Below are 71,871 nucleotides of genomic sequence, written 5' to 3' on the forward strand. Positions count from 1 at the left end.
CCCCTACGTTAATTTCCAATGAGGAGGACTGAATTTCCGGCAGACAGAATTCCCTGGTACCCGGCACTGATCTCCAGGGGGACAGATGTCCCGCCACAACCCCACTCAACGAGAACGAAACCGATAAAAATGCAAGCATTCGATTGGTTGAAATGCTCCACGCAGAATACGTCCACGCTCATTCAACCAATCGAGGGCGTGCATTTTTATCGTTCTCGTTTTCGTTCTTGTTGTCGGGGCTTGTGTGACCGAACCTCTAATCAATGTTCCTTCTTTTTACAGTTGGGTCACCAAGACTTTTATCCGAACAAAGGAACCTTTATGCAACCAAAGTGTTTGTGGAAGGTCGCTTGCAGTCACATGCGGGCATATGACTTCTACTTATCCAGCATAAAGAACTTCGACATTCAGCCCGGCCAAACCTGTTCCTTCGTCACTGAAGCGTGCAGCGGGACGACGTGCAGCGGTACATGTCCCCGGATGGGCATCCATGCTGAGAAAGGAGACGGCTCTGGAAGTTTTCGCATCACGATGACATCAAGCAACTGCGGGTGTGCATACATTGTCTAGGAGACGTTTGGATGGGTTATTAACAACAACAAAAAGAGGAAGAAAAACCCAAGTATGCCTACACTTTGCCTCTGCCCTTACTACCAAATTTAATTATCCTCTAAAGTACATTGAGCTTATTTTGGTGATGGTATTTTACTGAGAATTTAATTATATTAGAGGATTGAAATAAAGTTTGTTAGGACGCACACTTATTACATTAATGTGGGTGAATTTTTTTGGGTTAAATAAAGTTCAGCAATTAAGTGAAAATTGAGAAATAGGCAATGATGGGCAAATTCATCAAAAAACAAATACATTGCCCTATTTGCTTCTGGTAAACGGTGGATGAGTCAGTTTAAATAAAGGGGGTGGGCGTGACCTATAGTGGGATTGCGTCTTTACCATCTCTCTCAATGTAAAAGTGAAAACTACTCGTTTTGTCCGCCATACCACCGTTGCAAAAAGCCATAATGACATACAAATATTTTTAGAGTGAACAACGGGTACTTTTAACACCATTTAGAGAGCAATTCATACCACTTCATCGAAGAGGAGTGGTGCAGATTTCACCTTTAAAAAAAGCGAAACTGACACAACTCGGAAGAGAGTGAAATTGTTCACTCTTTTACCTACGGACATAATACTAGTTTACATTAAAACAGAAACTACAGGTGCGAATGAATCTGCATGCCATTATACACAAGTAAATGTTATCAGTAAAGGAAACGTTATCATTATTATAGATCTGTCCATGACATTTTTAAAAGATCAAGCATAGCGAAAATTATGTCAAATTTTTGACCGTGATACACTTTATAATCGACTTGGAAATCGAAAATTCAACAAGTCAACAATTTTACGATCTGTCTGTTCAACGCTAGGTGGCAGCAGACCAAAATAATTGTCATATACCCGTCGAAATACCCATTGCGCAATGAGGTACATGCTGGTCTAGATAGGGACCAAGCTTGATAGCTAGCTAGACCAGCATGCACCTTATTTCACGGCTAAGACGCGTGTACAGAGAATTTGCGAAACGTTCTATGTTTACGTCGCTGGACATGTTCACATTTCCGCTGGTAAGTCTGCTGCCATCAAGTCCCCCCCCCACCCCCATTGAAATTATTCTTCTTAGAACACGACTTTTAAGAAGGATGAAATTATTTTACTACGTGGTTTTATTTGGCACTAACAGTGATTTAAAAAAGGAATGCGAAATAGTAACAACTACAATTGTACGAGTCAGTTATTGAGCAATCCTGTCTAGAATCCTAAATTGTACGCCTTTTAGCAAAAATAGGGTTTAAGCCAAAGTGCAAAGGATAAGATTTAACAAATTGTGAGTGTTGACTTATAAAAAAAAACTAACCTAAACAAACTGATTTATTTCTTTATTAGCCAACTTTCACAGTTTGCAATTTTGTTAAGGTTTATTTTATTCAAAAACCACAAATCGGGTCCAAAATGCCAAATTAAAAGACACCTTACATCAGAACACCTGATATTGCCCTACGCAAAGCATAGCAAACGCCAACTTCGCTTGAAATTCCTTTAAAAATATATTCAGCCCGTTGTAATATACAATGACGTAGTTGTTCAGACTAATCACACTCTCGTACTTTGGTGTCCATTCGACAATTTTGTAGTTCCATTCAAAGTTTGATTATTCTATTTTACCCTGGTTTTAGCTAGTATATAGTCACTAAACTACAATTAAAGAAATACTTGTTGCCTACATGTAATTATATTTAGCTCCACTCCTAAGATCAACAAAACAAACTTTTTTTTTTTTTAGTCTTGCGCATTATTTTCGGTATATGAGGTGTTGTGACGTATGGAACTATAATATGAGAACAGAGTGCGTTCCTTCTAGGCCTATTTCTGATAACAGTGCGGAGTGGTATCCATTGAGTTTGGTTGCAGTTTGCTCACAGGGGGCCTTCATTTCCCACTGGTACTTCGTGCAACTTGGTAAGGTTGTGGAGTTGGTTGTGGATCTGGTGAGTTTATTGCTTTATTAGCTAAATCATAAATGGAGTTATTTCACTTGTCATTGTCTTAAAATAAATTGGCTTGCCTTTGTAATGTTAACATCCATATGTTCCAATTACAGCTTGGCGTAGTGAACATAGTACTTGCTTGCCACTTTTGTGTTAGGCAAGATAGTTGACTTTCTTTGACGCAGTTTCTCATAAACATATGATGAGCTTTCATAAAAGATTATGGGACTCTGTTTTACAACTTGGATTGTAATTGATTAAATTTGTGTAGCTTTACTTAATTTAAATGAGTATACTGTCTAAAATATGGTTGTTCTGATTTTCGTTAACAAAATTGTCTGTGTTTGCTTTTTGTTCATCATAACTCGTCCGAACGTATGAAATTGTAATAACCGAGAGTCGAACAAATTAATTAAATCAATTAAATCAACAATCAAGGAGTTTTGTAAGTTTCATCGATCCCTTCTGAATGAATACTCCAACCCTTGGCATGGTGAGGAACACTAGCTAGACTCACAAGCAGCCTTAGCCAGGAACCGGGGCGAACCCTTTCTCTTTTCGCTAAGTGTACTGGGTCTTTTATATGCGTTACGCAACACACGGGACCAACGGCTTTACGTCCCATCCGAAAGACGAAGCAATGGTTAAGTGTCTTGCTTAAGCAAACAAGTGTCACGACTGCGGATTCGAACCCATACTCTGCTGATCAGAAACACCAGAGTTTGAACGTATTCGCTCGGCCACGACACTTCCACGCATGCAAAAATATTAAGAGAGGTGTATAGAGGTACCCTGTCCTTCTTCTGTCATTTTTCTTTAGAAATCCCTTGTGGGGTATTGTCCACTTTCAATTTACTTGTGGGATACCAATGTTCGCTTTGTTGAGGTACCCCACAAATAGGCATTATGTGAGTAGGGTATGGAGTGTAAATATGCCTCCAATGTCCTTCTTTTGCTAGTCCTAACATTTTGTTAACAGCTCCCACGGGATTTGCTCACATTTTCCAACCTGAACCCTTTAATCGTTCGGCCATTGTCCTCTTTTGTTTTATGGATTAGTTTGAACTATAACCAGCGATCTGGGGACCTCTTCTTTTTCCTCTGTCGTTTTTCCAGTATGGTGTTGTTGCACATGAAGAGATTTCCCCCATCATCTTCCTGAGGAAGTTACAATCAGAACTTGGCCTTGTATTTTCATACAAACACTTCCTGGACGCGAGACTGGTACCGAGTAGAAGGTTGAAGTATTACACCCCCCCCCCCTCTTTATGAAGGGTTGACTCTTTGAATAACCAATTTTGTAGGAAAGGATGGTTTGGAAATGCAAAAAGTACAAGTATGCAGTACTGCCAGATTTGAAGGCAGGAACCAGGGTTGGACTACTGATGTTTTTAAAATGAATTGTTCATTCTACACAAGACTTGGTCTGCTTGTTCCATGTGTTAACGTCATTACTTTGAAAGCCTTGAACCCTTGCTCTATGCTTGAACAAATACTTCACAATGCTAGGAGTCCACTGGACCAGCGCCAGTTGGTGCCAGTTCGCGCCAAAGATTATGTGATTGGCGCTTAGTGGCTCGCTGTGGCGCCGAATTAATGTCCGCTCGGCATGTGTCGCCAAGTGAAATAAACTGGGTTGCAAATGGCGTGCGCCAATTGCCACCCGGCTTGCTCCAAAATGTTGCGCCAGTGTGCGCCAGTTCGCGTAATTACACGGCCATTTGATTCCAAAATTCACCCTGTTGGCGCCATTCGCGCCAATAGACGGCTACTTTGCGCCACTTAGTGATTAGTTTGTGCCAAAGGTCGCCAAATTGGTTTGAACTTGCCGCCGCTTGGCGCTACTTGCCGACTATAATACCGCCCATCGGCTACCTGGTTCAGACCCTCCTCAGCTGCTGTATGAACAACATCTCTACTAAATATTTACAATTTTGATATGTCATTGGCGCAACTTGGCGCGCGCCATTACATTCCAGTGGATTCCAATAGGCGGATTGTTTGCGCCAAAGGGCGATATGTTCGCGCCATTTGGTGCCACTTGACGCTGATTGCTCGATGCAAGTGGCGCGACGAAAATTTCAAACATTTTAAAATTTTCTTGCCGCCACATTCAAATTTGGTGCCGCAACGGGCCGCCACGAGCCAGTTGGGAGGCATTTTGAGCCACTACCCGCCACTATGCACCTTATTGGCGACACTAGGCGCCACAGTAAATTGCATTGGCGCCAACTGGCGCTGGCCCAGTGGACTCTTAGCATAAGCAACAACAACACTTCCACCAAAAGACGCCGTAAAAGGACGCACTCTTTCGGTGCTCCGACAATGCCGACATTCTCGTCAAGTTTCTGTCGTAACAAAATGGTGCCCAAAATCACAGCCATTAAATAAATGCAATAGAAAAGGACCACGAAAATATCAAGACGATCAGAAACATTGTACGAAAATTAGCACCAAGATCCGTTTTTTCGCGGGCCGTTATTGGCATGGCAGTGGTGAGGTCTGTCTATTTGAAGACCATTAAAGATCTTTACTTGAACTTATTTACACTGTTTTCGAACTTTTGGGGTGAGTGCAGATTTTATACCAAGATATATGTAGTGTTAATTTTGTCCATATTTTATTTTTCTCTCTCACCCTTGGAGCACACTGATGAGCGTCTAATGCGCCTATCTCTTTTTCCTCTTTTAAACTCACAGGAGGCGCTGGTTTGGTTTATTTTTGGTTCCCCTTTTCTCCACTATTTTTGTCTGTTGTTGTCTCAGACTTTTTCCAAAATGACGAGCGTCAATTTTGTCTGTTTCGTGTCTGGGAGCTTTGGGGTCGGGTTTGTTTGCTGCAAAACCCCGGGGTAGCATGTCGTGCGCAAAGAGGAAGACCGAAAGCCAGATTGACCTACAACATTCGTGCACTGAAAATAAGTTTGCATGAGCTAAAGACAGCTGCTCTAGACAGATGTCTTAGAGAGAGTTCGTTTCTCAGACCACCACGGTATGGCGGACGGCTTACTGGACTTATTCAGAGAGAGCATTTTTGTGTGCTTTGTATCTAGGCCGTATGGTGTTTCCTTTACAAAAGTCTTCTTCGCAAAACAGAAAGCGTATTGTTCGTATAGTGATAACACGTACTTTTTGTCCCTCCGTTGTTATTGACGTTCTGTTTCACCATGCAATCTCTCGATACCCTCGATAAATTTCCAACCAGGCAAAATGTATATTTTCATTTCCTCAAGTCAAAGAACTTTTCTGTGTAGACTTCGCTCAATAAGATATTTGTTAAGGAAACACCATGTAAAGCACACAAACATGCTCGTTCCGGCTCGGGGCAACATGCCAATATGGCAAGATGTATAGGACTACTTTTAATTTCTGATCGCACCAAAACCATAACCATATAACTTCCTTCATCGAAACACTTTTTATGATGTAATGTTTTCTTATTCTCCCTGAAACTTTTGAAATGTTGTGAAACAGACTTTAAGTTTTACGTGTTCTTAGACCTTATAATGAAAATGCTACTTTTTCTGGTAATGATGAGGTCATCGAAGACGTCATAACATAAAGTTTAAAGGCAGTGGACACTATTGGTATTTACTCATTATAATTATTAATATAAAACCTTAATTGGTAACAAGTAATGGGGAGCTGTTGATAGTTTAAAACATTGTCAGAAACGGCTCCATCTGCATTAACATAGTTTCGAGAAAGAAGTAATTTTCCACGAATTTGATTTCGAGACCCCAGATTTAGAACTTGAGGTGTCTGAATTAAGCATCTGAAAGCACACAACTTCGTGTGACAAGGGTGTTTTTTCTTTCATTAATATCTCGCAACTTCGACGATCGATTGAGCTCAAACTTGTACAGGTTTGTTATTTTATGCATATGTTGAGATACACCAAGTGAGAAGACTGATCTTAGACAATTACCAAAGTGTCCAATGTCTTTAACAAATATGTATATATATTTATATATAGAGAACAATAAACGATAGACCTACAAAATATTTGCACCATGAAAGCTCTTGATGCATGCATAATACAAACTTTACAATCACCTCTACTTTCGGCCGAAACCGGACGTTGAAATACATGTATGCAAGGATGTATGTATAAATTGAACTACGCCATCTTGGATAAAAAGCGCGCCATCGAAAAGCTCTTATAGACATGCAATTTTGTCTATGATGTCTTAGATCAGATTGTATTTTTCCTTTGAATGTTAATACTTATCACATCCTCATGTTAAAGCCGTTTTTGCATAAATCAAGCTAGATGTAATTCCTATGGCCGTCTTGTAATCAGTGGAGCCATCTTGCGTAAAGTGGCGCGGCTTACAGTGAATGGAAAGAAGCAGACCTTTGAAGATCCCTTACTTTCCTCAAAAATGTTTCTATGAAGCAAAGAGCACATCACCAGTCTTCATTTGTCGTTTGTTAATGGACAGAAATACTTGGTTTTTAATGTGCACTTAGTTCTTCAGCCTGTGTAAGTAATAGTAATAATAGTAATAACTATATAGCGCATTTCATAATAATGCACTTTACTTGTGCCCTGGTCATTTTGGCCAGTAACTTCCCTTTAATTCTTCTCAGCTTCCTGAAAGCCCTGAGCTGCCGTGTTGCTCCAGGTGCTTTTTCGTACACAATATCAACCTCTACCTTATCAGGTACCCATTTATACCCCTGATGGGTGAAGAATAATAAATCGTTTTGCTCAAGGACAAAAGTTCACGACCATCACGACCGGGATGTGAACCGTCACTCCGATGATCCTAACCACCAGAACTTTAAGGCGAAGTTCTAAACCATTCGTCCATGCCACTCTACAATAGGGCTGAACCTTCAATATGCTTCGTTACTAAGCTTCAATAATCCAACTTATTGTTTAATTAATTACCTGTAATCATCGACATATCTGTATAATTACTGAGTCAGTATGAAATAAATGTTGCTGCTGCTGCTGCTGCTGCTGCTGCTGCTGCTGCTGCTGCTGCTGCTGTTTTTTGTTGTTTTTGTTGTTGTTTTTGTTGCTGTTGTTGTTGTTGTTTTTGTTGTTTAGGCTAATGTGATGTCGTGATTTTGAGGCACTTCACTGCTTCAATTATGCAGACATATTAAACTATTTTGTCATGTTTTGTTCCAGGTTTTACTGGTAGCAAGGCTGGACAAGATGATTGAACTAACACGTATCCTGATTGGGTCGCTGGTACTCCTACTCATGGTCAACGAATCCTACCAGAGTAAGACAGTGAAATGTATTTCCAAATAATTACTCATATAATAACTGTGAGGAATTTTGCTAATTTGAAATTCTAACTCCACAATCTTATAATCCGGGATAGAACTCGCCATGTGTTCTGAGAAGGGCGTTCTTCATGTATGCAAGGATGTGGAATATCTATACTAAATAAATCTGTAACCTACGCCATATTGGATAAGAAGCACGCCATCAAAAAGCTCTCGGACTTAGACTTATTTATTTTTTATTTTTTTGCGATTCTTATTTGTTTTTCTTCGATCAGTTATACGATTTTCATTTTGCCCATTTCTCATTATGCCCCTCATCATGAAGACATTGCGTGATATCATGCCCCTCATCATACCTGACTCCTTTGATTCAATTGAGTCATGTTTCATTAGAAGAAATAACATTGTGATTCGCACTACTTAATGTTCTTTCTTTATTATGATACATTTCTAGCCACATGTTATAACAGTCAGGGCGTCCGCGATACCGATGGCCGCTTCTGCTTTGATACCAGCTTGTCTTGTTGGTCCAATAAGTTGAAGCCAGCTCACCTGTCAGACATAAACAACGAGTTCTACCTGTTCACCCGTCAGGATAATAGTGACAGACGCTGCAGTTATTACCAACAACAGTTAACCTGGGACGACCCCAACACATTCGATGGTTTCCACAGCTACAAGAAAACAATTGTTATAATCCATGGCTGGCGAACAAGCGTTTGGAACGGATACTTCATGTCACTCTGTCATTCGTTCATGAAATTGGTATGTATAACTTTTGTGTCTAGATACCCTCCGCAGCGTTCTCATTGGTTGTTCGAGTGATGTATGAAGTGCGTTTTGGCGACCCCAACCAAGCCCAACCGAGAAACGAGTCGGTTACCGTTTGGTTTGAACAGCCTCTCTATCGCGGTTTAAACGCGAAAACGCTCGACCGATGACTAAACAGTTTCTGGTTTCGGGTCGCCAATACGCACTATATACAAATACCCTTTCGCACTCCATTGCTCAAGCGCTTACTGTTGATTGGGGTGCATGCTGGCCTAGCTAGCGATCAAACTTGATCATTTATAGCTTAACCAAAGTGCATCTCATTCCACGTCTAACGTGCTCGTAACGAGTATTGACGATAATATGTGCGTAAATCCGGGGTGGGGATATTGAGGATTGCATCAGTCACACTTCGTATTACATACGGCAGGCCGCGTATTTTTTTGCCCAGGACAGATGAGGCCACTTACCATTTAATGGGCGCATGCTAAGTGGCCTCATCTCATCTGGGGCAAAAATACGCCAGCAGGCCAAATCTTATAACACTAATAAAACAATACTGTCACATTATACAGGGCAACTACAACATCATCATGGTGAGTTGGCCATCGTTCCGATGGGACTTACTTACTTATCAAAAGAGTGTGATGGATATCGTACTGGTTGCAAAGGAACTTGCCTTACTGCTGGAGGAGTTGCACGAGCATCGAGGTTTACAGTACGAAGACGTCCACATGTTGGGGCACAGCCTTGGTGCCCATCTGGCAGGGTACACTGGCATGTTCTTAAACGGACAGATCGGGCGTATTTCAGGTATACAGCTAGACTTGAGTTAAAATCTAGCTGAGATCGCGATTGTTTTAGCTGAATCGGACAGGCAACCCCAGCCCGGCACCTCGCGCGTTTTGCGTACTAACACATTATGGATTGATGATAAAAACTATTAAAACATTCAATATATTTCGATACTTTCAAATCACACTTCCAGTGGGTTACGATCGGGCAAAGCAATCTGGGAAAGAAAAAAACATGGCTAGGCAAGGTTGTACACCGATGGGAACGAAGTTGATATGATTATCTATGGTGAGAACTATTTTGTGCCTTTTTGTTTTCTTTTCTTTTTTAATTTCGGGTCAAATTGATCGGCCAACCAAAAATTTTACACATAGCAATTATTATTTGGCTCTTTATAATTGTGAGTTTACCCTATACAGGCCTCGACCCTGCGAGACCTGGTTTCAGGGAGTACCTCGGCACTTCAGATTGCCATTTGGATAGAACTGACGCTGACTTTGTTGATGTCATCCATACGGATGGACCACTCCATCTGTTCGGACTTTATGAACCGGTAAGTTTTTGTTTAGCCCGAAAAAATAGCCTCAAAAGAAGATGTGTTCGGCTGAAGCTGGAACCCCTAATTAAAAAGTAAATTGGCATATTGTGCACCCAATCTTTGTGTTAAATTAATGATATGAATGAATACCTCTGACACAGGTGGGTCACCAAGACTTTTATCCTAACCATGGCGCCCTAGCGCAACCAGGCTGTCCTTGGATCCCCCACTGCAGTCACATGCGAGCAATTGACTACTACTTATCCAGCATGAAGAACTTCTACATTCAGCCCGGCCGAACCTGTTCCTTCGCCACCCTGACTCGGATGTGGCCGCCCCGTTGCAGCGGGACATGCCCCCGGATGGGCATCCATGCAGAGAAAGGAGACGGCTCTGGAAGATTCTTCATCAGGATGAATTCCAACAACTGCGGATACCGCTTCCTTATGTAGACGTTTGGATAGGTTACGTTTTGATATATTAGTTGTCTATTTTCTCGTATAGAGACCTACTCAGAACTCGGTTGAGTATCTTTGTTTGATCAGCCATCGTAAACGTTTCTATTATTCTGCAAATTTGATACACATTGTTTAAAGGAACACGTTGCCTTGGATCGGTCGAGTTGGTCTTTGAAAAGCGTTCTATAACCGTTTGTTATAAAATCGGTATGGTTAGAAAGATGTTGTAAAAGTAGAATACAATGACCTACACAAATATGCCTCGAAATTGCGTGGTTTTCGTGTTACCTCGTCGACAAACACGGTCGGCCGTTTATGGGGGTCAAAAACTTGACTCCCATAAATGGCCGACCGTGTTAGTCCGCGACGTAAAACGAAAACCGTACAATGTTGAGTGCTACTTGTGTGGATCATTGTATTCTACTTTTACAGCATCTTTCTAACCATATGCATTTCATAACAAACGGTTTCAAACGCTTTTCATAGACCAACTCGTCCGATCCAAGGCAACGTGTTCCTTTAAAGGCAGTGGACATAACTATTCAAAATAATTATTAGCATAAAACTTGTTAACGAGTAATGGGGAGAGGTTGATGGTATAAAACATTATGAGAAACGGCTCCCTCTGAAGTGACGTAGTTTTGGAGAAAGACGTAATTTTCCACGAAATGATTTCGAGACCTCAGATTCTGAAATTGAGGTCTCGAAATTAATCAAGCATCTGAAAGCACACAACTTCGTGTGACAAGTGTGTTTTTTTCGTTCATTGTTATTTTGCAACTTTGACCACCGATTGAGATCAAATTTTCACAGGTTTGTTATTTTATACATGTGTTGAGATACAGCAAGTCAGAAGACTGGGCTTTGACAATTACCCACAGTGTCCAGTGTCTTTAAAGGTTTTGTGTACTTTTTGTACGACACAAAACATAATGTCCGCAGGTTTACATTTTGTTTACACAGTTTGAAGATAATGATGGTCAAAATATACCCGCTTAAAATAATTCTTGCTGAGGTGCTGTAGTTTCTGAGAAATGAGTAAAACAATGTCACAAAAGTAATGTTCGTCTCGGGAGACGAACATCATTCTAATTTGTACAACGTATTTACCAGTAGTGTCATAACGATAGTCTCCTGAAAACATCACTCCCTGATTTTCACCTTTTTTCTCTAAAGAACTTGACGAGACAAGAAGCTGAAACATCTACAGGTAAGTTATATTACATACATCTACCATGAGTTTAGGGATTCCTGTCATGTTCAAAAACCTACAAAAGGAACCGACACCCTTTCAAACTCTTAGCCTATATTATTTACTCTAACATAATATAACTTTGACAATATTTAGCGGCATGTTAATTGGCTTGTTACTTTACATATTTAGTCTTTAATAAGCGCATTTGTCCTATACAAGGGGGTGGGAGTGTCTGGTATACTTTAAATAAATAAATGATAAGGGTGAAATAGTGTGTTTAACAACGCAAACATAATTGCATTAATATGAGTAGATGGTCTTGGATTAAATTACATCTCGATCATCGGGGGAATATGTGTTTAAATGGAGGGCAAATTTGGTAGTAAACAGAGGACTCATACGGCAAACTATGCACACACTTCTTCTGTAAGCGCCCTCTTTTTAATTATCTACCTCCGTTAAGCCCGGTTCATACTTCCTGCAAATGCGATACGAATGTTGACGTCACAAATTCGCAACGAATAGTTCGCAGCAGTTCAACTTTTTTCAACTCACTTGCGAATATCGCTGCGAAAGGAGGGTTGTGACGTCAAAGTTACGTAAAAGTCGCTTCGCATTCGCATTCGCAGGAAGTATGAACCGGGCTTTAGTGTACGGTGGGGGAACTATCCCCGGCGTACAGATTTCCATAAGACACCATCACGTTAAAGGCACAGGACACAGTTAGTAACTACTCAAAATAATTGTTAACAACAAAACTTACTCGCGGTAACGAGCAATGGAGAGCTGTTGATTCTTTTAGAAACGGCTCCCTTCTGAAGATACAGTTTTTGGGAAAGAAGTTATTTCTCACTCAAAAATAGAGGAGTTCAGGCCTGAAGCATTTAAATAAGCATTTTAAAGCACACAATTTTTTGCAACAATGGCATTTGTTCTTTCACTGTTCTCTTGTGCAACTTCGATGATCAATATGGAGTCAAATTTTGGCAGATTTGTTTTAATGCATGTGTTTGGATACACCAAGTGAGAATACTGGTCTTTGACAATAACTAAACGCCAGTGCCTATAAACCGCAGATTTTTGATTCAAATTACACTCTGTCAATTTGTTTTTGTTAACTTCTAAGTTATTTAAAAACAAAACTTGTAATGCATGAATTTGTCTCCTCCTGACAGTTGTTATCATGGCACCTTCAAGAGTATGACGCAAGAAAACATTAAACAAAAGAGAAGACAATAATAGGCAGTATTGAATTGAGTTTTAAAGGTTTCTTTTAAGCTTGTATTATAACGATGCAAAATGTATAATGAATTCCACAAACAAGTAGCATACGCCCTCTAACACCAACTTTCTTTAGTGGGAACGAGACTCAAGGACGTTTTGAGAATCTCGATGATCGTAAACCAGGTAGAGGGGAATGAATGAAGAACAAGTGTATCCAGGGGCTAAACCATTGTGGGTCCAAAAAGTAAAAACTAAATTTTTCAAAGAAATTCAATCTCGAATTATAGGAATCAGGTTAACAGATTTTACTAAGCAACACGTTGCCTTGCAACGGTCGAGTTGGTCTTTGAAGAGCGTTCTGTAACCGTTTGTTATAAAATGCATATTCTCCAGAAGACGGTCAGAGCATACTGATCGAAACGTCGAGTTAAACCAACGGTATTTTTCAGAACCACCCCAACTCATTAAGAGATTATTACATGGTGTTACCGCAAACTCTTCTATATCTTATCTCCACCATGCAAAGTTTCATATTGTTAGAAAGATATTGTAAAAGTAGGTTACAATGATCTACACAAATATGCCTCGAAATTGCGTGGATTTCTTTTTACCTTGTCGACTGACACGGCCGGTCATTTATGGGAGTCAACATTTTGACTCCCATAAATGGCCGACCGTGATAGTTCGCGACGTAAAAGGAAAACCGTGCAATTTTGGGTGATACTTGTGTGGATCAGTATAATATTCTACTTTTAAAACATCTTTCCAACCGTCTAGCATTTCATAACAAACGGTTTTAAACGCTTTTAATAGACCAACTCGTCCGATCCAAGGCAACGTGTTCCTCTAATTTGTCACAAGAAGTATCACATCGTTTTGTACCCAGTAACACTCGATTTTAAAAATAAATCACACATGTTTTAACAAGCTGTATACCAATGATTGCTTTTTGAGTTCCGATTCTTGTTTAAGAGTGTTGTTTGATCATCTTATGAAGCGACGTCCTAATTTGTACACGAAAGCGCAGCAAGGACCCAATCCGTAAGATAAACCGGATCCATGTTGGTTAAATTCCCCACTCGGTTTCACTAGACAGTATAGACACTCACGGTCTAAATGCATCCCGAGGAAATGTCTTTCAACCTTCCTATTGTCCATGTACTTAACATTTTCCCATACATGTCGTCAGCGGTTTCACGAAGTAGCACTCACTGCTATACCAGCAAAAAACAACAATCAGAGAAAACGGCCTCTGAAGTTGAACACTCTTTAGAAACCCGCCTCCCTTCAAAACTTCAAAGTATTTCCATTTAAATTTCTCAATGTAGATACTTGATGACTTGAACTTATCAATTTATCTTATTTTGACTCATTTGCATAATTAGTTATGAAACTAGACACAAGAGAAGATGCGTGCTACTTCGTGAAACCCAAAAAGTGCAAAATATGTCTTTTTGCGTTTTCACGAAGTAGCACTCGCCTATGCTACAACACAGCATTTTGTATTGATTTTTGAAACTAGGTCAGCGCGCGCGCGCTCACATCTTGCGTGCCATGCATACAACGGTAACAGAGGTTCGGGTGCTACTCCGTGAAAACAAAAAATGCCACGTTTGTGCCAAAATTGAAAACACTAATTAGCTTAATTAAAAAAGTAAAGCTGTCTGAGCTTCGAAACATTATGGAATTGTAGGTCTTCGTACATTGTCAATAGAAATGTAAAAAAAATAATAATGTGTAAAAAAATCCTTAAGCACGTAGAGTGCTACTTCGTGAAAACGCTGACGATGTGTGTACTTTGTACACAAATTTCCCTTTGGAGCATCCAATGTAGGCTTCAGATTTGTCCACTTGGAAACCTTTTATTTTAGGTTTTCTTGTGACCTGATTGTACCGAATAGAGCACACAAACACACATGTTTTAAGACATACGAAGTGACAAGTGCGTGAAATAGCTGTGCTGTATTCAATTTATACGAGTAGTGCAGAGGTACGTGCAGCTGGCCAAATTAACACAGTAGGCAATAAAGCGGTAGCTCAAAGACATTGTTGAGTTGAAAGTTGCCTGATTTTAAGCTTGATCGGCCAGGGATAGACCAAGGTACAGGCAAAAAGGAATGAATAGTTCTGCTGAGCTTTGTTTGTATCCACATTTATAAGCGAACGTAGGGTCCAACTTGCTATCAACAGGGCTCTCAACGTACCTCGTCATACTCTGTTGACTAACACGGGAGCTAAAAAAGCTCCGACCAATAGAGTTGCTTTGGTCACCACCTTCCACCCCAAACTACCCAAACTTCCCTCAATTCTCAATAATAACATGCCTATACTTCACTCCTCCAGCAGGCTACACTCAGCAATCCCCGAGGTTCCCATGGTTGCATTCCGCCGCCCTAAGAACCTTGGTGACATACTAGTCAGGGCCAAACTGCCCCCAGGTACAGTCCAAACACAACCCCCGACAGATATACTGGGCTGTCACAAATGTACCCGTTCCAAATGCAGAACGTGTCTGCACATTAAGCCCTCACTTAAGGTGAAGAGTCATACCACTGGCTCTCCATACAACATCAAGACCGACTCTGAATATAGCACGTCTAATGTAGTCTATGTCATATCATGTAAGAGATGTGGGTTACAATATGTGGGAGAGACTAAGACCAAACTTAGTCTTCGCTTTGCGAATCATGTCTCTTCCATGAAGACTAAGAAACCGTACACAGTCTCTATCCACTTCAACAGCCCCAATCATAGTGTCAGTGATGTTGAACTTCTGGTGATTGAAGCTTGCAATGGTGATGACACACACCGCAAGAGTAGAGAATCACACTGGATTCACCAACTCAAGACAGTCAAACCCTTTGGACTTAACATAAACACTGGTGTTAAATAACTTCTCATTACCCTCCACTTCACTTCGGCCTAAGAACTTATATGTTGTATATATTCTGTACATAAAGTATAAATTAATCTTGTTTAAAGTTGTTTTTATAAATTCATCACTGTAACTATCTGATGTAAGTAACCCCCCCCCCTTTTTTTCCACAGGTCCCTCATACCTATTGTTACGAACCTCGCATTGATCCCTGTGCCTTACTAGCGCCCTCTTTTGACCCAATAACTTATCAATGTATTGACTTGAGATCAATGTTCGATTCGATATAATCTAGAACTGCTTAGCTCTTACTTCCACATACGTCACAAGGACCCTCTGTCCAGTCAGCACATTTTGATGTCGGACCCTGGATCGTCCAAGGGCCAGCGCTTCTCCCACTCATGCATATTCAGTGAAAGCTTTGTTTGCAACCTAGTAAACCACTCCCTCCGCACACGACGCAGAACTTTGTGCTTGATCAATTGCCTGTGTACAAGAAGCAATGCCAATCCTTTTATGATTAATGGCTAATAAACCTAATAGTAACACTTGTGGCATTATTGCGATACCACATCACATGTTGTAATGTCATAAGTGATTCAGCTGTAAATAAATTACCAGTTCATGTTGTCAGTAAAGTCAGACTCTTGCAACTTTATTATTGTCTTCCTCGTATGTGATAGGCCAGCACACTCGCCTCATGCGAGGAACGCAACACTATTTTTAAAATCATCATACCTTTGATCTTGCTATTCTTATTAATTGACCATTGTTAGTTGCATCATGATGCAACTTGCTCTCTAATCCTACCCTTTCATGTCTCCCTGCATTGTTGTCGAACAATACATTTACCACTTTTATGGTCCAGTAAACCCATCCTTTCATTCTAAACATCCTTTGTCCTCGCCACTTTACTCCTATTGGTTCATAGCCACCAATATTGTCTCTGAAATAGAAACTTTGATTGGCTGTTATTTTCCCGCCTCTTTCTGGATCCTTTCCTTAATCCCTTCCCCCCTCTCTTTTTCTATAAATGGATATGTATTTGTTTGTACTTGTATTATGCCTCTGAAGAAGGTCCGGATTGGATCGAAAGCTACTACTCTGGTGTGCGACGGCGTTTTGCTTGGTGTATGTATCACTATAAATAATTTAGGCAACTTAAGGTCTCTGATTAACAGTTCTACAGATAGAGTGCCATGAGAAAGATATTTGGGTACATATATATATATTTGCAGATTTGTCTTTAAAGCAAACATTAGGATAATAACAAGAAACAATAATTCAACTTACATCAAATGTATATCAAACATTTCCCCTTATTTGCCTCACTTTTTGAGTTTCATAATACAACTTGGTGTTGTTCCACGGCCGAACGCAGAAAAAAATACTTAAGTGATGATGGGAGTAAGTAATTTCCCATGAGTCATTTAAACGCCCCCCCCCCCCCCATTTAAACCAACCTCTGGTAAAGGAGAAAAATCAGTTTTGTACTATGATAACTTTTGTGACTTTTTTCTGTTTTATTTCTATTTGAATTGCTCCCCGAATAGAAGCCATTAGGCCCAACAGTATATGACAAAAGGGAAGAAGAAGGTGGAAAAAAGAAAGAAAAAAAAAGACCGAAATGGTGAAACTTAAGTTAAAATCAGAAGTCTTTGTGTGAATCTGTTTGGGGTATACCCCGTTGTAGTGCTTGTGAGTAGGTATACATTATTCAAACCGGGAGGCGTTATACAAACTAACTTGTGTGCGTGTGAAAAGAATTGTTGATTTGCCTCGCTAATTATCACAATTAGATAAAACCATGCGAGTAAACCGATGGAAACAGAATGACAAGGAGGGGGCCTGGGACTCGCTAAAAGAAGATTGTGGTTCAATGGAGAAAGTACTTCGGAATCCACAAAATGTAGCTAGTTTTACAAGCACATATTAGATTTACAATAAAATTTGACGAGGGAGAAACGTTCTCTGTTTTAGCAAAAAGCACATAAGCCTAATGTAGATTGGAGATCTATCTATGCACCATGTTTTGATCATTCTATCAACACAAACTTCACACAAAAGTCTCCTGAATTGTCTTTATATCAAACAAATGAGCGGGCTATATATCTGGCACGGCCTAAAATGGTTAGGAAACCTTCGCAGAAATAATGATGAAAGCCAGTATGTGACTTAGTATAAACTATTTTGTCCTGATTGTCTAGGGCATGAGTAGACCATAGATTAAAGGGACAATCGGACGAGTTGGTCTTAAAAGCGTTTGTAACCGTTTGTTATAAAATGCAATGTTAGGAGAACCATACAATTTCGAGGCATGTTTGTGTGAATCGTTGTATTCTATACTTTGAGAACATCTTTCTAACCATATGCATTTTATAACAAACGGTTACAAACGCTTTTCAAAGAACAACTCGACCGATCCAAGGCAACGTATTCCTTTAACATGAAAGAAAACAAGCACCCTCCCCGCACCCCCCCCAAAAAAAAAAACACATCTCAAAAGAAAATTAAATAAACCTCCCCTATACGGATGATGAAAGGGTGAATGGGTATATACAGTTCTTCAAGATGTATATTTCATCCATTGTGTTCGCTCCATATTTCAAGGTCAGTATGATTATTGTTATGGTTGATATAATTACTTTAGTATTATTATGTCAATCTCTAAGGATGCGGCCGTTGTCGGTGCTCCTTACTTGGGCGCGGACGCGTTGTGGCCCAATGTTGCTTGGCAACGCAATCCTCAGTATCATGATCAATATTAGTATTTTCCCTTGGGTGTGTAATGCACATAATCTTCCTAGTTATATTTTCTGCGCGTGCCCTATTCAAAGCTTGTTTCATCAAATTCAAACCCCCATAAAAAAAAAATACATATAATAATATTAAATCCCATATGTGCCCGGCAACCTCTAAAACAACGACTTCATCAACAAAATCATAATAATAATATGGAACACCCGCGTCTGTTGGAGCAATATGACAATGCAGAAAACTCAAATATTCGTTGGTTCGAATTAAACTATGGAAGCCTCGGAACGTCATATTGTTTTAAACAACAAGTATTTTTAAAATATACAGATCAGGCTATATTTCGGCGTGTCTAAATGTCAAATGAAACACATTGTGAACTCTTGTTATGAAATGATTTCGGGGAAACGAAATTATATTTCGAGGTTACGAAACAATATTTTGAAGGAACACGTTGCCTTGGATCGGTCGAGTTGGTCTTTGAAAAGCGTTTGTAACCGTTTGTAACAAAATGCATATGGGTAGAAAGATGTTGTAAAAGTAGAATACAAAGATCCACACAAACATGCCTCGAAATTGACTGTTTTCCTTCAGCCTCGTCGACAAACACGGTCGGCCATTTATGGGAGTCAAAGTTTTGACTCCCATAAATGGCCGACCGTGTTAGTTTGCACAGTAAAATGAAAACCGTGCAATTTTGAGTGATACTTGTGTGGATCATTATATATATTCTACTTTTAAAACATCTTCCTAACCATATACATTTCATGACAAACGGTTTCAAACGCTTTTCATAGACCAACTCGTCCGATCCAAGGCAACGTGTTCCTTTGAGGACACAAAATATTTTGAATTGTACAGTTTAGATTGTTGTTAACCTTTCTCAGAGGGGCTCCATAATACCTTAGCTATATTATGTAAACATCTCTGAACATATTTTCGAATTTACCTTTTGACCACAAAATTTCGATTGTGCTGCGACATCCTTTAAGTTAAATTAAAAACATATTACGGAACGTCTTTTGGCAACAATGTCATGTTAAACATAGTGGTGCGTGTCAGTTGGTGAGTATTATTGGTTCTGATCAAATAATTACAATGTGAACGTTACTCTCGTTGTTTTAAGCTTTCAATGCGATTATTCATGTGCAACCATACTATATTTCAACAGTTTGTAATAAAATTATGACTATATCTAGATAATATGTTTCGAACTACATAGTCAATATAAGTCATCAGAACTTGAGTTTAAAATAGCATAATTTTCGAGAGTTTCCGAAAAAGACTCTAAGAACGTATTAGGCATACGAAGAATTGTGTCATTAGTTTTAAATCAAATTGTATGCGCATATTGTACGAAGAATGGGTTAAGTTGTACCTTTCGTCAAATTTGAAGACACCTGTGCCTGATGACTTTATAAATCGGGAGTCCGTCATTCCCCCCCCCCAACCCCTCTAAAAGTATGTTTTAAATACCCGTATCAAATAAGCACGGTCATTAAGAACCAATCGATCGGTATACCTGCTATAGCCGAATGATAATCAACATTTCAATATCATTAATTCACTCAATTAAAAAGTAATTCTCACTACTGCTGTAACTGTTTATCGTTAATGGCAATTAACATAAGCAAGGTGTAATCACGGAGCAAGGTGTAACTAGAGGTCCTGACTCTTTGAAGGTGCTTCAGCACAAACAAGCAGCTAAAGCACAACATTAGGCTCACCACAATAAAGTTACCAACCAAAGTGCCATGCCATGCCATATTTGTATTGACTGCAAACATTCATTCAAACTAAAGTTTGGAAACGTACACCAGGTATAAGTCACTCAAATTGAACGTGCCAACGACTATCGAATTACAAATTTTACACTCGGCACCATTATGAAACATTGTGTGATAAGCCCACGGTATCCGATTTTACGGTCCACAATTACCTCAAGCATTATGTAATGACGTCGAATCGGGTAGGCGTCCCTGATTTTGACCCCTCCCCACACAAACCCCACAGCCAACCATACAATATCGTTGCACGTTTTTCTATATTATTTGGTGTTAATTTGTATATTTTGATGTTCCTATATGTGCCAGTTTTACTTGTAATGTGTTCTTGTTGGACTGCCTGACCGCCATTGTCAGTGTATTCAAGCTTTAAAGTGCGTGGAAAATGAGAAGTTTCCATTCAATCCACTTTCAAAATCTAGTTGCTGATGTATCAAACACAATATATAAGTATACAAAGATAATTTCTCGAAATTGTAAAAAGATTAAAACAAGGATTTTTTAAAAAGCCCGCGCGTCGCGATTCTGAAAATGCAGAGGTCACGATTGGTTGTTGCGCAATGGCTGTGACGTCATAAAGGAGACTGACTAAGTCTGGTACCCATACAACTCACGCACGCTACGCAAGCCCCACATGTAATGTGCGTGTATTATCCGCCGATTCTTTCCTCGACGAAGTAAACATGTCAGACTCTGAAAACTCCGGTGACGAATTTTGGGAAGAAATCAGTGTAGATTCTGATGGTTTCAGTGAAGGATCAGAAAGTATCTCAGGGGGATCGGGAGACAGCGATGACGTTGAGCCAGACGATGAGGATGAGGAGGTGGTTCGTGGGGCTGAACCATATAGATTCGAGCCACTGGCAAGACCACGCCAACAGCAAGGTGACGCTGCTGCTGCTGATGACGCCGACCCCGATGAAGAACAAGATGGGAATGACCAAGCTGCCAACAACGAGCGATTGAACAATACCGACTGGTAATTTTAATTTCTGAATAATTGACATAGTATAGTTCACTGATTTTACATAGCCTGTGTATGTAGGCTTTTGCTGATATTGATGAGGGCAAAACACGTACCCATGTGTGTATACCTGAATTTACCTGGTCATTTGGCTCATAAAATCATAGGCCTTTATACTCGCTCGTCTATATCTACACAATCATACATCATACAATGCAAAGACAGCTTTGTTTGTGAGTAGTTTTCTGTAACTGTTAGTGTCTAATTTGTCATGATGTCAACCAAGTGAAATTCAGTTGTGTACATGAATGTTGAGTTAAATTCCATGCCACAGTTCTCTAAAAAATGTCTGACTATTTAATTGTCTTGCTTTTTGAATTGAAGGTGTTCCTGTGGTAAATGTGTGGTGATGGAGTTCGTTCACAACTGCATTTGCTGTAAAGAGATTGCAGCCATACAGGAGAAAATCGTTCATACTGGAGTCGACACTGAGGGTTTCAGTTGTTTTACAGACCATCCCTGGTCTTCGGCTACATGTCTGAACCCCGGAACACTAGAGACAGCGTACTATGCGTACCGACAACAGTAAGGGGCTAGAGCTGTTGAAGGTGACCTTCCACGGTAAGAGTTAATTTTCAATGTTTTTAAATTTCAACTTTTTTTTCTGTAAGATTTTTGAACCGAAATAGAAACACACAACCTGGTTATTATATTCAGATAATCTATTTTATGAGAAACGTGACATACATGAACATGTATCAGGACACTTTTCCCACCCCCAAAGTAAAGACGACTCTCTTGATAAGCCCAATATTCCTTGTTTGAGCCCATTTCGTCAATCCCACTTATCCTGGTAACACTGATACTGGCTAGAACACTGGTCAATTCAACATAACAAATGGACAAATGATATACAGTTTGTTGATTGTAAAACAGAACGGTATTATTTTTTATTTCACAGAAAGTACAGACATGTGTCTTATCGGCAGGTGATCAGGTGGTGTTATGGTTACCTTGGAAGACACAACAGAGTGCCCCTCCCAGCATGCATAATGGGGATAACCAGAACGACTTTCCCTGATGAAGGAGGCAACTATGAAGGGTTTAGATTTCCTGACCTTGATGACATGTAGATTTACAATATAGTAACACATAACTGGATATCAGTAACACTTTTACATGGTTTAGGAGTAAATATACACTTTACAATGTAAATATGATGATAGTCTTTCAAAAATGAGTTTGAACGGTCAAGCGTTTTTGTAAAGTTAACAAAAGAGGCCTTTGCATTTTTTTATTATTTTTTTACACAAAATATTTTACATTCAAAGTTTTGGACTAAATATATTTGAGGGAATGCCATGTTAAATTCATTTTTGTGATGCACTCTTGGATGAGTAGGAAAAATAAAACAGAATTTGTACTTTACAATAAAAAAAATGTACAATTATACGGCACAAGTACATGTGTTTGTTAAAATTCAAGCTCACCACGATGTCAAATTTAAAAAATATGTTGTTGCATTTTTATTTAAAAATGTAGTGGTAGCCATGGCTAGTTATATTGGTTGAGTTCAGTCGAATAGTATTCTAGTGTGCAAACCAAGTAACAATAAATGCATGCTGAAATGAATGCATAATGAATATCAAAGGATTATGCTCTGTTGTGTCGTCACCCCCACCCACCCACCCACCCACCCATATATACTGCAGCAAATGGGTCCCTACACTGACAAATTGAGAAAATATTATGACTGACGATAATCCAAAATTTTTGTTTGAGGAAAAAGGGTGTGAGATGCCATTTCGACTTTTTCAATACCCCAAGGCACAGGTTGCATTCATGAACCTTTGTTTTGGAAGCATGTTTTTTTTTATCTTGAGAATTTTGATAAAATCACTGTCGGAGGCATCTTCACTGTATTACCTGTAACAAACTAAACTACATCTTCCCACTGAGCAGTGGAATGCAGACACACCAATTTCATGGGCAAAATAAAATTTCAAAAAAAATCTTTCACTTAGTTCAAAATTGGCACTGCGATTTATTAAATCTTGTGTTTTTTTTATTTTTAGTACAACAGGTTGGTCGAGTCATTAACAATCACCTTAACAAGGAAGTCCTGCTTACAAAGAGTAAATTCTTGGGTCCCAAATATCCAGTTCTCTTTGTGTTTCTTTGACAGTTGAGTGTTTCACACAGAACATCTTATTGTGTTTCTTTTTAGAAATATGAAACTGACCGCATTTGACGAATTCTTGTGTTTTGTTCAGAAGTGGGCAACAGTATAATAAAGATTGTGCACGTAAACATTTAGCTTATTTAAACCAGGCAAACGCAGCATTCCAAGTTGATATTTTTTGTGGCAATTTTGTAGGTCGGTACATGCCTTGCCAGTATCTACTGTAATGTTTCACAAGAATTTATCAAAGGTATTAAAACCAAAAAACTTCCAATTTTGTGTTAGTTGCAACAGTCCTTATCCACAAGTTTTCAATGTACCCTGTTGGTTTACACACAACTTTAACAAAATCACAAAGAATGTGCTAGCGGCAACTTGGCGTTTACTTCTTGCGTTTCTTTCTGGATGAAGGTTCTCCCTCTTGTTGGCCCTCAGTATGCCTTTTGTCAGCATGCTTGCTCTTCTTCTTCTTCTTTGTTGCCATACTTGCTGGAACAACCACACCTTCAGTCCCCTCTGGTCTTCCTACAGGCTCCACCGCTTTACCAAACCTTGACACAAATTCTTTCACAGCCTGTGTTTTGTCAGGGCGAGTTACCTTTGCTGTTAGATATCCAGGATTTGCCTTCAGCTCCGGGTACTTGGCTCTGGTGTCTGCCCCAGCTGCGCAGAGTAACAGAACCTTTTCCATGATCCTCTTGCTGAAATCTATAATGTAATAAAATCAATTATAAGGACACAACCCACAAAGTGCACATAAAACTTCATGTGGATTTGCCTAATCAATTGGTTAACTTTGATGCATGCAAAATATTGCTAAAGGAATGTGAAGGGTGAAAAACTAGGCGCAAATTGTGAAACAAGGAAAATTTTATACACAAAAATAAGGGGGTGCCCCCAAAACAAAGAAGTTGTTCATTTGAAATAAACTGTAAAAAAAGGAGACTTGAACATCAACTGTATCTTACAGAAATTTAGTCTTTGTACTGTGCCCCAAATAAAAAGTAAAAATTACTTAGATCAGTTGAAGTTTATTTGCATAGAAATTATTAATCAGGACAAGAACACCTCTTGTGCCAGCATATGTATGTACTTGCACACAACCATGCACTTACTGTGAGTGGCCTTTATGAGCACCTTCCTGACAGTATATCCCCCCGTGGTCTGCTTGGCCCTTGGATAGCGAATGCTGAATGCTGGATTGCCCTCCCTGTCCATGGCCTGTGCCCTGTTGGTGTTCTCGTTGAAATGAAGCGCAGCAAGGTATATTCTGAAATAAACAAGGATGTACTTGTATGATAAAATGCATGGTGTTGCAGTATGTACTGCCAAAACCTTGGCCGAACCTTTAAATGAAAGCTAGTGGAATGCACAAAATACTAATGCACTGTACAGGTACATTTTGTTTTTACACCTTAATCATCCAACCTAAAAGTTTCACCCAATTATGATCTACTCTTTGAAAAATTGCAAAAATCAAGGGCAGGTCCCATAAATTAGTTAGGGGGGTCAGGCCCATAGTTATTCTTTCTAGTCAATTCCCCATCCCACAGCTTCTAAGGCATACACTACAGATAGCCTTGGGAGATCTGCAGTGCACCTCAACACCCCCCCCCCCCCCCCGCAACCACCCTCTAAAGTATATGGTTAAACCTAGTATGTAGACCAAATTTGCTCACCTGCATAACATGCCCTCATACGAAAATGAAAACATCTTAGGCGCGTACTGGTTAATAACCGAGTGGAAGCCTTCCACCGAGGATGTCTGCATGGATGGCGACAACATTTTCACATCCTTTCTTGTCCACGTGCTGTCCAGAATGGCTGCAACTTTCTTGGCAGAAGCCGACCCTGAAAAATATTCAACAAAAGGTGTACAAACCTTTAGTGACAAATACAGTGTCTGCTGGTCCATGAGAGAACAGTTTTAAAATTCAATTACTTCAAGCTGAATGAAGTCCATGGCATGGCATTGACTTAAAAAAAAAAATAGAAAAAATTTTCAGATAAATTTTTGTATTAATTACTGTTAAATTTACAACCGCATTGAAACTTTCCCCAATGACCATGATTATGAATAATTGGACAAACGAAATCGGTGGTTTGTACATACCCTTGCTCTTTCCCTTTTGAGGTATGCACCCCCAGAGCGCTTACGAGGATCTGTACTCCATGTCTTCTCTGCGGTGCTTGTGCTAGGGCCGGGCTCATCCGACTGAGTCTGCACATCGGCGGACGTCGAAGGAATTCCCGTCGAAGTACTCGGTGTCGGACGTTGATGCATGACCGATACTGTTGGTTGCTTGGGATGATGCTTGGGACATACCCAACTTTAAGTCTGAACCGAAATGGCAAGCCAAGACTTCGCTTGTTCTTAACTGTTTCGTCAATACAATCATCGGTGAAGTGAGCCGGCCGAGCAGACAAAAGATGAACTACCTACATGTAGTGTGAAGTCGGAACGTGTGTTGTTGACGAAACGAACTCATGCTCGCTGGTAGTGCACTATCTTGGGGAAACAACAACCAAAATACTTCGGGATTTTTCAGTATATTACGTGTGCACCCGCCTACAACACACGATTTGGGCATTTTGATAGTGTCGGCACTGAACTTTAGATACACAAATCGAAGATTAAATTATACTAAACTGGGATACAACCAGAGGATAAAATTGTGAGCCCGCATCGCTACGGCGAAAACAAAGCATACACACACACGTTGAAGCTCCTAGTGTACTTCCGCGTCACGTGACTCGATCTCCTTTATGACGTTTTTGGGGTCACGTGCATATCATTATCTCAATGTCCTACTTTTACGTTTTGGGGGCAGAGGGGGTCATGCGAGTGCTAGGGTTGTCGCTTCTTTTTCAAGGTCAAATACACAGATAATGGTAAAGTAATATTTTATTTGGAATCAGTAGGGCTTGTTTTATAAAGTATATGTGTTTCCGTCCCTCAAAGCTATCATTTTTCACGGCCTTTAAAAAAAAAAAAAAAAACTTGCAATTAATATTAAAACAATAACATTTTTTATGTTAATTTTTTGTATTACTATATGAACTATTTTTAACTTGTAAATGTACTTTTTCGCCCTGCTTGGCCGCCAGTGCAGTGAATAAATAAAACAACAACTTTGAGTTTGATTCAAAGCAAATAGAAGAATACAAACCATGGAGAACAGACCTAGGCCTATACATAGAACAATGTGAAACTACTCTTAAAGTCACCTGGAAGTGGTATTTTTTCAAAATATGCTTTTGTCACTAATATATGTGTTTTGATGAGTGGAATGTGAATAAACAGTTAACTAAGGTTTAAAAAAAATCAGTTCTTATGTTTAATACAAATTTAAGAGTAGACCCCGACCCGAGAGGGCGCTGTTCGTGACGTCAATCGAGGCAGTCGTGAGTTTGTAAGTTTAAAAAAAAAATGGTTTTTTTCCGGCAATGCAGACCAGGTGTATTGCTGCTGAATGCAGAAAAACACTTTTTGAAATGTACCAACTCACGACTTGGACGTACATGAACTTTGCACGTGTGTTTACTATACGAATTGCAGGCAAAGTCTGCCTCGAATGACGTCACAAAAGGGGTAGGCGGAGTCAGCCCCCAAACAACTTTATATATTTTTTAAATATATAAATCGTGACAAACAATTACTAAAAAAATTGTTTTATTGTTCGTAATCATATACTCTTATGTTTGAAAGGACAAAAATTCTTTTTCCAGGTGACTTTAATGGTTATGATGTTTACTCACGGAGTCCCGCTGCTTGTGAAATCAGTTTGCTAAATTCAATTTTGAAAATTAAGTTTGGCTAAAAAATGATTGCATTCTTGGCAAAATGTTTACACATCACTGAGTCCTGCTGATTGTGAAACCGGTCTGTTTATAGGAGTTGCTTCCAATTTTGAAAATTAAGTTTGGCTAGATGGTTCTATACGTGGGAAAGATGTTTACCCACGGCGTCATTCTTTTGTTGTCCGTTGCTCATATCGGGGTGTATTGTCTTGTATTTTGTTTTGTACTGTTATGGCAAATAAAATCATAGTAATAATAATTTTGCAGTTTTTAGTTTCCCCTCGTTTTTTAGGTTTTTGTTTTTGTTGTTGCTGGTAATGAGATTTGATAAAATCCATCCCTTGTGTTTTTCCTTATGTTTTGACAAGAACATTACAAAAGAACACATCAATTTAACTGAAAGCCCCAGAAGGTCATATTTAAAAGAAAATAATTTCAAAACATGTTGATCTTCTTATTTCTGTTCGAGAAAAGATAAACATTCCGGAGGCAATAAACCAGCGCAATTTCCTCTTACACAATTCAGATAAATATTGTTTAAAAAAAGAATTTTCAAAAAGGGCCATTGCTTGTCAATCACATCAGCCTATATTTTGTTCAAAGGACAATCTATGATATTGTATTGTATATTTCTCTTAATATTTTCTTTATGGAGCTGGTCTGCTATTGTAATTGCCTGCAAAGGATGGTTAAAGTTTTTTGAATTGAATTGAATTGAATGAATTGAATATTTGTGCTCACGAAACCAATTCGGGCAATAGACTGTTTCGGGCGCACTGTGATTTCGAGCGCTATATAAATATTATGACCTTTCGGTACACGTGAAAACTACTTTAAAAAGATGTCCATGTTTATGGGATCCATAGTTCGGCGCTCCGTACGCATGCCTCTTTTAATAAAGGGTTCTGATACCATTTGTAAATCAAGTTTTCGACCATACCATGAATTCCTACTCTGCGTTTTAGTGGAAGAAAATTGTCAGAATTATCAACAGCTTTCCGTTGCTCAATACACAAAAAAGCCTTCAGGCCACATAAAAAAAATTGTTGATCGTCCCCGCCCGACCGTTCAAAACCCCCCGACCCCATTTTTTTTAATCATAAAAAACAACCTTTTCAGCTGATATTTTTTTCAAAATGTACAGGTTTGAAAAGATGTTTAAAGAAGGTGGTTATTCATGTTGGTAAAGCAAGAACAATTCTTCAAATATTTACTTGGGCTACACTGTACTTAGTTGTTTGAAAAAGTTTACAGAAAATGTCATTTTGTAATTTTAAATTTGTTTGACAAAACTATTGAAAGCATCAACGAACACACAAACCCTCTGTTTTATAGTGATTGTGATGATTTCTTTATTCTTGATTTCATATTTGGCATGTCAAAAAAAAAAAACTCCCTCCCTCCCCCATCCGCAAAAAAGGACGATCAACAATTTTTTTGTATGTGGCCTTATGATGATATGTTGCTGAGTAATTACCAAACGTGTCCAATGCCTTATAATTTCATGGTTATTAGTTAAAGAATGAACCACTGCAAATAACATAATGGTATGGGGCCACACCCTTGCAAATCTTCCCAAATTTGATTCTTATTGCGTCTGAAAAAAACCCACTAATGCAAGAACCAAGACGGTTTGTTCAAGGACGGTCAAAACTTTAAAAAGAATTTAAAAATATCATGAGAAAATTTGTCATACTTTTCTTTCCAAAGTCGATGGAAACATAAACTTATAGTCCAAAAGCGCCCGCATAACCACTTATCTACCATGAATAGTATGGTTATAAGCAAATCTCCAGTCACCCAGCAATACAAGCAGATGCAGTTTTATACACAAAGGCAAAATTTGACATAATTTAGTTTTCAACTTGATAACTGGTTAATCCCCTTTTGTCAGGAGAGTGACAATACCGTACTTTTGAGTCATTCAAAGTTGGTGAGAAAAACAAGTACAATTTGAGCGAATAGTAATTACCGCGACAATTTGAAATGCTTGTAATAGTAAAGGTTGTAATGCTTGCAGTTAGAGTCTGATTAAACCATGGTCTCTCTACAGAGAATAGTCCACGTGGCCCTATCTCTGTTAGCACACACTGCGAACAAAAGGTAATTAAATATGACAAACCAAGTCACTATATTGCCTGTTGCAGATCAATCCACGTGATCTTTTGGCTTCGCACGTGCGCGATGCAGTATAAGTAGTCTTAGCCCTAAAGCCAAACCATAGTAAGACTTAAGAGAGCAGACATGGAGAGTGAAGGTACCACTGCCCCGTGGTTTAACATACTAAGGTGTGTGCTGTTTGGTATCACGGCCATCCTCATCATCGGTGGTAACACAGTGTGTCTTCTCGTACTACGGCGTGTCAAAAAGATCCACGCGGTAACCAGGCTCTTTATGGCGTCACTTGCAGCCTCCGATCTCCTCAACGGTATCTTTGTGACTACTCCCTTGATCGTGTCCTCGGCCATGGATCGCTGGCCGTACGGTGAAGTTGCCTGTGATATCTACGGTATCGGCAAATATCTCTGCTATTACTCCGGGCTGTTCTCATTGATCGCAGTCACAGTGGAGCGATACATCATGGTCGTTGCACCTCTACGATACCAACACATCGTAACCATAGAGCGTGCTTGGAAAAGTTTGATTGGTATATGGGGCCTCAGCATCGCTATCATGATACTGTATGGCTTTGGAGTCAACTGGAAAGGAGAAATAGACGACGAGGAGGACAACTGCAGTCTCGGTGTCACCAACGGGGACTTCTGGTACTACTCGGTGCGTTACGGAGAGTTGATGTTCATCGTAATTCCAGTTCTTCTCGTCACGGTATTGTACACGCACATGTGGTTGAAAGCCCGTCATCACATACGCGGTGCAGGAATGGACCGAACCACTGAGCAGAGACAAGCCGATAAATCCCGTCAAGTCAACCGTAAAGCTGTGGTCACTTTCCTCATCGTCACAACGGCTTTCTCCGTGGCCTGGGCGCCGGCTGCAACCCGAAAGCTCTACAAGTTGATCACTGGAAACTCTGATACGTACTACACAGAATTCATTGCCCGGATGGCCATGCTGACCAACAGCTGGTTAAATCTCTTCATTTACTACATGCGTAATAGCTACTTCAGAGAAACTGCAAAACGATACTTCAGGTTGTACTCGCGTTGCTGCCGCAGAGCAACGCCTGTAGTTACCCCGGCATCTTAATACATCACCACTATAAAGTCAAATGATGACAGTGTTTAGTATGTGTACACTTTAGTGATGGGCTTGATTGATCAGAGTTGCATATCATTCACGAATGCTAAGCGAAGTGTGAAATGTCAAAATACAAATCACTATGGTAATGCAGAAAACTAAAGATGAATCATAGTGCTTTGTGAAGCAAGAGGGGACAACTTATGGGGGGACACGTTGCATTGGATCGTGCGAGTTGGTCTATGAAAAGCGTTTTAAACCGTTTGTTATGAAATGCATAATGGTTGGAAAGATGATTACAAGAAGTAGAATAAAATGATTCACACAAATGCCTCAAAATTGTACGGTTTCCTTATACGTCGTGACGCGTGAACTGCTACTTGGCACGCCATTTTGTGGCGTCAAACTTTTGACTCCACAAAATGGCCGACCGGGTTAGTTCGCATGCGCAAAGAAAACCGTGCAATGTCGAGGCCTATTTGTGTGGATCGTTACATTCTACTTTAAAAACATCTTTCCAACCAAATGCATTTAATCACAAACGGTTTTAAACGGTTTCCATAGACCAACTCGCCCGATCCAAGGCAACGTGTCCCTAACTTTGGGAATTACAACTTTTTGGTGCAAAAGTGACGTCATAATTCGAACGTTACATAAAGTGATGTTGAGGCTTTAAACTGTTTTTGTTTAAGTAATAGTAAACTTGCGGGTACAACAATGTTTTAATTCTCTGTTGAGGGAGTGTTGGCTGTGAAAAGTACCTGTTTGGTCTCGACGCTTCGAACATTACTCTACTCATCTCATGAAGACACACAACAGAACATACTGTTCGAAACGTCGATACCAAATCGGCTCTTTACAGAGCCAAAACTCCATCAAAGGAGAATAAAATAAATACACTGTTGTACCGGCAAGTTTATTAATTATTAATATTGTTTATTCTTCACGTTAAATTAGTCTACACTATATTCAGTTACTGAATTATGTAAAAGTGCACGAAACAACTATACTTCAAGCTTTGATTCAAGCATAAATTTCTTAATATCATTCTTGGTGATTCTTATTGGTGAAGTAAGTGCAAACCAAATGCCAAATTCAAGTGCAAATTTCATTTCATGACTCATTGAATATGATCGGAGGAATTAACTAAACACATTAATTTAACATTTTGTAAACCCAGCAACCGAAGCTTCTTTTTTTTGTGAGCGAAATTCCAATCCTAAATGCATTTTTGTTGCTTTATGTTGCGTTCACGAAATCGAAATATAGTTAAACCAACCGCAAGTGTTTCTCGATATCCTATAGAAAACACTGGATATCCTCTTGACATTTTCGGATGGTTTTTGGTACATAATAACTGGACATACAAGTCGAAACAGTGCGTAGAAACTGTTCTGCTAGTAAAGACAATGTACACTTTTGGTAATTGTCAAAAACCAGTCAGTCTTCTCACTTGGTGTATCTCAACATATGCATAAAATAACAAACATCACTACACAGAGGGAGCCGTTTCTCCAAATGTTTTATACTATCTACCTCTCGCCATTACTCGTCACTAAGTGAGGTTTTATGCTGAAAATTATTTTAAGTAATCCACTGCCTTTAAAGGCACTGACACCTTTGTTAAATGTGAAAGACCAGTATTCTCACTTGCTGTAGCCCAACGTTATGCACAAGAATAACAAATCCGTGAAAACTTTGACTCAATTGGTCTTTTGAAGTTGCAAGAGAATAATACAAAAACACCCTTTCTGCGCATATATGTGTGCGCTTTAGATGCCTTATAAATTAGGCTTCAAGCCTGAAGCCTTTTAATTATTTGAGTGACAATTACCTCCTTCTCAAAAACAATGTTACCTCAGAGAGAGCCGTTTCTCACAATGTTTTATATTATCAACAGCTCCCCATTGTTTGTTATCAAGTAAGTCTCTTGACATTTGTTTTGAGTATAATTACCAATCGTGTTCGGTGCCTTTAAAAATAAGCACAATACCAGTCGTGTAAGTGACATGGTAATTTGACAGATAACCTTATTCCGGGCAGTATAATATTTTTTACTGTTTGTGCCGAAGTAGCTTCATTAGGTCAGGCCTGTATATTTGCATTTTGATCCTAACTGTCATTATGTGCAATTAAGTCGTAATCCGGTGCAAACACTGAGTCTTGCTTGGGCCTTTATAATTGGGTGCAGTATTAAAGGCTGTGGACACTATGGGTAATTACTCAAAATAATTATTAGCATAAAACCTTACTTGGTGACGAGTAAACGACTCCCTCTGAAGTGACATAGTTTTCGAGAAAGAAGAAATTTTCCACGAATTTGATTTCGAGACCTCAGGTTTAGAATTTGAGGTCGAAATCAAGCATCTAAAAGCACACAACTTCGTGTGACAAGGGTGTTTTTCTTTTCTTTTATAGTTATCTCGCAACTCCGACGACCAATCGAGCTCAAATTTTCACAGGTTTTTTTACTTTAAGCATATGTTGAGACACACCAAGTGAGAAGACTGGTCTTTGACAATTACCAATAGTGTCCACCGTCTTTAATGATCATTGAGATGTTGATTATAATTATTCAATGGATTGGTTGCTGAAGCCATAGCAAGAACCAAGAGCTTAAAATGATAATGATTATTAGTATAATAATGCGTGTTTGAAACATCGAGAAAAATGAAACACTGTGCTCACCAGTTATAAATGGCTAAGACACAGGTGTCTTCTGGTTTCGGCGTCAAAGTTTGAAGAAACGCTCTATATGCAAAGGCCAAGCCGTGCAGTATACTTGCGTACGACTTGATTTAAAATGTATGTCCCCATATGGTAAATCTAAAGACGTTCTATTTCTTATAAGGAATCTCTTAGACTGATACATGTTCAACTTGCTAGTTATGATAACTAATGATAGCCAAATTCATTTGAAACATATATATTTAAAATTATTACAAAATTTCAAAGTGTGGTTTGACAAGACGCTTGTGGTGATATGGGCCGTGTGTTATAGGTTTATCACCATTCCATTCTCCACTGCCTTTAAAACCATAAAGCCACTGGACAGCCCGGGTGTCTAAAGCGAAACATGCGGTTGGATGAAACCTCGCCATATATAGCTTGAGTTGGTATAAAATAAGTAACATCATTAGTCATTAGGTCGCACTGGTCAATCCATCTAGTTGGTTATAGATTATTAATCCCGTCTTCAGTAGAACTGTTGCTTTGTAAAATGTCGATAAATAATTTTAGCACTTGCACAACAAAACGCCCGTTTGTGAAGAAAATGAAATTGCCTATCAAAATGATGATAATGTCAAAAACTAAAGCCTTCGCAAATCAGGGTGAGCAATGAGACAAGTAAGATCCTTAAAAAGCTGCGTTCATTTTAACCATAAGAAAGAAAGATTCGCCATAAGATGCATTCATTGTTCCCAGTTGACTTAAATGCAGTGGACACTATTGGTAATTACTCAAAATAATTATTAGCATAAAACATTTCTTGGTGACGAGTAATGGGGAAAGGTCGATGGTATTAAACATTGTGAGAAACGGCTCCCTCTGAAGTGCCATAGTTTTTCAGAAAGAAGTAATTTTCCACGAATTTGATTTCGAGACCTCAAGTTTAGAATTTGAGGTCTCGAAATCAACCATCTAACTTCGTGTGACAAGGGTGTTTTTTCTTTCATTATTATCTCTCAACTTCGATGACCGATTTAGCTCAAATTTTCACAGGTTTGTTATTGTATGCATATGTTGAGATACACCAACTGTGAAGGCTAGTCTTTGAACTTTACCAATAGTGTCCACTGCCTTTCATAATTTTTAGCACATATACCGATAACGACACAAATTGTACATAAATAATAAGCCTTGGCTATCCTTTGAAAATTGAACCCAGACAGTGTTCATGGTTTGTGCGATTGACCATTCAAATAGCCAGAGGAAACCTAGACCCGATCTGTTGCGTGGGTTAGGAAAAAATTGACAAAAAATGCAGTTTTTAGAATAACACACATTGCCCCCTTAATTTTGACAAAGCATGAACTTTATAATCTATATTTTATCTATTCGTTATTCAAATCTTTGGTTATACACATCTTAAGATGTGTAGAACAAGACCCTTACCAACGAAAACAATGATAATTACATCATTATAAAAAGTAGATTTCACCGAGTGACTTAAAATCAGTGAACTTCTGTAGCCTAATCAAAATAATGCCTGTATCCTAAGATACCGACCCTGCCGTCGATTTCACAAAGAGTTAGGACTCGTCTTGTCTCGAGTTCTTAGGATTAATCTTAAGGTCTGCATGCAGTAGTGCAGGGTTGGGACTCGTCCTAAAGTCCTAAGATTAGTCATCAGTTAGGAAGAGTTTTGTGAAAGCGACGGCTGACAATTACAATTGCAAATCAATGAATGGCAATACTGACAACTATAATTATTGTGAACCCTGTCTGCACTAAAGTTATTTATTACTAAATTGTTTTTCGCATGCGTTAAAGGGAACGATAGTATATGCCTTGGTATGTTGGAACCGTTCATTCAATTGATAATCCTAATATGAAGTAAAGTTGATAGGCGTATGTACAATAAAACTATCCTGTGAACATCTCATTCGGAAAGTTTGAATTATCTGTTATTAGAAAACAAACTGAGGAACGCAAAAACTGAAAGATTAAAACTTAGAGTGATTAAAACTGATATCTTTTGAACATAAACCATCTTCGAAGCCGGGAAAGATTCTCAAAGTGCTTTAAATTAACAGAAGCGCTTTGTACTTCTTCACAATAAGTGCTTATTGCCATTAAGAGCGATTACTAAACGTCGATGACTAACAAACTTGCCATCTGTAACGTGTTACTCATAAAGTTGCGGTACTACATAAAAGGGTCAACCAATATCGGTTGTGGTGACCTTTTTCTCCACAGTCGTTATGTTAAAGTCGTATGAATCTACCTGCAAATACTAAAGGCAGTGCACACTATTGGTAATTGTCAAAGACTAGGCTTCACAGTTGGTGTATCTCAACATATGCATAAAATAACAAAACGGTCATCGAACTTGCAAGATAATAATGACAGATAAAACACCCCCGTCACACGAAGTTGTGTGCGTTTAGATGGTTGATTTTGAGACCTCAAGTTCTAAATCTGAGGTCTCGAAATCAAATTCGTGGAAAATTATTTCTTTCTCGAAAACTACTCCACTTCAGAGGGAGCCGTTTCTCACAATGTTTTATACTATCAACAGCTCTCCATTACTCGTTACCAAGTCATTTGTTATGCTAATATTTGAGTAATTACCAATAGTGCCCAGTGCCTTTAATTAAGCCCCAAAAGGGGGGCTCTATGCTTAAAGTCACCTTTTGTAATGCACCCATTTCCAATTAAGAATCCATATCATATTGTGGACAATAAATGCAAGGCTCTTATTAGGCCCTTAACCTTTTGTCATTGGTATAAATGCAAACAATAGTTAATGGCCTGACGTTTCCTTTCAGATTGACTCAGTCTAAACGTCCGGCAATTAACTTTTTTTGTGGGGGCAATATAATTCTTCCTTTAAATTATTATTTATATACATCTTTGTTCAAATTCCTTTATCTTCGAAGAGTTGAATGGAATTGAATTGAACTCAAATTGCATTGAATTAAACTGACAAACTCAACTCGAAAATTCACAAAAACTTTTACATCGATATGTTTAAACTCGAGAGATTCCCTTCAAATCCCCGCACTCGGGAGTGACCAGACGTTTTCAATTTCGGGAAATTCCTTTTCAATTCATTTTATTTTCATTCATTAACTCTGGTTGTGAAGCCAAGGACTCACACGAATTTAATCACTGTTACTAGCTAAGAATTCAATGACAAAGAAGGAAGTTTCAGTTTTTAGAAGTGGGAGGAAAGCCCAAGAGAGTTATATTATATCACAGGCTGGAAAATCCACGCAATCAGGTGTAGGGACTGAAAACCAAATCCACTTAGTGCCCCCGGGGGAGGTTTTAGCATACTTTAAGAGGCTGTATCTCGGAAACGGCATGGAGAATGGATTTAATTTTTGGTTTGTGTTCAGTTTAGCCAAAATGGAACAGTTAGACAAAGTTTCATGTAAATCTGAGCTCATTTGACATCAGGTTAATTTCAACCCATAGGTTTGTACACTAAATATTTGGGGGAGGGGGTGTCTGGCAGGCCTAATGCAGCAGAAAATTTGTCTAGCGGTTGATATTTTTTACTTAGTATCATGGTAATGACCGTTTCCACTTGGTTTCATGTGGTACAACAATGTTTGATTCACCCCATTTTGGTTCAATTTTGCCTCTTTGTTGGGGGTCCATGCGCTATACGCAGCGGGGGGTCCCCGGTAGACAGCCATATCTGACTATGACTATGTCAGGTTATCCACTAAACGTTCCGGTACTCAAATATTGGTACCTCGTTCCTTTAACCAAAGTGCTCTCGGCTGCCGGTAACAGTCCGTATATGGTGAATGGTTAATTGTATATGGGTGGAAACAAGATACGCACGAAGCACAAATAACTTTCAATTGGAAGCATAATTCGTGGTTTGCCAAAGCTCTTCACGGGTTTGAGTCACCCTTATTTTTGCCAGAACAATCATTTGATAATTATAACTTCTGTTGGTTAAAATATGTTTAGCATTTTAAATAAGCAAAAGGTCTATATTAATGATTTTTGGTATTTCTAGTTGTCTTCGACTCACTGATTGTGACTGGATCGCTGTATTCAGTCAGTGGCTTTAGCAGATGTGATGTATGAGATATTGAGCAACTTGCGCTTTAAATAAGCTTTAACAGCATTCCTACACTAAAGGGCATCAAGTTTATTTTTGTTAAAATGGTGTACACAATGACAAGCCAATGACGCATGTTTGGTTTTGGGGTTCACGCTAAGTCATGACTTGTCTTAAAATAAAATAATTTGTTTTATGTTTTGTTTCTATAATATGTATAACCTACTTTATATTTTGTGTCACTTGCGCAATATGTTATTATTAATTGATTTATCAGCTTCGGCCAAAAATTCAAGTTAAAGTCTTTCACGTCAGCTCAGAAAAGTTACTCCAACTCTGAAAAGTATCTCGAACTCCAACGCGATGACTGTGTGTTGTTCTCTCAACGTCTATTCAACCAGGGCTCTGCACTCATTTTAACAGAAATTTTTGTTTGACTCGATGCAAATGTCAAAATTGTATATTTAATATATATAAAAATGAGTACGGAGCCCCAGTTACTGGTTCTCTTCAATATGTCTATCATTTATCTCTTCGTTGACTGACATTCTCCGTCCAAGCCCCAGCCATCCAAACCAATTAGATTAAGGAGAAAAAAACTCTCTTCTGCTCACAGAAAAACTCGTACAGATTGCACTATTTTTTTCTGCTTGGTGTTGAGGGGCCGGTTATTACACCCGACCCTATCCGACACCTCCATGTTCTAACACCGACTGTAGAACTAACGCGTAAATCGTCGTCAAAAGAAAGTAGCTAAAAACAAAACCCACCTCCCCGAAAGTAAATCTGGATCCGCCCTTTTAAGACCCTAGTGACAATAATGTAAATAAGGGAATCAATGTGTGGTGAAGAGGTTTTCAACTAGTGGTTTAAACCCCGCCGACACCTGGTTCTTGATAATTTTACCGAGACGAAATCGAGGTAAATTATAAAGAACCAGGCCTCGGTGGGTTTAAACCACTAGTTGAAAACTGATTTAACACACTTTGAATCCCCTTCATAATTACCTTCTCGGTCAAAAAACATCAACACTTTTTGTCAAAAAGTAAAACAAATGCAAATATTATAATTGTTCAATGATTTCTTTCAACACAACACCCATCCAGAGGCCCTTGGGTAAACAACTACTTATAAGGAGATTGCTGTGCGCGTCGCGCGTATCGCGTGATGTGGCACAACTGTCCCGACCGTTGCTCTCGACCAATAGGAATGCAGAAACTGTCTTATAGGCACCATAGATATAGAATTCTATATCTATGATAAGCACAGGTGCAAGCTCGCGGGTCACGCCCATGTTTCAACACTTTTTACTGGTCATTATCAAAGGTTTAAGCACGAGACGCGCTCTCTACCAATAGGGATGGCGAAACTGTCTTAGCTATTTATGAATAGATGTTTACGTATTATCATAGTTAAAAATAACACAATTGTATTGTACGCAATTTTCAAAATCCATTCTTACTTTTTCAGCCAGGCTATGAAGCGTTGGGACAATTTAAAAGGGTTTCAATTTGAAAAGGCTTTGCATGAGACCAGTGACATATTTCACCATCAGAAGAGGATCATATGAATTTCGGGTGAAGACACCAAACAACGTTGCGCTCATATTTAGTGCCTTTTGGAGACCAAGGACAATAATCATGAAGAAAATAAAAGGACTCCTTATGACAATTCTAACGACCGTGGTGCTCCAACAAGGAGGTTTGTGTTAAAGTTAAGGGGAATGGAAAGAACAGAAGATGTCTCCACATGGATGCAAAACAAGGAATTGGTTTGAGCTATTTCGAGCTTTTTTGTTGGACAAAAAAACACAATGTCCACAAATTTACATTAATATCACACAGTTTGAAAATAATGATGGTAGAAAGCTTCCCTTAAAATACTACTTGCTGACGAAGTGCTGTAGTTTTAGGGAAACTAGTATTAAAAAAGGGTATAATTTTCTGCTCAAAAGACGAAAAATATTTAAGCATGTAAAACGTATTTTCTTGACATTGTTTTACTCATTTCTCAAAAACTACAACACATCAGCTAATAATATTTTCAGTGAAGCTTTATACTACCATAACGGTATAAGTTTAATGTAAATCTGATGCGGACAGTGTCTTTTGTTCAAATCCTGGAACAAGCCGTTTCAATTCATGATGTTCATGTCTATGCATGTTGCATATTATGCCAGTTCTGCCTCACCAGACTTCCAAGGATAGTTATGAACATCGTTAATTATGGAAACGAGGATAATTATGGAATCATTCGTGCAATATTTTGATATTTTACCATTTTATTTTTCCTACAATCTATGTCTCCAGGGGCTGACATAATAACTGAAGACTTAAATCAGTCACATAAATGTTCTTGTTTACGTGACTGAAGCAGACACAAAACACACATACAAACTGTATCTAACTGTTCATGCTTTTATTAATCTTTCTATAATGTACAAGAATATACATAAATAGTTCTAAAAAATGTAGAGCTTTCATTTTCAATGAAGGGCTAATGTGAAACTTAAGTTTGCAAATTCAAGAGAAAGTTTATGGAATTGTGGCCGGTCACCAGTTTCTGTTTAGCTAAAGTTTGATGTGCCTATCAAGTCTTTATGCTTACAGGCTTTACGAAATTGGGCCTGGGAACCAACAGATATTTACTAAGAGCAGATGATACCTACATGCTTTTCTTGCTAATAGGAGCTAGGCAATACTTTTTTTCTTAGCTAAACTGTGTTATTGTATGTCCCTAATAGAATTATATTGTATTGTGATTCTTTGCAACTGAAATGAATTGTTTACTCTTAAAGACAATGGACACTATTGGTAATTGTCAAAGACAAGTCTTGTCACTTGGTGTATCTCAACATATTATGTATAAAATAACAAACCTGTGAAAATTAGAGCTCGGTTGGTCGTCGGAATTGCGAGATAACTATGAAAGAAAAAACACTCTTGTCACAGGAAGTCGTGTGCTGTCAGATGCTTGATTTCGGGACCTCAAATTCTAAACTTGGGGTTTCGAAATCAAATTCGTGGAAATTTACTTCTAACTCGAAAACTACGTCACTTCGGAGGGAGCCGTTTCTCACAATGTTTTATACTATCAACCTTCCCCTATTACTTGTTACCGAGTAAGGTTTTATGCTAATAATTATTTTGAGAAGTTACCTAGTGTCCACTGCCTTTAACTGCTATTATATACTTATTTGAAACTTGACAGCAGTCTTGACAGCAGTCTTGGGTGCTCCACACTCCACATTTTTTTCTCTGTGACAGGAAACATGTACTCAGATTGTATTCGGATTACCTCGATTCTCATAGCTCTTTAATCTGCCCTTAATCCTAATCTCCGGAAATACCTTACAAAATAAAATTTACAAATATTCCATGGAATTATGCTTTACTATAATGTAGGGGTAAGTGATGTAAAAAATCACACTGCTCTAAGTATTGCTGGCAATGATTTAACTTATTGAACCAATTCACCCGATATCATCATCACAATAACCTTGATTGCCTTATTTTGATGTTAAAGTCTTCAAGTCTCCTGACGATGACTAGAGCAAACTAGTCGAAACATCGAGACCGACACAATAACTGACTCCGCGGTAGTACATTAAATTACGATCCTATAAGCTTAAGTAGTAGTCCCAGTCTATTTCTACACCATCCACCCAGGACAGTTCTTTTCAGAACTGAGAAGTCTTCCGAACACCCGAACAATCCACTCCGCGGCAGTAGAATTAAGCAAGACAGTTCTCTAAGAACAAACTCTACCTGGCAAGTAGATACACACATGGTGTTACCGAAAACCAAATATATATAAAAGTCTTTGAGTGGTTTACAGTGTAGTGCGTCTTAATTTTTATGAGCAATTTGACTAAGAAAATGGCGAGGGTGACAGACAGTTGATGCATGTGACGTTGGTGCATTGGGGTCAATAGTGTATGTAGGGACTTTTTGCCTCATATAATTTATGTTTTATTTTATTTACAAACATTAACCACATATTATTTGGGCTTACATACAATCTTGATCATGGCATAGAACCCACATAATCTGTAATAAATACGCCACACAAATAAAAACTGTTACATTGGATGTAGTTTCCAAACAATTCACTGAAAAAAAAACCTAATTTATGAACAGAGCAATGCTTTGCAATGTAGTACCTATAAAATGTAATTGCACCTTTTTAAAATTAATATTATTTAAGTAGTCAATTTGACAAATCCAAAGTCACCAATGACTGCCTGGATTAACAGCAGAGAGGAATTTAGGATAAAATGTCTGTCCACTAATTTACAACTGACAAAATATAAGATTTATGTACAGAAGAATCTGGCCAAGGCAAATGGCAGCTGGTTTCATCCAACTTGCGTCAGATAAACACCCATCTTAGGGACAGTTTATTTTTTGTTTTTGGTTTTGCGAGATAAAGACACTTGACTTCACTCTCCTTAATCAAGGCTTACGAATAGGGACCAGTGAAAACAGGAATGGTATTGTGGTTTGGTAATACCCGTTTACACTCCTTAGTTACTTGAGATTGTTTGTTGGGATGGGAGGGGGGTTGATAAGTTTTAAAAACCTGTGCATGCTTAAGGGAGGCAACAATAAATCCTTCATTAAAGAATCCAAATTAAAGAATGTAATATAAATTTGAACTATAGACCTGATGCATTGTCGTCATCCAGCCGCCGTCTTAGGGATAAAACCATGACACAACAATGAAAGCGCACAGATTTGTTCGCGCCAGGTTTGGCCTATGAATGGCCGCTTTTTTACCTCTAGGTGAGGGCGCCCTACTGATAAGACATCATGTGCATAAGGTACATTACCAACCCTTCTCTAGCAGACCAGTGGAGCACTATTATTTATTATTTTGGGCCTTGCGGATGGAAGTTGGATCCATGTATTTCAGGGGTGTAGGTTAGCAGTACGATCATCACCCACAGATGAAGCAGGATCTACACGGTAGAAAAGAAAAATAATACTTCAGTGTCTGGATAGTGTTTACTCATTAAAGGCAGTAGACACTGTTGGTAATTACTCAAAATAATTATTAGCATAAAACCTTTCTTGGTGACGAGTTATGGGGAGAGGTTGATAGTACAAAACATTGTGAGAAACAGCTCCCTCTGAAGTGCCATAGTTTTCGAGAAAGAAGTAATTTTCCATGAATTTGATTTCGAGACCTCAGATTTAGAACTTGAGGTCTCGAAATCAACCACCTAAATGCACACAACTTCGTGTGACAAGGGTGTTTTTTCATTCATTATTATCTCGCAAGTTCGATGACTGATTGAGCTCAAATTTTCACAGGTTTGTTATTCGATGCATATGTTGAGATACCCCAACTGTGAAGGCTAGCTATTGACAATTACCAATAGTGTCCACTGCCTTTAAAAGAAATTTTCTTTGAATGAAGATAGTGGCAAGGCACCTGCTCTAGAATGGCATACAAGTGATACACCAGTGGATTTGTTTCACAGGACTGTATACAGTGCTGAACACACGTAATACATTTAAATTATTAAGATATTCATTCATGTACATGTAGGTGTTAAGTATTGTTCACAGCAGTGTTCTAAGAAACTTCACATACTTTTCTAGTTTCAAACAAAGGCAAAATGGCACTAAGCTTTAAATAAGCTTTTTCAGCATAGGAGGCAATTTTTGCAGCCAACTTGTAGGCAGCCAGCTGCATTGTATGCAAAGAGCAACATTTCAGGAAAACTTTGGTATTGCTATTTCCAAGAACATTATTTTGCAAATCAATACAAAAATTATGTTATAGTAAACTGTAAATGTTATGCCATTTACAGTTTTTTTTTACAAACAATGAGTATGACCATATGTTTCTTATTTTTAATTTGTCCATATTGCCATGTTTAGCGCCCTAGAGCATGTCTACATGATTAGGGCGCTATATAAGTTTTGGTATTACTATATTTACTATTATTAAATGTTTTGCGACAGTTTTGCTGTTTTGGATTCGAACTGCCTCTACCTATTGGGCTTTCTCAGTGGTCTCGTGGTAAGCTATCTGCTCTGGAACGGCAAAGAACATTGGTTCAAATCTTACACGAGTAATATACCTCAGGGCTTGGGAAAATAACGAGTATTCAGTACTTTACACATTATTGTCGTATGGGTGAAAACCAAAACTCTAAAAGGTTTCACTCTTGTTATAAGTACTTTCTAGGGGCCATATATTTAAGACTGGATTTTGACCAGTCTTTGCATTACTGTACATACCATGTACGCAATGACAAACAGTCTGGCTATGGGGTAGCGCCTGAGAAACAACCCCAGTCTAATGCTGAAACGGTCCAGTGTATTTGCTGCACGTTTGACGTTCTTTGTGACCACGGCATCTAAAGGTGTCTCTCTTAGGAAGGCAGGTAACCCACGCTGTCTGGTTCCTGAGGATAAAACAAAAAATTGCACGATGAGGTCACAGTTGTGATGATTTGAGGCATTGCATAGTGAGGCATCAATGTATTATTCAATGGTTTATTAAAAATCTATTCAAATTGCTGCCAGCAGCACAATTACTTGAACAGTTAAATATCGTTAACACTATGTGTTATCTACTTTTTTTCTTCTAAGGATTTGTTGGTAAGTTCTCAAAAGAGCATAATCTACCCAGCATGTAGATAAACACATATAGTGTTATCGTAAACAAAAAAACACCAAGTTCACAGTGCCAGGATGAGAGTCATTGCTAAAAAAAGATTCTGAAGCTAGGATCTCATTTTTACAATCTAGTTACATCTTGTTGCAGATTGTGAGGGGTATTTGTCATTCAAGTCTAAACCCTTTGCATTTCCCTTGGTCTAATTTTTGTTCATCTTTAACCTGAGCACCATTTGGCATCTCTCATGTCCACACTTATTTTATAAGTTCATCTGTTCTTGTTTATTTGATGTACTTACAACTGAAGTTCTCATGTTTAAAGGCAGTGGACACTATTGGTAAGTACTCACAAAAATTACAAGCATAAAACCTTACTTGGTAATGAGTAATGGGGAGCTGTTGATAGTATAAAACATTGTGAGAAAAGGCTACCTCTGAAGAAGTAACAACAAGGTAATTTTCCACGAATTTGATTTCGAGACCTCAGAACTAGATTTTGAGGTCTCGAAATCAAGCATCTGAAAGCGCACAGTTTTGTGTGACAAGGGTGTTTTTTCTTTCATTATTATCTTTGACGACCAATGGAGCATATGTTGAGATACACCAAGTGAAAGACTGGTCTTTAACAATTACCAATAGTATCCAATGTCTTTAATTCTCGTTATTAAAAATTTATAATGAAAGGAGCCCCATAAAAGCTTCACTATTTTGTCTTTATTTTTATTTTAGTGCCCTTTGTTTGTTTTTGTAAATCCCCCTTGCACATGTTGCACCGTTTATTTCCTGCTTGCTGAGGGCTTTGTCCGTCTGGGCTCTGCCCACATCCACACTCAGCCTGTTACAGTCTGAATACATACAGTAAAAATAACACCCAGCATCATAAACTGTGTTTAGTAATTACAATAATAATATTGCACTCATAAGTTACCATCATCATCCTCTGCGTTCCCCACGTTAACGATGTGACTTTTATTTCTGACTGCATTTAGCTCAATCTCTTTATGCTGTCTCTGTTGAAGAAGAACATTCAAAGATTTTAACATGACCATTTTGCATCCATACGTTTTGCAACTGTCAATTGACAGTTGCAAAACGTATATGTTGGGTTTAGGAATTGATCAAATGTAATACAATTAGGCCTACACTCTTGGAAAATAACCAAAAATATTTGTGTGCACTTGGTTTAGGAAAGGATCAAATGTAATACAATTAGGCCTACACTCTTGGAAAAAAAAACAAAATATTTGGGTGCACTGGGTTTAAGAAAGGATCAAATGTAATACAATTAGGCCAACACTAAAAAAATTGGGTGCACAAATTGGCACGATCTTACGGTTCCCCGAGGTACATAAGATTATAGCTACAACTTTATACCCCACCAACAGCTAACTACATTAAGAATGTTTTTCATCTATTCCTATCTCACTAAATAAGTTTACTATAACCAAAATTTAAAAAAAAAATCAGCTGCATTTAGTCTTCCTTTGTTTGTTTTCATTAAATTGTTTGATTAAGTCAATCATAAACTTTCTAATAAGAAGATACATCAATACAAAATAAAGAACGTATGAGAAGAGACAATATTATATGTACCGACTCGAACACATTTCTGACATTATTTTTAAATGGTACAATGATGAAAAAGCTTAAAGTGATGACACTGTGACAGTAAGTTTACAAAGTTAAAAACCTGAAAACACAGTAAAGCACAGGTTCAAGAAGCGACAATACAATAAATTTAAATATACACAAAAGTATGACAGAGAAAAATGGAAAAAAAGGAAATTAGAACAATCATTTGACACAAATAGACAGAAAAAATACATTAACCAAATTTAAAGCAATGCCAGCAACCCAAACATCACTTGAGTGTCCCTCATCCTTTCAAACAATCTCTCCAACCACCAACCGTACAGTCAATCAGGAAAATGAATTTTCATTCAGCTAATGCCAGAATGAAGAATAATACCACACATGAATAGGATAAAGGAATGTTATTCAAAAATAGAAGTACATGTACCAAATTAACAAAAATTGCATTTAGGCTTTGGAATAAAAAAAACAACCAGAGATTTGGAAAAAAGTTACACAAAGCCCTCCAGCACTATTACAGAGAACCAGGTTTTTTTCTGAACCTCGACTTAAACCCGATTCATACTTCCTGTGAATGCGAATATTCAACGTAATTATTTGTTGCGAATTTGTGAGGGAGTATTCGCACTCACAGAAAGTATGAACCGGGCATCAGGCTCCGTCTCCAGGCTCCTAAATTTATGATGGAGCCCAAGTCGAAGCTGTTGCCCAAGTTAATGCCCAAGTCGGAGCCCAAGCCGAGGTTTGGTGAACAGGCTCACAGATGGATTTGAACTGGCCTTAAGTACTAACCTCCATTCTTTCAAGCTGCATGACTAGTGAATTCTTCTCAGTGCTTAGAGCTTCTAACATCGTTTGTTTCTGTATTAGACTCTCAGTGAGGGCACGAAGCCTGGACTCAAGCTCTATCTGCGATGTACTACTTGCACTTTTTGCCATCATCTGCAGAATACAAATAAAACATTACTTAAAGTTTTGTTTATTGCTATATCACAACAACATTGTAAATATCAATTTTTGTTTTACCCACATTTTACAGCACTCAGAAAAGTACTGAGTATACAGTGCTTACACCCATCGGTGTATATGGGTTCAACCAAAACTTTTTTTTTTTTCCCATCCCCATTGCAAACATCCATCTATTTTAAATCATTTAAAATGAAAATAGGGGAAAAAAGAGAGCTGTGAAAAAGAAGAAGCAAAGACTGAAAAAAAATACTAAAAAAGGAAAATGTTAATGAGCGACTGCCGTCATGAACAAAGCAGGCATGTGGCTGTACATGGAATTAAATTTGCAACCCAGTTACTGCACGAGTGCATGCTGGCCTTCACATCACAAACGAAGAATTTATTATCACATTGTGATCAATGCATTAATTGGGTTACACACAATACACAATATCGAGCCAGGGTTTCAACAAATTTAACAGTCCAGTACTTTCAGACGAACAGCATTCAAATACAATCGTCTGCAGCAATTACAGCATTTGTCGTGTCAAAAAAAAGGAGGTTACATAAATGTTTATTAAAGCATTGTAGAAAATTACATTCAATGTTAAGACTTGACGGAGAAGGGGGGGGGAGAAGCTGTCAAAAGGTCCAGTTTAATAAGAATGAAGAAATAATAAAATAAAGTAAAAATAATAATATTAATAAACAAAGGTACAGTAAAGTGCCAAACAAAAGGTACATTTTATTCGAGCAATGTTGGGGGAAACAGCACAACTTGATTGTCCATTTTGTTTCAGAAACTCTTACGAGTGTGTGTAAATTGAGAAAATGTGCACAAATATTCTAGTAGGTTTAGATTCTTTCATTTTGGCTTTTACCCATATAACAATGAGTGTTATCACTGTCTACTCAGTACTTTCCCGAGTTATGTGACATGAGTTCTCACAGGCATATTATTCAGGTGGGATTCAAACCCACTACCTTTGCAATTCTAGAGCAGTGTCTTACCAACTAGACCACCGAGATTGCCAGATAGCTAGAGGCAGGTTAAGATTTGTATATAAAGATTTGATTGAATTTAAAGCTAGCCAGTCATTTTTTACCTGATTTCTCAGTTTCTGAATGTCGTCCTCTCTATCCTGCAGCCTCGTCTGCAAACTCATCTTTGATTTGTATCCTTCATCCTCGGCATACCTCAACTCTTCCGTCTTCTGTCTTAAGTCTGTCTCTACCTCTCGTAGTTGTTGCTCCGTGGTGGACAGCTGGTCTTCCAGGTCTCGGATCTGATCCTGCGCCGTATCGGATTCATTCTGCTGTAGGACTTCAAGCTCCTGAAGAAAAAGAATTAGCAACAGTTGAATCAATGTTTATTTCACTGCCTTTCATCTCTGTGGACCCAGTTCAAATCACACCTCAGACTGATGCCTTTGCATATGAATTTGGGTTTTTAGTCCCTGCCTACCAGATTTTGAGGTTTCCCCCCATGGGGGTTTTCCTCCCACATTTAAAACTCTTTCTATTCATTATGTTACTAATGTTAATTGTGCTGTTGGACGTCAAAATCTAAGAAAATATAGGGGATGTAACTTCAAACAGTAATTTGCAGTTGGCTTGTTTTTGCAGTCGGCATTATGTTTGAAACAGAACAAACAATGTACAGTCGGTAGAAAGCAGTCCTTTTATTCAGCTGGACTTAGGAATGTGGAGTCAGGTTGTTTAGAGCATGACGATTGAAACAGCAGTGTACTTTTAAGAAGGCTCTGAAAACTCATATTTTTGAACAGTGACTTCAAGTTTAATCGCATCATTTGGTTAGTCGTCAAGTAAGAGCACTCTATATGTATCGTATAATATTGTATTACATTTAAAATGAAGATGTAGCTACACCAAGGTATATCAATGTGACACTTAGCATTCATCGACCTACTTGTAACTCAGTCCGTAGTTGTTGTATCCGCCCACCAGCAATCTGAAGCTCCTCCCTCATGCCATCCCTCTCATTCCTTAGCTCCTCCAGCTCAACGCTTGATGCAATACTGCCCTCGCTTGACCCTGAACCTTCTTTAAGACTTGCTATTAGTTTGTCTTTCGACTGAGGGAGAAAACAAATTCAAAGGTGAGTTACAGATGTTCCAAAGTACTGTTCCATAGTAGTGAGAATTGCGATGGTAGAGCCATTGGTGTAATTACTTAGCGTTTCGCTGGCATGTGGTGGCCGAGTGGATAAGAACACAGGATTCAAGCTCTGGTGTTTCTGTTCAGCAGAGTGTGGGTTCATGTTTCGGTAGTGATACTTGTGTGCTTAAAGGAACACGTTGCCTTGGATCGATCGAGTTGGTCTTTGAAAAGCGTTTGTAACCGTTTGTTTCAAAATGCATATGGTTAGAAAGATGTCTTAAAAGTAGAATACAATGATCCATACAAATTTGCCTCGAAATTGCGTGGTTTTCTTTTTACTTTGCGAACTAACACGGTCTGCCATTTATGGGAGTCAAAAATTTGACTCCCATAAATGCCCGACTGTGTTAGTCGACGAGGTAAAAGGAAAACCACGCAATTTCGAGTGATACTTGTGTTGATCATTATATTCTACTTTTAAAATATCTTTCTAATCATATGCATTTTATAACAAACGGTTACAAACGCTTTTCAAAGACCAACTCGTCCGATCCAAGGCAACGTGTTCCTTTAAGCAAGACACTATTGCTTTCTTCGGATGAGACGCGAAGCTGTTGGTCCCATGTGTTGTGTAATGCATGCAAAAGAAGCCAGAGCACTTATCAAGGGTCTACTCTGGTGTTTCTGGTTTGATTGCCTGCATACTTGCCACAGCACATTGAATACCATTACATGGTGGGTGCTATGTTTAGGAATTGGTCTCAATTCTAAAAACGTAGCTCAAAAATACCTTGCAGGAAAATACTGAATGTTGTAGCACATTGACAATCACTGAGAAACAGATATGAACACCATATAAGAAGCGAACATTATTGTTGCTATTATCATCAGTATGCCCCAAATGGAGTACAAATGAGTACCAGTTTGGCCATGCGCTAGAAGTTTGCTTATCAAGTTCCAGCTTGAGGTCATATCTTACCTGCAGTATTCTGGTGGCTTTTTGCTTGTAATCGACAAGCTCTTCTTTGACACTGTCCAACTGACTCTTAGCTGTCTTGAGCTGCTGGGCAAGACGGTGTGTGTTATCTGATAGATGTAGGTTAAGATAATTAAAGGAATGTATAAGAATCAAACTCTGTTCTCAATTTCAGGCATGAGAATGGGTGATGTTAAAAAAAAAGGAAAAAATTCAGTTGATTGGAAATGTCAATATTCCATCATTTTTGTGTGCGAAGCACAACACGAGCGCGCAGCGCGAAGTCCCTTACGGCCGGGGTCCAGGGCCCGCTTAAGGGCCCTGGGAGCTCTGGCTATTTTAGAAGCTCTGTGGTGGTCTCTAATGCATTTCTGACACCTGTTTTTCCAGGTAGAAGTGAGCTACTTTTGTGTGATTTTTCCTTTTTTATTTTTTTATAATAGGTTTAAGGGAAAATAAAATGTAAAGCTCAAACAATTCAAACAATTTTGGGTTCGCCTGCGATTTTATTACAATTCCGGAAAAAGAAAGGAAAAAAAAAAAAAAAATTATCCCTTATTTCTGCCCTTGAAAATGCTTTTTTTCTCACCAACAACCATTTTTATAGGTTCTTGATTTGAAATTCGGTTGTGTAAAAGAAATTCTTTTGCAGTTAAATGTTTGTGATTTTAACGATCCGTCGGCGACGCACATTTAAAAAAATATATAAGCCTATATACTTGGCGAGAGCGATGTGTTTTTGAGAAAGAGGTTGTTATTCAGCATAGGGTATAACTGGAACGAGGTTGAGATTAGACCCCAACATAGAAATAGAACCAATGAAGAAAGCACGTCGTCCGGACGCACAGTGTGTTCGCTGGTTCCCAATATATCTTTCGCTGGTTGTGAGGCAATAACAGGTACCAGTTTCCCATGGCCTGCCGGCGATCTCAGATTCGTGCCGCGCCGCTCATTGGTTCGTGTACAAACCTGCACGCACACAGTACACATGGTGCAAACACGTGCATTGTTTTTTTCAGTAGACTTTCAAAAGTCTCCACACGTGTTATCTTTGCTGCAGCAGCAAGCCCATTACACGCAAACATTATTGAACCGTACCACTATAAACGAAGCAAGGAATGAGGCAAGTTTATACATCGGTCGCTGCTGCTCCATTATGCATGCGCGATGCCAGGAAGACCACAAGCCGTAAACTGAGCCAGTTGCAGGACGGCAATTTATTGTTTAGGTGCCGTTTTTTCATGAACGCCGTGCGTGTGGATCCGCGATAAGAACAATTACAAAGGTAAACTGGACATTGTCTGACTAGAGAAGAGGGATTAGAGAAATCCAAATGTATACCCCCCAAAACCTACCCCCTGAATTTTATAGCAAATTCACATTGAACTCGGAGACCACATATTTTGAAGTGAAAAATCCGGAATTCCGGAAAAATCCGGAAGATTCTCATGCCTGCAATTTTGATCAGATGTAACATTTCCTCAAAATTGCTTGCTGGCCTGAGTTCCCCACTTATTCTACACCCAGAACCTCCCCAGAGATAAAAACAAATGTTGAAAAATGTCCGCTAAATATGACAAAGCCTTTAAAGCCATTGGACCCTTTCGGTACAGAAAAAAAAAAAAAGTTCACAGATTTACAAATAATTTACAGGTTTTACAGAAGGTAATAATGAAAGACTTCTCTTGAAATATTAGTCCATGAAATGCTTTACTTTTTGAGAAAACGGTAAAACAATAAAAATTCTCGTTAGCGAGAATTACGGATTTGTTAGAAACACATATCATGACACGGCGAAACGCGCAAAAAACAGGAGTGGGTTTTCCCGTTATTTTCTCCCGACTCCGATGTCCGATTGAGCCTAAATTTCCACAGGATTGTTATTTTAAATATTAGTTGTGATACACGAAGTGTGGGACTTGGACGACACTATTTACGAAAAGTGTATAATGGCTTTAAAGGCAAAGTACACCGTTTGTTTTGGGAAACATATGGTTGTGTTAATCTGAAATAGATGTAGTTAACAATAAAACTAACATGGGTAAATTTGATTTTAAAAGGTGGTCGTTTTTTTGAGATGTTGCAAAAAATCCGGACAGTAACCCTTCTCAGATTCAAAATTTTGGGGCATAAAAACTGATATCTTTTATACATAACTACCATTACTTTGCAGTGAATTGTATCTCAAAATGCTTTATACTGTTGGCTTCTAAGAAAAATTAGTCTTGCCATTAATTTATAAGAGTGATTACCAAACGTATTCCTTCCCTTTAAACCTACTTCCTAAGACACTGCCAAAAAGCACTCTATTTCCTTGTATGTCTAATATAAAAACAAACTGTCGATTGAACGTCACATTTAAGGATACTTTTTTCTTCATGATATCTCTTCTGGGTGGTTGTCAATGACTCAGCTAGGTTCTGCTGCTCCGATTCCAATCTTCCCTGTCTCTCCATGAACTCAACCTGTCACTCAAACACAAATGGGTCAAACTTTAAGATGAGTCACTAAAGACAAGCAGGTAACTGAAGACAATCAGATACGTGTTTTAATAAGGGAATTAAAGGGTAGCGACGAGTTCTTTTAACAGTCGTTTAAAACCGACAGGGGCGAGGGCCTTTATCGCACGGCAACGACCCTGCAAGGTTTTAAACGGACGTTTAAGAACGAGTCACTACTCTTTTATTCACATTCATAAATGCCCTTTTGTTAAAAAACGAAAAAAAAAAATACAATTATAAGCACTTAGACAATTGAAAATTCCAGGTTTGAAGTATTTTTTGCAAAAAATTATGAAGAATCTGTTTGATGCACGCGGGTTGTGTGTATGTGCGCGCTTAGAAATAGATCACGCACGCGCGTTTAGAAATAGATTACGCTGCGCTTAAAAACAGATTACACGCTGTTACTTATAGCTATGAATTGTGCGTTCCTCGTGATAATATTGGCGTACAAGCGCGCCCGACACGCGGAAGCTAGCAGGTTATAAACAGCTCCAGCTGGTCATTATCAACCGTTTAAACACCCCTACTTGATGCGATCTCCACCAATAGGAGTAGCGAAACTGTATGGGGTATTTATGAATGCTGAATAAATAATAGTAATAATAAAAAACTGCCATTGACGGACAACAAAATGGTGGCTGCCGAAAGAGCTAGCATCATGCAGAGCTCGATCAGGCTGCGGTAAGGTCAACCATTGGTACTTTACACATGCGATCTGCACACTTGAACGACATTTTATTGGTGAACTTTGAAAAGTTCCCAAAAAGTTGGATCAATGCGCAATCATATTTAAGTGTGAAAGTGACCGCAATTTATTACTGCGATTAATCTTTTTGCGGGGTCATGATCTTGCAGTTGTGAATCCAGTGGGAACGCGGTCAGAGAGATTTGGATAATCAAACAGGGATCAGGGAGAACTAAATGGAGATCAGGGAGGATCAATCAAGGATTAGGGTATATCAACATGATCAAACAGGAAATACCTGGGCTGATTTATAAGCATCTTGCTCCCTCTTCAAGGTCCCTTCAGTTTCTTGAAGCTTCTCCTTGACAGAGTCCAAGGCATTACTATGAACTCCGCTAGCATCACTGTGATCACGTAAAATCCTACAACAACAAACATTTCATGAAAAGTTTGACTATCGAAAAGAAAATGATATACTAGACAAACACTGAATGCTTTTGAATGCAAATATTTTCTTGAGTTGAAAGATGGCATATGCCATTCAACGAGGCGAGAAAGCACCGGGACCAATTTCATAAAGCTGTTTAACAGTTAAACAAAAAACACTGCTGAGCAATATTCTTTGCTGAGGGGCACCAGTAGCATTCAATGTAAACTTGTTGGAGCTCTGGCTGGTAACTTGTGTCTGCTGAGCAAGCAAGATTTGTCAATGCTTAGCAACTTTTGGTGCTTACAGGCTTTATAAAATTGAGCCCTGGTTAGGCATGGAGTGTAACATATTTTTAACTGAGGCTTTAAAAAAACTATCTTTGACTTCTCAAATGGAGATCAGCGGGTACATACCTATTTCGTTCGGACTCAACCTCCTCAAATAGCTTGCTCTTTGCCTTGAGTTCTTCGTCTGCTTCTTGGAGGCGAACCCTGAGAACAGCAAGCTGTGAGTTCTTAGCACCAAGTTCCTCAGTCAGATCTTCCTCTCTTGCCTGCAGCTGTCTGATGATGCTGTCACTGCTGGACATCTGCTGCTGGCGTCGTTGCATCTCCTCTTTGACTATGTAGAGCTCTGAGTGGAGATAAGGTGAGAAAGAAGTGTACGGTTTTAAAGGAACGCGTTGCTTTGGATCAGTCGAGTTGGTCTTTGAAAAGCATTCTGTAACCGTTTGTTATGAAATGCATGTGGGTAGAAAGATGTTTTACAAGTAAAATATAATGATCCACACAAATATCACTCGAAATTGTAAGGTTATCCTTTTACCTCGTCGACCAACACGGTCGGCCATTTATGGGAGTCAAAATTTTGACTCCCATAAATGGCCGACCCTGATAGTGCGCGACGTAAAAGGAAAACCGTGCAATTTTGAGTGATACTTGTGTTGATCATTATATTTTACTTTTAAGACATCTTTCTAAGCGTAAGTATTTCATAACAAACGGTTTCAAACGCTTTTAATAGACCAACTCGTCCGATCAAAGGCAACGTGTTCCTTTAAGATTATATAACAAATAAAATAAATAAACAAGAATGGTGTATTGAAAAACACAAATGCCCTGCTGAGATCAATCTCATTATTGAGTTATTATTGCTCGGAAAACATTTCTCTTGTTTAAGCCACACTGACATTTACATTTGACCTAGTTGGGCCAACAACAATAGGCTTCAGGGGATACACAGACTAATCCACGAACCAGTAACCAAGTTTGGAGTTGATATGCCAAGCCTTCTTGAGTTGTGGCTTGGAAAATATTTCTTTTGTTTTAGTCATAATGACCTTGACATTTGACCTAGGGTGTCCAACAACAATGGGCTTCTGGGGGATCCCTAGACCAATCCAAAAACTAAGTTTGGAGTCCTTCAATGCACCCACATATCACTGCTTACCTACACTACATGAATACATATTATAATAAGAATAAGGGAATCAATGTGTGGTGAAGAGGTTTTCAACTAGTGGTTTAATCCCAACGAGGCCTGGTTCTTGATAATTTTACTGAGATTAAGTCGGGGTAAATTATAAAGAACCAGGCCTCGGCGGGTTTAAACCATTAGTTGAAAACCGATTCAACACACTTTGATTCCCATTCATAAATACCTTTTCGGTCAAACACATCATCACATTTTGGTCAAAAAGTAAAACAAATGCATAAGTTATAATTGTTAAATGATTTCTTTCAACACAACACCCCTCCAGCTATGAAATGGTAAAGCCCTCCGCCGCCCTCGGGTAAACAACTCCTTATAAGGGAATGTTGTGGGCGTCGCGCGTTTCAGCCGTTGCTCTCGTCCAATAGGAATGAAGAAACTGTCTTATAAGAAGAACAGGTGCAAGGTAGCGTGTCATGCCCATGAACTAACACTTTTTACCGGTCGTAAACAAAGGTTTATACACACCCAAGTGACGCGCTCTCCACTTGTCTGAGGTATTTATGAATGATTATTTATAATCTTGCTTAGCAGAAACAGGTTGCATAATACCAGCTATTATTCCACAAAGTTTACATTTTTGTGACTGGTGCCCCGCGCATTATTTTCTGCTTAACAGCTTAATATTATTAGGGACCCTGGTCTTACCTTCTTGTGCACTACGAGCCCTGCTGTGCGCTGCCATCATCTCCTGGTTGAGGGATGCAACCTCGTTCTTTAATAGTTTGTTCTCCAACGCTAGGGATGACAGCTGGTGGGAGTGGTCATCTTGGATGCCTTGCTCCTTGATGGGGGCGGCAGACGGGAAAGACTCCTCAAGGCTTTCTGAGCGATCACTGTCTGAGATGTTGTTGGCTGTCGGGGGTTCACTGCTGTCTGCTTGGTCGACACCAGCTTGGGTAAGGCCTGTTGTAGTAAATAGTTTAAACCTCATAATTTTGAGTGGCCTGATACATACTGCCAGAGGATCTCAAATTATTCTGTGTAGTTTACATTATAAGAAGTTTGTATGTTTTTCATTGTAGTCTCTACATTCCAAATCTGACATTGGCCAATTGATATTACTATAAAATAGGCCTAAAACAAAGGGGGAATATAATTAGCTGTTGCAAACTGCTTACCAACTGCAAAACAGTTCATGGCCTGACATTTTTAACCTAGCAGAGTCTTTCCTGAAGGCTAAAGAGAAGGACTCTGCCTTCAAGAAATACTCTGCTTTGGTCGTAACGTCAGGCCATTAAATATTTTTTGTAGGCTAAAAAAATACTAACACAAGCAACAATATTACAATGAGTAGTGCAAAGCAACAATCTTTGGAAAGAAAGTTTCATAAAGGAACACACTAACTTGTAAAAAACCTGTTGGGGTCAAGCAAAGTGGTTACAACAATTCATTCAAACTAATGACAGTCAGTGAAGAAGGGTAAGAATCAATGTTTACCTTGTTGGTCGATAGTTGGTGATGAAGACAGATCTTGGGTACTTCCTTCCACCCTAGCACTTTTAGAGGATATTGTCGATGATGTACTCGACTGTCTCGAGTGTCGGCCATTTATTGCCACTCCACTCCCACTGTTCACAATACTTTTTCTATCTTTCCGTTTGTCCCCAACTTGCGGTGACGCTCTTCCTGTTGTTGATGGTTTATTCAAAAATTCAAAGAGTTTCTCATCATCTTGGTCTGTGCGGAGCTTGGAGCTTCGGCTCTTCTGCGCTACAGGTGAGCCTGAGTTTAGAGAGCTGTCACTAGGAGTCCTTCGGATGTTGGCGGTGTTTGCCAAGTCAGTGGCCGTGAGGTTGTGGGAACTAGATGAAGTGGACATCTGAGGGAAGGGGGTCGACGCTGTGAAGCCATCACCGAAGCCACTGCTTCTGGTGGAGGAGTCATATGGAGTGAAATGACCGGCTCCTCCGTTGGAATGACTTGAGTTCTTCTCCTGGGTGGGTGTGGTTGTTAGGACATTACTTGCAGATTGATCCAACGTGTTGAGAAGATTCTCTGCCTTGCTGAAAACCCACGACATGGTTTACTGATGTTTGTGGGATTATCTCAAAAGTAAAGTCAATACTCAACATCCATGTTGTGGATAGCTATCCTGTGTGAAATAAAGATAAAGAATAATTTTATTGTTAAATTTTAATTATTAAATTAGCTAATATTGTACCATTAGTCAGTTTGAGTAAAAAGGTACACAAATAAAAGACCTTGATGTGAAAGTCTGAACCAGCTGTAATAATCGTAGCAAGCTCTTGGTCATGCCTCCAGTCTTTGACCATCAATAGGATCAAGTTGGCAGTTAATCACAACTAGGTATAAAAATGAACCAAAAGAATTAGCAGGGACTCATATTATATTGCTTGAAAGTTGAAGGTAGATCTAATTTCCATGTGCGCTAAATCTTGCTCAATCTTGTTTCAATTACTATTAAAAAAATCTATTTTTGTCCCAAGACATATGGCTACTTGGTTAGAATCCGAAGATATCGCAAGGCATGACAGTAAATCACCCCAACCCCCTTGAAGCACAAACACTTCAAAACAATCTGTTTTCCCCCATTTCAGACCAGCAATGTTTTGTTTCAGGAGTAAGAAACCAATCTGTTAATGTTATATTTTCTCTCTAATGTAGACATATTATTTATTAAGTTTATAAGAATTTATTACTGTCTGCAGTTAATCCAAACAAAAATTTGGTTTCATTTTCACTTAAAATGTTTAAATTTTTCCCCATATTATTGGCACACCATAGAATCCCAAATAGCAACCACATCACGTGGTCTATCTGGTGACTAAAGGAGAATGAAACTCAATCTAGCAGACGATAATTTTGTTTTGAAATTTAGAGGTTGGATGATGTTTCTTAGACTCACTTAATAATGCATTAGTGATTTATACCAAAAATTAATCATTTTATAAGTTTTTGAACATTTCACCTCTGGACAGGAAACTTTATTCTCAGCATGATTAAGCATGATTAAGCAGAGCTTCTGTCACCGATGGAGCTTGCACAGTCTCGCGGTAAACAGGAATCAAAGTTTGGGTTTGAAAACATATGAGGGTTGATAACATATGACTCTACGATATATGCGGTAACCCTTATCCTCAGGTAAGAACAAAATTCAGTGAATTTGAAGTAACTAAACTAAGGGCGGATAAATTGGTGGCGATGGCGACGTGCGGAAAATTAACCTGGACATGATGATGGATGGGGCTCTCCGACTCTAGTCTACGAAGAAAAGGCAATGTCAACCTTTTTAATAAGGGTACAGACAGACCCCCAGTTTCACTGGATCTATGTAACGTTCAATACAATTCTGTTTGCTCATCCATTAAATTTTGTATGAAATTATTTTGAAGAAAAAAACTCTACGGAAGTTTTCCACTGCTATCCGATGGGGGCGCTATTTATTTCTGACCGAGTGACTCTAACCTAAGTTAACTAACGACATACTAAAGTAAACTATTTATGTACTCCACGTTGTGTTCACATATGATATTTAGATGGAAACATCACTTCTTTGTTGCAATGAATATTCACTAACAATTTTAGATAAATACCTTGTAGTTTACAAATCCACAGAAAGAAACAGTTCTATGTCGTCGTGTAAACATTCACTGTTGACTATTTTTACGCAGCCAGCTTTCAACTGTACGTGGAGCCTGACCTCTTTCAACACTTATGAAATAAATGATAATAATAAACCAACATTATTTATTTGTTATTAAAGAAAACTTCATGTTAATTTCATAATTTAGTATTTTATAGTAAATACATTATATTAAAGCGGCAAATTGTAAGAAAATATAAATACATTATGTCCAGTAATAGTATAAGCGCAAACTGTTTATGTTGACCTTCGACCTTTAAGATGACATGTGCGTGAGATGAGCAAGTAAACAACACAAGTCATCTCAAAGGAAACTCATCACACCAAGCTTAGATTAGAGATCGTCTTGAGTTTTACCGGGAGATTGATGCAGAATAGAACATGAAGGTGGTAGCCCTGATCAGGTGATGATTTATAAAATAAATAATAACACTCACTGAGCCTGAGTGATTCTGTGAATGTGATTACTGATACTGATAGATTCTGTGAATGTGATTACTGATACTGATTGAGTGATAGTCATTGATACTTATATAATACTGTGAACTGAATGTGATACTGATAGCAATTTTGTATTCTGCTGTAAATAAATATAAAAAACAAACTTGATTTTAAATTAGATATGCCTATAAAATAGTTCATTCAGAATCTGATGAAGAATGAAGAAATATGATTTATCGATTTCATAATATGATCATTAGTTGATCATCCAGATATCTATTCAGCATGTTCGATCACTATTTTTTCAATTCAAATTTAAATTCAAATACAAGTTAAATAAGTTTTTTCCATTCTTTCCATACTACCATAAAAATAATCATACACTCAGTAATTAGTTATATCGGAAATTTCATTCAAACAATCGATAATTATTGATGTTATATATCCATTTGGCTTTAACGTGTTTATTTAAAATATTTAAAACTCTGCCAATGGTATTGATATAAAACTTTTATTAAAAGGCAGCAATTACGATGACCCTCCGTGTTTTGTTTGGAGCATACTTCTCAACAGCTGGATCATTATCTATTATCTAGTAGTGATGAGAAAATAGAATAAGCTGTTGCACAAATCTTACCAACCAAAAGGACCGATGGTATAAATTCTTTCTCGATGGCTAAAAGACTGTGCTAGGGTCGAAACATCAGGCCATTAACTTTGTTTCCATCTAGCATGTCTAGTAGTGTTGGGAGACCAGTCTGAATCCTATACTTAGACATTTTATTAACTTTTTTAAAAATATAAATCATTCAAAGAACCATACAACGTGTACACAGACAAACATTGGTTCAACACTATTTTTTTCCCCAGTGGTGGTAAGGACAGTTGCTATAACATGATGCAGTGTGTCGCTGAGGGACATCAACTCGTGGCCCTGGCAAACTTGAGACCAAAACAAACCGGTAAGATATAGATTAATGTTTTGTTGAAGCTCTTCAAGAAAAGGCTAAATACAGGGCTGAACCTCAGAAAGCACTTCTTCACACAGCGAGTAGTTGATAACTAGAACAGCCTCCCAGGGGCCAGCCAAAGTGGTAAATGCTAGGACAATTCCAATCAGTTCAAACATAGTTTTGGCAGGTACCTAAGTGAAAATGGATATGGGGCGTTGAAAAGCATTTCAAGTCTACACTAGTAAAAATCCCATCAAAAGTAAGTGTAAGTGTAATCAATGGATGATTATCAGTGAAAGATGCGTGTACAATTTTGCTATTAATTAATTTAAAAAAAGTTCGTTATCCATTAATGAATTTATATTTTTAAGGGTAAAGATTGATCAGAAAGTTCCCAAATACAAACTCTTTGCTATAAACCTAATTTTATTTTGTTTATAATAAAAGATAGATGTTGATATAATATCCTGGTGATCAAAAGTACATATTTTTGTAATAACTTTCCCACAAGGGAAATTTGCTCTTGAATTGACAGGTTTGATATTGTGCCTTCCTGCAACAAACAGGTGACGAATCTACCCCTGATGAACTGGATAGCTACATGTATCAAACGGTTGGCCATCACGCTATTGACTTGTATGCTGAAGCAATGGGTTTACCTCTGTATAGAGGTTGCATTGAAGGGACGTCCATGGAGCAGGGTCGAGATTATGAACCCACTCAGGGGGATGAAGTGGAAGATTTGTACACACTGTTAAAGAAAATCAAGGTAAAACCCACAGACTGACAGATTGCCATTTGTTAATGGCACTGGACACTATTGGTAATTGTCAAAGACGAGTCTTCTCACTTGGTGTATTGCATAAAATAACAAACCTGTGAAAATTTGAGCGCAATTGGTCGTTGAAGTTGCAAGAGAATAATGTAAGAAAACACGCTCTTGTTGCACAAGTTGTGTGCTTTCAGATGCTTGATTTCTAGACCTCAAAATCCAATTCTGACGTCTCAAAATCAAATTTAAACGTTTTAGTGAGAAATTACTTCTTTCTCAAAAACTGCGTTACTTCAGAGGGCGCTGTTGCTCACAATGTTTTATACTACCAATCTCTCCCTATTACTCGTTACCAAGTAAGGTTTTATGCTAATAGTTATTTTGAGTAATTACCAATAGTGTCCACTGCCTTTAAGTCACAATAAAACTTCAAATATTATTTGGTTTTATGCTTTACCTGATGTGTGTAAGGCATTGTATACTCGGTACTTTCCCCAGTCCTTTGAAGAAAAATCCATAGCCATATTACTTGGTGGAATTTGAACCCACTTCCTTTGGTATTGTTGAGCAGATTTCTTACCAACAATAAAACTTGTTCATTCAGAAGTGAATGGGTACCTTAAAGGGCAGGGATAGTCCTTGTGATCTAAGAGAAAGTTGAGTCTTCTTCTTGTGTATTGCCTGCACATCAGCCTTTAGTTGTAGATGTATGAGTAGTTTGTACACTGCTCCTTTACTAGCTTGAACAGCGTGAATGTAAGTGCAGTATGGTCACCGTGGTCATATGGTTAGACTGCAGGACTTGCAATCACAAGGTTGTGGGTTCGAATCCCCCAGATAACTGCTGATTTCACAATAACTAAAATAATAATAATTGTTGTCTAGTTACTGAATTACAATTTCTTGATTTGTGCAATTTATAATTATAGATGTTAAATTCAATGTTTGTTTGCAAGAGATTGTTTGTTGCCAGCTTGGTGTTTATATCCCCTTGTGGGAGTTTGCCCAAGTTCCCTTGGCGGGAAGATCATTCAAACAAACAGCTTGAATGCCATCTCCCTATTTTGAGGACTTATTTTTGATAGGTTGATCTACGCACTGAGAGTTTACTGCACTCACATTATGATAAATTTTATGCCTGTAAATTGACTGCTTCAAAAGTAAGTTATTCTCACAACTTTTTATTTTGTTTTTCTTCTTGCTTGCAGAATGACTTGGGAGTTGATGGCGTTTCTGTCGGGGCAATTCTGTCAAACTATCAGAGAGTCAGAGTAGAAAATGTGTGAGTACAGTGTGTAACTAGTCCAGGCCTGATACTTTATGGAGGCAACAAAGGCGATTGCCTCCATGCCCCCTGGTCATTGCCTTGCGGCCCTTGAAATGCTCAGTAGAAATTTTAAATGTCATGATAGGGTGCCCTTTACCAAGGAGAAAATGCTGTGATGCCCTTGCCCTTTTAAAAACCAAGCATACAGTCCTGCTTAACATCAAATATGCGTGGGGGAGTAGATGTTTGAGGACAAGTATCTTGTTGGAAAAGGAGAGAACAGTTGGATGCTAAAACGTTGTACTTCCATTATCCAGGGCAGAGGCAGGAAAAAACTTTTGAATTTAGGGAGTCAGGATGGAATGGCCTTACTTCAATTCTGAAGAATCTGCCTGTTTTAAACTTATAAATGACCAGATTATTATGTCCTAGATTTGGTGGCTATATTTTGTACATAGCATTTGTTTGATAACAATTGTCTCCAGTTTTTTTTTCTTTCTGTCGTTGTACATTCTGGGACCCATGGGAGACCAATGGTTGCCACTGAATGGGCCACCGAAATAAATAAATAAATAAATTAATAAACCAATAATGTTAACAGATTATCTTTGTGTATCCCAATGAATCACTTAAAGATGTACCAGACTTGGACTTACACCATTGGCCTTCCTATGGAGAAGAAACCAAGAGGAGCTACTGGAGGAGATGATAACGGCTGGAGTGGAGGCTATCATCATTAAAGTTGCAGCTTTAGGTGATAAATTTATACTTAAAGTGATTTAAAACACCAGATTTATAGCACTCCAGAATTGTGCCAAACCAAATGGATTCAGAGAGACTTCAGACAAGACTCCAGGTCGACCCAAGTAAATTTTTGTTTTAGGAGATAGGCAAACTTATTTTAAATTGGCTGGAGAGAATATTACAAACAAATAGGCTGCTAAACATGTCTTATTCTAAGCGAATACTACAGTTATATGGCATTCCATCCAATATTAGTATTATGTACAAAAAAATAGAGACGTTCGTGTTGCCACGTAATACATGTATTGTAGACTGAGGAATGATATTGGCTCAATTCCCTAACAAGGCGACTGTTCAATGTCATATTGTGTCCTGAGGCAGAATTTGTTGTGTTCTTTCTTCAACAGGTTTGGAGGCAAGTCATCTTGGGAAGACTTTGCAAGAGATCCAGCCCCATATGATGCGCATGGTAAGTATGGAGGTCCAGAGGTGTTGACTAGTCCTAACTTAGGACTAGTCCTAACTTAGGACTAGTCCTACACTAGGAGATATAAAAAATGTATGGCTAAGTTAGGTTAGGACGAGTAACTGATCCTAACTCGAGATAAGACTAGTCCTAACTCTTTGTGAAATCCACCCCAGGATAGCAATTGAATTGGTGCAAATATTTCAAATTAGTTTTGAGAGCGCTCTACCAACTGAGTTATCAAGCCCAATTGTTGGCACTCCCAATTTTCCGGATGACAGACTATAAAAACAGTGTTATGAATGTGAAACTGTTTCTTTTAGAATTTTGTTGAATTTACTAAAGGGCTATGATAAGGATCCATGTTCTTACCACAAGAAAAAGCAGTAATATACTAATATTATTTGAGATTTGTTGTTGAACATTCATTGTATTCCATCCATATTAACAAAAGAGCCTGTAGATTGCAAACATGTTAATCCGGAGGTCACGCAAGTCCTGGTCTAGTCAAGTTTTCTTCAACCTTAAATTATACAAGTTTATTTTCAATATTCTGTGCCGTGATTACTCATGTTTACTAAACAAGTTATTTAGGGAACAGAAGTACCCCACTCAGTGGTTCCTTTATGGATATTGTCTTGATGTTCAATGACAGCTGTTGTACAATGTGGAAAGTCCTTGGTTCGATTCCCGATTGGGGCATCTGTTCTATTGCATATTTTTGGTTATGCTTTCCTGTTTTACAGAAAGATAAATTCCAGTTGAATGTTTGTGGTGAGGGAGGAGAGTTTGAAACCTTCACGCTTGACTGTCCGCTATTTTCCAAGAAGATGAAAATGTGAGTTGCTATTCTAGAAACGAGTTTGATGTTAATTCTACAAATTAATCATGAAATTTTATGTTAATAAGGAGTCTTGTATTGATCAGAAAATCGACTTATCCTTTTTAATTAAATTTCCACATTCTGTACAAAAAAATGAGAGTTAACTTTCCCATGCCAGTGTTGGAAACTGGAAACTTTTACATTGACTAACCACCACTCACCCAAAAAGTCAAAGCAAAAGTCATGTCCAGAACTGACATTTCTCAACTTTGCCAATCATAGTATACATTTCTACAACAAAAGCGAGTTTTGTTTTGTGTTTTCGAAAACATTTAAAATGACAACAATTAAGCAGAAACCAAACAAACAAACAAACAAACAAACAAACAAACAAACAAATCGAAACAATACCCTACAAGATGGCGACTTTCATAGCAGCACATTTATTCAATATGGTCTACTCTAGAAACGAAGTTGACGTTAATTCTACAAATTAAAGCCATTATACCCTTTTGGTAAACAGTATTGTCCAAGTCCCACACTTCGTGTATCACAACTTATATATAAAACACCAAACCTGTGAAAGTTTAGGCCCAATCGGTCATCGGAGTCGGGAGAAAATAACGGGAAAACCCACTCTTGTTTCCGCGCGTTTTGCCGTGTCATGACATGTGTTTAAAATAAATCCGAAATTCTTGCTAACGAGAATTTATATTGTTTTAATGTTTTCTCAAAATGTAAAGCATTTCATGGAACAATATTTCAAGAGAAGTCTGTCACCATTACCTTCTGTAAACCCTGTAAATTATGTGTAAATCTGTGATTTTTTTTTTTTTTTCTGTACCGAAAGGGTCCAATGGCTTTAATCTAGAAACAAATTATGTCCAGGCATATGGTTACACAGAAATGATTGGTCTGTAAATGGTGAAGCAGGTTTAACAGAATCTTCTCTTAAGTACTGTATTTTCTATATTATGTTTATTTTTAGGCTCTCCTCTCCAGCTGGTTCTAAGAAGAGCAAAACTTATTTTAAATGTTAATGACGCACCAAGACACAGTGTCCAACAATAACTAATTTTCCTTGTTTGTGTTTTTTAGCAAACATCAAGAGGCTGTTAATCACAGTGACGATGCATTCGCATCAGTTCACTATCTTAACCTTCTAAGCATGGACCTAGAAGACAAACAAGTGAGTAACAAAAATATACTCCATAAAGAAAAAGACAGGAGATGTTGCTAATTCAAACAGACGTATCATAGGCCCCTTGCATTAGCTACCTTCTTTCATGTCAACTATTGGAAATGTGTATGCGTAAGTGCTGCGCGGTTCTCTCGGCCAATGATAACTCCCCAAGGACCTCAATTAGCATGGTTAGGGGACTGTTTTGGGCTTGTGATGTCATATTCGAGGGGTCTATTGTTCTTGATGTAATTTTACTACAGTTCAAAGATACTCTACAGGGTTCTTCCAAACTTGGGGGCATTCTGGAGCCAAATGTTTGGAGTTTGGCCAAAGCACTTTAATTGAAACAAGGTCATGATGTTTTCAACTTGGTCATTGGTGTTTTTATGGTTTTAAATGCCTCACTGTGAAATCTCAGGCATTCTATATGATCTTCACCTGGCTTTTTCTTGGTAAAAAAAAAAAAATTATATTTAAAAAAATCATGTCATTTACTTTGTGTCAAAATTTGTGCTTACCGGCTCTTAGATTGCCTATATCGGCCCGATACGCTAACATGTGCATGCAGGAGTAAAAGTAAATGTCTCAGTATTTGTCAAAACAATCGTGGGAAACAGATTGTGTAATGTTTGCTTGTCTTGCAGAATCCTGGTGAAAGCTTCTCTGACAGATTGAGGCAAGTTCCAATGAAACGTGGAACGGATCTACATCAAGAATTGACACATTTAATGGTTAAGGAACCTGTAGACAATCCTGGAGATATTGACAAACATAAATACCAAGTGGAGGGTTTGGACACTGTTGGTAAGGGAGACCTTTTTGTTGTCAATGCTAAAATGGTGTTAGAATTCAACATGATTTGGGGTTGAACAAAGACAATTTGACAAGAGCGAGATTTGAACCACTGACACCTGGATTACATGCCGGCGCTCTACCAACTGAGCAATCTAGCCCTATGTTATCGGTCTCCTTATTTTGAATTCCTTCGGGAAGCCAGTCAGAAGCCATACAACCGTTAACAACCATGTAGCTAGGGATCACACCTAAGTTTACGATACATTGGAAAGTGATAGCAACATCTCATATTCTCATCATTACTGTGGTGAAAATTTTGCATCTGCAACAATTCTGCATTTTTCTGATATTGGTAGAGTTGATGTTTTATGAACACAATAGTCAAACATATTATGTTTGTTTTAAATATTATTCGTGGCCAAAACGTTTGTATCCACTTCAGTTTTGTTTTTTTCTGATATTGGTAGATTTGAAAGATGCAAGTACATGCAACAGTCAATTGTATTATATGTTTGTTTAGAATATTCTTGGACAAATTTTCAACAAGTTCTTGGATTGGCAAAGACTGTTTACATATCATCTACGGTGGTTTTTGATTGATAGATGCACTATGCCAGTCTGCAGTACGACATCATGTGGTGAAATCATCTACACAATAACACTGTCAACCCTCCTACTGTCTGATCATTTAATACCGCCTACAGTGGTTTTTGATTGATAGATGCAGTATGTCAGTATGCAGTATGACACCATGTGGTCATGGTGGTAGATGCATATACACAATAGACAGTCAACTCTCCTACTTTCTGATCGTTCAGTATCTTCAGTGGTGGTTTTTGACTGATAGATATGCTGTGCCAGTCTGCAGTTTGACATCATATGGCAAATGTATCTACATGGAACACAAATGAGATTGCTGTTCACAGTTGCTCCACAGTACAAAACCTTAGCAGTAGAATGCCTGGAAAAACTTATCAACTTACTGGCAAAATGTTATGGAAGGATGGTTAATTCAAACTACTCACGGTTTGATACACATGTCAATTTTTTTTGCATCTTTAAGCAGGAGAAAGATCACCACCTATTTGTAAAACGTGCCATAACGGTTACATGTGGATATCTGGTATAGCAGCAACACATCATGATGACGGGACGATAGCTGAGAGTACAGAGCAAGCAATGACAGACCTTAAAGGTGCCATTTGAAAGGGCAAGGGCCAATGTTTGATAATTGATCCACAAAAGTATGCATATTGCTTTCAAAATCCTGCAGAAAAAAGTATAGTTAGGCCGTGTCCGAATTGGTGACTATGGCTGCGGCTATGATCGTTGCCAGGGGTGTTGCTAAGGGCGTCCTATACTTCAATGCATGATGACGTGGCGATCCGGCCATAGCCGTGGCCGTAGCCGCCAATTCGGATCCGGCCTAAGATGGGCTTTTAACCTGCATTTTTGGGCAGATGTCTTAACTGGTACACCACCAACTGTGCCTGGTAACAAGAGGCTAGTTCAAATTCTGTGATTAGGAGCAGTACAGCAGTTTAGTAAGGGATTGTAAGAGTAGGCCACAAGGTCTCATTAACAGTCGTTACAACCGGCAAGATCCTGGCCCTGCGATCTTTTATCATTTGGCCACGCTGTGTTTAAACATTTCTCGGAGTGTTTATATTGCACATTTTAACCCAGTGACGTGATGTCCTCTTGACCAACCAAAATGGATAAATTGCGTTTATCACTATAGCTTCAAAAACTTAATTGAATTCACAAAATTATAAAACAACACTCCAAAGTGATCACAAGTTTTTCCCGCTCATTTTCAGATGTTCTTGCCAACCATGGATACAGTCTTTCAGATGCAGTAATAGTTCACCTTTATGTTCAAGATATGTCCAATTTCTCTAAGATCAACTCTATCTGGTGTAAACACTTCAAGAATAATCCACCAGCAAGGTAATGACATAACAATATGTATTAAAAAGAGGAAATTTTTTATTGCTTGCCAAACCATAACAAAGTTGTGTGCTTTCATATGCTTGATTTTGAGACCTCAAAATCTAATTCTGAGGTCTCAAAATCACATTCGTGGAAAATAACTTCTTTCTCGAGAACTACTCCACTTCAGAGGGAGCCGTTTCTCACAATGTTTTATACTATCAACCTCTCCCCAATACTCGTAACCAAGTAAGGTTTTATGCTAATCATTATTTTGAGTAACTACCATTTTGTAGTGATTTTTCATGTGGATGAATACTTTCACAAATAATGGTTTGTGGTGATGAAACTTGGGAGTTCTGAAAAGTGACTAAAGCTCGTGAAGGGAAGGTTATAATATTAAAAAAAGGTTTGCAATGTGGACGAAAACCCAAGAAAGGCAGATCCAAGTTTCTAGATAGACTTCAAACACAACCCAGCTTCAGTCAGACATGTGATTTGAGCTATGGTTCCATGGTGAATGGCAGGGAAATCAGAGTACATGTGTGTAGATCTTTTAAATTAGGTCTGAACTTTTAAAAACTGTCTGCTTATTTTGTTTTCGTCTTCAAATCCAGGGTCTGTGTTCAAGTCAGTTTACCACATCACACTGCGTTACAAATTGATTGCCTAGCTCATAGAAACACTGCTACATCTCATGATGATGGTGACATGATGGTAACCCCTGCAGTCCGCAACACAATGTATGTACAGAGTATATCCCACTGGGCACCAGCTAACCTCGGGCCTTACAGCCAGGCTGTTCAGGTAGGTTTGAAAATGCACCAGCCTCATTACTGATGTGGCACTATGTGGCGCAGGAATGGATTCTTGTATTAGCTGGTATTTTTTGGCTGTATACGTTGATGGCTTATCAGAGCTGTTACTGGTTCTTATCAGAAATGTTGCAGGGTCTTGAGAACTGCTACCGGTTCTTATCAGAACTGCTACTTACTCTTATCAGAACTGCTACTTACTCTTATCAGAACTGGCTAGGTCTCATCAGAATGCTACTGGTTACTGGGTCTGATTAGAACTGCTACAGAGGCCAATTTCATAGAGCTGCTTAAGCAAAAAATTTGCTTAAGCACGAAATTAGCTTGCTTATTTTACACATGTTACTGGCAAAAATTTCATGCCACATACATTGCTTGTGACTGGTATTTAGCTGTTGTTTATTTAGCATAAAAATTGAGTGGAGTCTTGGCCGGTAATCTGATTTTACTAAGGAAGGATTTTTTTGCTTAATATTTTGTGCTTAAGTGGGGCTATGAAATTGGGCCCTGGTTTTTAGAACTGCTGTTAATTCTTATTATAACTGTAAACAGGTCTTATCAACTGCTACCAGTACTTTCAGAACTACTACTGGTTACTTATTCTTATTAGAACTGCTACTTATTCTTATTAGAACTGAATGGGTCTTATCAGAACTACTACTGATTCTTATCAGAACTACTACTGATTCTTATCAGAACTACTACTGATTCTTATCAGAACTGCTACTGGTTCTTATAAGAACTGCTACTGGGTCTTATCAGAACTGCTACTGGTTCTTATAAGAACTGCTACTGGGTCTTATCAGAACTGCTACTGGTTCTTATAAGAACTGCTACTGGTTCTTATCAGAACTGCTACTGGTTCTTATAAGAACTGCTACTGGTTCTTATCAGAACTGCTACTGGTTCTTATCAGAACTGCTACTGGTTCTCATCAGAACTGCTACTGGTTCTTATACGAACTGCTACTGGTTCTTATAGAACTGCTACTGGTTCTTATAAGAACTGACGTATTCTTAATCTACATGGACCATATTCTTGGGGTTTTCTGTTGCTTAGTTACAATGTGTGCTTTAGCAGCTGTGTACAATTGGGCCGAGATGTGAACTGACACAATTTTACTATCCATTTTTTCCAAACAGATTGGTGACCTCATATTCTCGGCAGGAACAATAGGCCTATGTCCAAGCACCATGCAACCAATAGAGGGCGGTATCACACCACAGTGCGCACTCTCTTTACGCAGCTTAAAGAGGGTCCTTGCAGCTATGGAATCAAGTATGACAACAAGAAACGTTGTTGGAGGTGTGTGTTTTGTAACGGATGCACAACACTTGACTGTTGCAAGGCAACACTGGGAGCAACTCGCCAATTGTGAGGTTTGTGGAAATAACTGTCAAACTGGGGTCAATAATAATAGTAATAATAATAATAAAATGGCTTTTGTATAGCGCCCTTAAACCAAAAAGTGTCTCGAGGCGCCTATACAGAGGTTAAACATTTAAGCAAGTCAAGAATAATACCATATAGTTTAAGATAAACAGATTATTAAGATTGCTTAAGAAAATTTTGACTGGTTTGAAGATGGATTCAGGAACTGTAAGTACTTCAGCTGTGTTATGTAACCTATTGTTATTTACTTCATTGTAACCAAAGATTCTATTTTCACATTTCTCATTCTCAGGAGGAACTGTTTACAGACCCCATACCGAGCACGATTTGTTATGTTGTAGTACCTCGCTTGCCAAAGGACGTCTTAGTGGAGTGGCATGTAGTCGCTAGTATCAGCTCCGAACCATGGCAATGTAAGGATTCACTGATAAGTTTGTTGTTATTCATGAATGTAACTGAAATGCTATTACAAAAAGCCCCATCACATCGAACTCGTTCTCACTACTTTCTGAAGAAGAAAAAACAGGCTTAAACTGTATGTAAACGGAGATGACTTTTTATGGTCTAATTTCTGAGTGACAATGCCTTTCTGCAATTAGACGGAGTCGTAACAAACTTAAATTGAGATAGACATGCTATGGACACATTTTCTTTGACAGAATTTCAGATTGTTACTGGTATGAACTTGTAATCAGTGAGCTTTTTTGATTGAAACATAATTTTCTTTCTTTCAAATTGATAATTTGGTAACTCAGTTGGCTGAGACAAACTTAACACAGACTGTAATATAATTGCTTGGTCTTTGTTTTATCAGATACTACGATGACAGTGAACGGCAAAGCATCGTCAAATGAACTGCAGATGATGCTCAACACTCAAAACTCATCAGGACTCGTCACTTGCAGTGAGTTTCCAAGTTCAAAGGACAAGTTTATAAATAACACACGGATTAAGATGCAATGACACAGAAAGCTGCCCCAACACGAGCCTTATAAACACTCTCAACACACGCACATCTCTGTGGACATTCCTTTGCTTTGTGCACTTGAGAAAAAAACATATTCTTCAACTGTGTGGATGTGGTTAAGTCCACATAGTGTTTGTGGACTCCTTTTGTTCTCAGGTCCAGAGGTTTGTAGCGCATAAAACACAATCACTCTTTTCTTCAAGAGAGAATTAAAACATTATTTAGCTGTAGAACATTATAATTGCATTCCATTTGTAAAAGACAGCTTCTTGAGCAGATGTCTTAGTTTTCTGAGCACACAACATCGATGTAATGTGTCACTTATGACACTCATGGTGCATGAGCATCAATACCGCTGTCAATTGGCCCTGTTATTTCATTCCGTAAACCCGTGTCGGCTCCCTGGGGGAGTATGCAGACTCGGCTGCAGGCATGTAGGGAGTCAAGTTAAATTAACCACGAGAACTTTATCGTCTCTTAAAGGTACTCATTTATTCCTGGGTGAAGAAAAGTAATGATCATCTTACTGTCTTGCTCCTAGACACCCAAGTGTCACAACTGGAATTCCAATCCACACTCTGATAACTCTACCACCAGAAGTCGAGTCTGATGCACCAGACCGCTGGACCATGATGTGTTATAAAGTGTGGCTTTTCTATTACATGTAACGTCATATTATTTCTCTCCACAGAAACTACCCTACACACCGACACAGATTGCAACGTCTTAGTTGATGATTTTCTTGGTGCAGTGGAAGTTTTTCTTACAGAACGGACGTATTCTTGGAACAGCGCCCTCAGTGTTAGACTGTTCTACCGACAAGAATTGTTGAAGCATGAACAGCTTCTAAGTGGTGAGAAACAAACCAGACTTTCATTCTATTGTCAAAGATTAAATTGCTGTTGAAGGAATAGAATGTACAGACCGGACAATTAGGGTAGTGAGCAGTCACTATCACGGGCAGTACGCCGTATCGATACCTCTCGTCACTAACCCCTGGAAAGGAAGCACTGAAACCAGCGCTGATTGGCTTAGCAACTCTTTTCAGTACTTGCAGGGCACTTGTTAGGTGCTTTTCGGGAATAGTATGTGCGTGAAAAAACATATTTGGACGCAATACACTTTGAATGAATCATGTTTTTACATGACTACCCTAAACTGCATACTGTTTAGGTGTATTACATCAACAAAGAGTAGGGGACCAGTTGCTCAATAACCTGATGTGTCTTTTTGTCAGCCCCCTCTGCGTAGT

General features: G+C 38.6%; 5 protein-coding genes and 1 pseudogene across 6 annotated transcripts in view; 4 read left to right on the top strand and 2 right to left on the bottom strand.

Moving 5' to 3' along the window:
* The first annotated feature begins 1,282 nt into the window (after positions 1-1,282).
* LOC139933859 (pancreatic triacylglycerol lipase-like) lies at positions 1,283-10,546 on the top strand. Its single transcript, XM_071928098.1, has 6 exons — positions 1,283-2,552; positions 7,695-7,791; positions 8,253-8,563; positions 9,145-9,382; positions 9,784-9,917; positions 10,064-10,546. The coding sequence occupies exons 1-6, from the start codon at positions 2,370-2,372 to the stop codon at positions 10,352-10,354; spliced, it is 1,254 nt and encodes a 417-aa protein (XP_071784199.1). The 5' UTR covers positions 1,283-2,369; the 3' UTR covers positions 10,355-10,546.
* Positions 10,547-20,568: 10,022 nt separating this feature from the next.
* Positions 20,569-22,799, top strand: LOC139933874 (P2X purinoceptor 7-like; annotated as a pseudogene).
* A 44-nt stretch (positions 22,800-22,843) lies between these two features.
* LOC139933887 (uncharacterized) lies at positions 22,844-26,041 on the bottom strand. Its single transcript, XM_071928126.1, has 4 exons — positions 25,452-26,041; positions 25,018-25,189; positions 24,454-24,608; positions 22,844-24,046 (listed from the first exon to the last, which is right to left on the bottom strand). Exons 2-4 carry the CDS (start codon positions 25,122-25,124, stop codon positions 23,721-23,723), a joined length of 588 nt encoding a protein of 195 aa, XP_071784227.1. The 5' UTR covers positions 25,125-25,189; positions 25,452-26,041; the 3' UTR covers positions 22,844-23,720.
* Positions 26,042-29,383: 3,342 nt separating this feature from the next.
* LOC139940523 (beta-4C adrenergic receptor-like) lies at positions 29,384-30,346 on the top strand. The gene has a single exon (XM_071936855.1). It carries the CDS (start codon positions 29,384-29,386, stop codon positions 30,344-30,346), a length of 963 nt encoding a protein of 320 aa, XP_071792956.1.
* Positions 30,347-39,495: 9,149 nt separating this feature from the next.
* Positions 39,496-58,119, bottom strand: LOC139933899 (golgin subfamily A member 5-like). The gene is made up of 13 exons (XM_071928134.1): positions 58,020-58,119; positions 55,903-56,557; positions 55,111-55,368; positions 53,385-53,604; positions 52,840-52,963; positions 51,721-51,817; positions 49,356-49,462; positions 48,186-48,350; positions 47,362-47,589; positions 46,100-46,249; positions 44,643-44,724; positions 43,334-43,500; positions 39,496-42,042 (listed from the first exon to the last, which is right to left on the bottom strand). The coding sequence occupies exons 2-13, from the start codon at positions 56,483-56,485 to the stop codon at positions 41,953-41,955; spliced, it is 2,271 nt and encodes a 756-aa protein (XP_071784235.1). The 5' UTR covers positions 56,486-56,557; positions 58,020-58,119; the 3' UTR covers positions 39,496-41,952.
* Positions 58,120-58,339: 220 nt separating this feature from the next.
* LOC139940439 (uncharacterized) overlaps positions 58,340-71,871 on the top strand; it is a 14,558-nt gene continuing 1,026 nt past the window's right edge. Inside the window, exons 1-16 of one of the 2 annotated variants that reach the window (XM_071936690.1) lie at positions 58,340-58,473; positions 59,381-59,472; positions 60,030-60,232; positions 61,444-61,517; positions 62,138-62,256; positions 62,654-62,715; positions 63,459-63,550; positions 64,634-64,724; positions 65,363-65,522; positions 66,577-66,708; positions 67,334-67,463; positions 68,063-68,252; positions 69,403-69,639; positions 69,945-70,065; positions 70,467-70,556; positions 71,311-71,472. In XM_071936690.1, the coding sequence (XP_071792791.1) occupies positions 58,451-58,473; positions 59,381-59,472; positions 60,030-60,232; positions 61,444-61,517; positions 62,138-62,256; positions 62,654-62,715; positions 63,459-63,550; positions 64,634-64,724; positions 65,363-65,522; positions 66,577-66,708; positions 67,334-67,463; positions 68,063-68,252; positions 69,403-69,639; positions 69,945-70,065; positions 70,467-70,556; positions 71,311-71,472 (1,978 nt within the window). In that variant the 5' untranslated portion in view covers positions 58,340-58,450. The remainder of the gene's footprint in view (positions 58,474-59,380; positions 59,473-60,029; positions 60,233-61,443; positions 61,518-62,137; positions 62,257-62,653; positions 62,716-63,458; positions 63,551-64,633; positions 64,725-65,362; positions 65,523-66,576; positions 66,709-67,333; positions 67,464-68,062; positions 68,253-69,402; positions 69,640-69,944; positions 70,066-70,466; positions 70,557-71,310; positions 71,473-71,871) is intronic. The other variant, XM_071936699.1, reaches the window with a different exon arrangement.

This window comes from Asterias amurensis, chromosome 1, assembly GCF_032118995.1.
Source record: "Asterias amurensis chromosome 1, ASM3211899v1".
Taxonomy (NCBI): domain Eukaryota; kingdom Metazoa; phylum Echinodermata; class Asteroidea; order Forcipulatida; family Asteriidae; genus Asterias; species Asterias amurensis.

What these genes read in the sequence shown, in the direction of transcription:
- LOC139933859 (XM_071928098.1), top strand. Translation starts at nt 2,370, where the DNA reads ATGAGGTGTTGTGACGTATGGAACTATAATATGAGAACAGAGTGCGTT. An exon ending in TGGAGTTGGTTGTGGATCTG is followed by an intron (nt 2,553 to 7,694) that starts GTGAGTTTATTG and finishes GTTTTGTTCCAG; the next exon opens with GTTTTACTGGTAGCAAGGCT. An exon ending in ACAGATCGGGCGTATTTCAG is followed by an intron (nt 9,383 to 9,783) that starts GTATACAGCTAG and finishes TACCCTATACAG; the next exon opens with GCCTCGACCCTGCGAGACCT.
- LOC139933887 (XM_071928126.1), bottom strand. Translation starts at nt 25,124, where the DNA reads ATGTTGTCGCCATCCATGCAGACATCCTCGGTGGAAGGCTTCCACTCG. An exon ending in TATGAGGGCATGTTATGCAG is followed by an intron (nt 24,609 to 25,017) that starts GTGAGCAAATTT and finishes TGTTTATTTCAG; the next exon opens with AATATACCTTGCTGCGCTTC. An exon ending in GCTCATAAAGGCCACTCACA is followed by an intron (nt 24,047 to 24,453) that starts GTAAGTGCATGG and finishes ATTACATTATAG; the next exon opens with ATTTCAGCAAGAGGATCATG.
- LOC139940523 (XM_071936855.1), top strand. Translation starts at nt 29,384, where the DNA reads ATGGAGAGTGAAGGTACCACTGCCCCGTGGTTTAACATACTAAGGTGT.
- LOC139933899 (XM_071928134.1), bottom strand. Translation starts at nt 56,485, where the DNA reads ATGTCGTGGGTTTTCAGCAAGGCAGAGAATCTTCTCAACACGTTGGAT. An exon ending in AAGCCACCAGAATACTGCAG is followed by an intron (nt 48,351 to 49,355) that starts GTAAGATATGAC and finishes TTTCTCCCTCAG; the next exon opens with TCGAAAGACAAACTAATAGC. An exon ending in TGTTTGTCATTGCGTACATG is followed by an intron (nt 42,043 to 43,333) that starts GTATGTACAGTA and finishes TCTACCGTGTAG; the next exon opens with ATCCTGCTTCATCTGTGGGT.